Raw genomic sequence first — 72,089 nt, 5'->3', positions numbered from 1 at the left:
GACACCCACTCCAGAGCCTGTAGCCTATCACTCTTCAGGACCACAAACAGGGCATGTTGCCCCCTCCAGAACCAGTGGGGAAGACACTCACTCCAGAGACTGTGGCCTTGCACTCCCCAGGACCAAGCACAGGGCATGTTGCCCCCTCCAGAACCAGTGGGCAAGACACTCACTCCAGAGACTGTGGCCTATCCCTCCCAGGACCAAGCACAGGGCATGTTGCCCCCTCCAGAACTAGTAGGAGAGTCACCCACTCCAGAGACTGTGGCCTTGCACTGCCCCGGGACCAAGCATGGGCATGTTGCCCCCTTCAGAACCAGTGGTAAAGTCACCCACTTGAGAAACTGTGGCCTTGCACTCCCCAGGACCAAGCACAGGGCATTTTGCCCCCTCCAGAACCAGTGGGAGAGTCACCCACTCGAGAGACTGTGACCTGTCACTCCCCAGGACCAAGCACAGGGCATGTTGTCCCCTCCAGAACCAGTGGTTAAGACACCCACTTGAGAGACTGTGGCCTTGCAATCCCCAGGACCAAGCACAGGCATGTTGCCCCTTCCAGAACCAGTGGTCTTGTTTCAGCTCCCGGCTGAGGTGCTCCCCCATCCCCCTGAGGTGCCTGCCTGTTTGCCTACTGATGCCCCTGCAGTGTTCTCTCCATGTTGATGCAGGTGACAAGTGGGGCCTTGGACTTTGACCTGTGGCCATGTGGCCCACGCAAACTGAGGACTGGGCAGTGTCCTTTGTTCTGTACATTTGTAAATATCTGTTACATTGGCTAAATTAATTTTTTATAATGTGTTGATATTATTACACTCACTTTAGTAAATTGGTATTGTCCTTGCATTATTCAACCGATTTAGGGAGATTAACTCGCTTTCTTGTGCATCTGGTTATGGGTATGGGATGTGTGTATGGGGTGTGTGTTGGCCGTGTGTGTGTCACTCTCTTTTTCCTTCCCCCCCCTTGTGTGCTAGGCGGCTGTACTCACCGTCATCGTCTTCGCCAGCGTTGGTGTTCGTGGCTGAGCAGAACATAGAATATCATCGGAAATAAATGCAGTTCAGGTTCCATGGTGCCGTGGGTCTTCCCCGTGTCTCCAATGGTGTGTCCTTTCACTTCTGAGCTCAGTTTCTACCAGGCTTTTGATGTCGTTGGTACCGCCCCGTAAAAGGTGGCAGATTGTGTTGTTGTAATATGGTGGGCAGAACTTTGACTTCTGCCTGGCTGTAGGCTGCTACCGCCGCGGTGGCTGTTGTTTCCGCCCTGGCGGTCGGTGTACTACATTGGTTGTCTTGTGGAGATCTTTCTGCCATGGTCATAATTTGACAGTAATTATTGATGGTCTGTTGGCGGTATTACTGCCACTTTATCACCGACCACCAGGGTCGTAATGAGGGCCTTAGTCCCTGTATCTGGCCTACAATCCATCATGATCAGCCTGACCTTTTAACTTTGTGCCGCTCCAGCACAGCCAGTTGTGCACAGTTGGTGTTTTGCGCTCCTGGACACTATGGGCCAGATGTATCAAACATTTTTGCGATCGCAAACGGCGCAACGGGCAGTTTGCGATTGCAAAAATGCATTTTGGTATGTCACAACTCCGATTTGCGATTCGGTAACTTGTTACCGAATTGCAAATTCGATTTGCGACTACATACCGATTCAGTATTAGGAAAGGGCGTGTCAAGGGCTTCCCTTCCCAATTGTTTTGTGACTGTGAATGCAGTCACAAAACAATTGCAGTTACTACCAATTTCAAATTGGTGGTAACCCATTCGCAAAGGGGAAGGGGTCTCCAAGGGACCCCTTCACCTTTGTGAGTGCATTTGAAAAAAAAAATTAGGAGCAGGCAGTGATCCCACGGACCACTGCCTACTTTTAAAAAATGAAAAGAAAACTTTTCATTTTTCTTTTTTAAATGCATTCCGTTTTCCTTTAAGGAAAACGGGCTGCATTTAAAAAAAAAAAGATTGCTTTATTTCAAAGCAATCACAGACACAGTGGTCTGATGAGCTCAGCAGGCCACCATCCCTGTGATTGTAGCCATTCACAATGGCTCGCAAATTGCGACTTACCTCATGAATATGAATGAGGTAGGTCCAAACTCCTGAGTTTCATACGTTCAATCAATCAATGAAAAAAAAAATTGTAGAGCGCGCTACTCACCCATGAGGGTCTCAAGGCGCTGGGGGGGGGAATCAAGGGGGTGGCAGGGAGGGTCATTGATCGAACAACCAGGTCTTGAGATTCTTTCTGAAGACCAGGAGGTCTTTGGTTTGGCGAAGGTTGGTTGGGAGGGAGTTCCAGGTTTTGTGGGCGAGGTAGGAGAAGGGCCTGCCTCCTGTGGTGGTGCGTTGGATGCGGGGGACTGTGGCTAGGGCGAGGTCGGATGATTGGAGGTTGCGTGTGGGAGTGTGGAAGTTCACTCTTTCGTTGAGGTAGGTTGGGCTGGTGTTGTGGAGGGATTTGTGTGCGTGGATGAGGATCTTGAATGTGATTCTCCTGTCTATGGGGAGCCAGTGAAGGGATTTGAGGTGTGGTGAGATTCGTTCGTGGCGGGGAAGACCAAGGACGAGGCGTGCGGCTGTGTTCTGGATTCTCTGGAGTTTGCGTCTGAGTTTGAGTGTGGTGCCGGCGTAGAGGGCATTACCGTAGTCCAGTCTGCTGCTGATGAGTGCGTGGGTGACTGTCTTCCTGGTTTCTGGGGGAATCCATTTGAAGGATTTTTTTAGAGTGCAGTGTGTGGAAACAGGAGGAGGTTAGAGCATTGATTTGCTGTGTCACGGAGAGGGAGGGGTCTAGGATGATGCCGAGGTTGCGTGTGTTGTTTGTGGGGATGGGTGCGGGCCTAGGATGGTGGGCCACCAGGAGTTGTCCCATGTGGTTTTGTTGGGGCCGAAGATGATGATCTTGATTTTGTTTGAGTTGAGCTTGAGGTGGTTAGTGGTCATCCAGTTGGCGGTGTCGAAGAGAGCAGCGTGTAGGTTGGTTTTGGAGGTGGTGGGGTTGCGGGTGAGGGAGAGGTAGAGGATGAGTTGGGTGTCATCTGCATAGGAGAGGATAGTGATTCCGTGTGCTCGGAGGATGTTGGCTAGGGGGATCATGTAGATGTTGAAGAGTGTGGGGCTGAGGGAGGACCCTTGGGGGACTCCGCAGGTGATCTTGGTAATGTTGGAGTGGAAGGGTGAAAGGCGGACTCTCTGGGTCCGGTCGGTGAGGAAGGAGGTGAGCCAGTCTAAGGCTTTGTGGCGAATTCCTATGTTGTGGAGGCGTGTGCAGAGTGTGTGGTGGCAGACGGTGTCAAAGGCTGCGGAGAGGTCTAGGAGGATGAGTGCGACGGTCTCGCCTTTGTCGACTTTGGTCCTGATGTCATCAGTGCATGCGATGAGGGCGGTTTCTGAGCTGTGTTTCTTGCGGAACCCGGATTGTGAGGGGTCAAGAGTGTTGTTTGCTTCGAGGAAGTGGGATAGGCGGGCGTTGACTAATTTCTCTGCAACCTTGGCAGGGAAAGGGAGGAGGGAGATGGGGCGGTAGTTGGAGAGGATCTCCGGGTCGAATTTTTTTTTTTTTATAGGAGAGCAGTGATTTCCACGTGCTTCCAGGGGTCTGGGAAGGTGACGGAGTCGAAAGAGGAGTTGATTATGTTGTAGAGTATGGGGCGATGGTTGGGCTGGCTTTGTTGTAGATGCGATGTGGGCAGGGGTCAGAGGGGGAACCGGAGTGGATGGAGTTCATGTTTTTTTCGGTTTCTTTGTGTGTGGTGGGGGTCCAGGTGGAGAGTGTGGTGGGGGGGTCATGAGTGGGGGTTGGGTTGGGTGAGTGAGGGGTGTGTGTGGTGGGTGTGTGTGGTATGAAGCTGTTGTGGATGTCCAGGATTTTGTGGAGGAAGTGGTTGGAAAGGGCGTCACATAGGGGCTGTGTCTGCGCGGGGTCTATGTTGCTGACTTTGGGTTTGGCAAGTTCATTGATGATGGTGAAGAGTTCTTTGCTGTTTTGAGAGTTGTTGTCGAGGCGTGTCTTGTAGTGATCTCTTTTGGCGGTGCGTATGAGTTGGTGATGGGTGCAGATGGTGGTTTTGAGGGTGGAGAAGTTGGTTGTGGAAGGTTCTAGTCGCCATATTTTCTCAGCTTGACGTCATTTGCGCTTGGAGTTCAGGGGTGAACCATCGGGCGTTCTTGATGTTGCGGGTGGCGATATGTTTTCTGAGGGGGGCTAGTGTGTCCATTCCAATAGCGATTACTTAATTGCGATCCGCAAAAAAACGCAATTTGGTGATCGCTATTGTATGGAATTATATATCTGCCCCTATTTCACTTAAATATTGAACATTGCATGTCTCCAGTCCTACTGATGAGATTTGTATTGTTCAGGTCTCAAATAATTATTTAAATTGTGCTCCATTTTTCAAAATTGATATGTGATTTTCCTCTTGTTGTGTTTTCTTTTTATTACGGTGTGAAATGTTGTATAAATACTTTACACATTTGTGCCAAGCTACCAGAGGGATGAAAGCAGCTCAATTTAAGGTTTGCTTGTGTCTCACCCTGACAAGAAATGTGGTTGCTGCTTGAGTAGGGTTTCACCCACCTCTACCAGTATTCCAATTTTCTTCAGCGATAGAATGTGTAAATGGTTAATGTTGGAGAGTGATTTATTGGTAAGGGCGGGTAGGTACCTACACTAAGCAATAGGCCACAAACCCCCACTACGTCCAGTCAAGGTCTCAATAAATTAATCCTTGCTCAACCCTTGAGGCCACAGGCGATTAGGCTTAACTTAGGAGACAGGTGTGTAATGCATTTAATATCAACAAAACAATATCAAGTTAAACACAACACACAATAAAAATCTAACACCATTTAATAGAACTAGAAAAATCCAATGATGAGAACAGGAAATATGAATTTTTTGAAAAATGAACTGTAAAATAATGCTTGCTAGTGCCTAAAAACCAAAATAACCAACCAGAAACATCTGGTCACACTCGACAGGGGCAAAGTCAGAGTTTGAGGCCAACAGTGTTGGAGCCCTGCTGGGCTACACTGAGCGGGAGGCATCGGTCAAACTTTTATCTTTGGACTTAATAACTTTTTTGGAGCTTTGTCTCTCATTGTCAGGTGAGGCTCCTCTTCAGGCTGGGCAGCAATGCGATGATGGTGGCTTGCTTCAGTGCAGGTCCCGGATAGCTCTTGGAAGTCTCGTTGATGGGAAAAAGCTCGAGAGCTTCAGTGGGACAAACCTGAAATTCAGGCCAGGTTGTGGTTCTCATCAATGGGTCGGCCACCTTATGGAGCTTTTATTCAAAGTTTCTCCAAACATCTACAAACTTCTGGATCTTCTTCCAGCAGCACCTCCTGGGTCACCAAAGTATCCACAAACTTGCTCTAAGGTTCCAGAAGCTCTAAGTTGCTCCATAGAAGTTGGGACTTCAATTACCAGAATGCACCTGGTCAGAATCCTTAAGTGGACACTGGACATTGGTCAGCTGGGCTATTCTTGCAAGACTTAATGTATGGTCTCTGGCCAGCTCCTTTGTACCTGTAGCAAACACGGAGTCCACTCCTGGAGTTGCAGAATCAAGGCAAAGTCCTTTTCTTGATGAAGCCCAAAGTGTGCAGCTGCTGCAGTCCTTCTGAATGCAGGGTCTAAGTGCAGGCCAGGGGTTCAGCAGGGCAGTCTTTCTTCTTCCAGTAGGGATACGAATTGTGGGGCATCTCTGCCATATGTATCCTTGCTCCTGGGAGTGGAAAGCAGGGGGTGCTCCTGTCCAATGGGGTGCAGGCCAACACCCTCTGGGGTGACCACATTCTTTGAAGTGTGGCAAAAATCAGTCCCAGAAAGTAACATTCTTTAAAAATCCAGCATGGAGGAAACCTCTCCTTGAAGGTTACATCTGACTGAGCCCACCCACTGGTGTGATCAAGTTTCCCTACTACACCTCTACTAGCCCCTCTCTTAATCTAAGCAGTGGGACTCCTAGCTGTCTGGGGGGGGGGGGGGGGTGCATGAAATGGGGGCGGTCCAGTTTCTGGCCGAGTGATTTTCCTCCATTAAAGACTAGTTTGGCTAATCCTCCCCTATCTTGCTCTGCCATCTGCTGTAGCACTTCTCCACTCCCCAGATGTTTCCTTTGTGTCAGCCCAGGCCACTTCACACCACATTAATGGAGCTGTCTCAGGCTGCCAGAGGCTGATCAATCAGGAAAGGGCACTACAGGGCTGGATTTTTTAACTTTCAGAAAGAGTTCCAAAACTCTTTCCCTGTGCTAGTTATATCAAATTCAACATTGGCAAGTTTGGTTTATATTATAACATTTCATTTGGTACCAAACCTGCTATATTTAGCTCATCTCTATTGAAAATAAACTTTATTTACTATGGGGCCCATTGAATACAATAGGGAAAAATTAATGTGGCTGTTTTTTCCTCACCAGGGCTTATAAAACATATTTTATGAAGTTCCTGCTTATACTTACATTGCACCAAACCCTAGGGCCACTTAGGGCAAAACGCAGGGTTGACATATGTAAAAATAAGGTATTTTAGAACTTTGGAAGTACTTTTAATTTCAAAGTCGAATTTGTGGTTCACTTTCACATAAAAGCAGTCATCAACGCAGGCCTGCCTTAAAAATGACAACGGACACCACAGCAGTGCACCTATGGCTGCCCTATATGGGGGTCCCCAAACCTACATGCCCTACCAAATACCAGGACTTACGGGCAGGTGGTTAGAGCCAATTATAATTAGGTCTCATTTGCATGTACCATTTTACACATAGCACTGGCCCTGGAACTAGTTAGCAGTGCCCAGTCATACTCATAGTCAGTGACCACCAGTATCAGTCTAAACGTTAGGGGGTTGATTAGGGCAAAAAGGATGACTTTTCCACAGTTAATCAATTACAATGGGTGGTAATAAATGAAGCAGGGAACTACAGAGACAGTGGGCAGGACATCTGTCAATTTGTGGTGTATGTTCTATTTCCACTCACTCATATATGAGGCCCTTATTTTTCAATAAGGCAAGAGTATCTGGCTATCCGCCTTGGACAGCTTTCTGTTTCCATCAATACGTCCACAGCTTAAGAAAGGCTGAATACGGGCTTCAAGTTCTAATAAATCCTGCAAGAGCTTGCACTTGACAAATTTGCATGCATAGAGTTTCTCAGAGCAGAATGAAGCATTTCTCCTATCTGAACAGGTTCCATCTGTCTCAGATAGATGCCAGTAAGTATGCTTCATTGAATTTTCAGCTTCTAGGTATTTTGGCAGTAGCACCCACGATGGCAATACCTTTTCCTGAGAGCAAAACATGTGTTTTAGTCCATATCCCTGCATGCAAGTCTTCACAGGCTATTCCTTCATGTTAGAAAAGCAACAGAGAGGGGAACTACAACTAACCAACGCCCTAGCCCAGAAACCACCCATCAACCCCACCGACCCCAACATCGTGGCACACAACCTCAAGATATGGATCAACGACTGCGCTGACCGCCTTGCTCCACTCAGAAAACCCTCCAACAACCACATCAACAAAAAAGCCACCTGGTTCACTGATGACTTCCAAGCCTCCAAACGCCACTGCCGAAAACTCAAGCAAATATGGCTACTCGAACGCACTCTAGACAACCACACAGCACTGAAGGATGCCACACGCAAACACCACCAACTCATCAGGTTAGCTAAAAGATCCTCCTTCAAAACCCGCCTAGAAAACAACACCCACGAGTGCAAAGAACTTTTCAGCATCGTAAAAGAACTTTCCAACCCAAACGCCACCGTCAACGACATCACCCCCTCCCAAGAACTATGCAACACCCTAGCAACCGCCTTCCACCAAAAAATCACGGACATCCACGACAGCTTCAACTCCCCTCACACTCCAGACGCTCCTACCCCACCCACCACGAACTCCTCCCGCTCCAGCCGACTGACCTCCTGGACCAACATCAGCGACGACGAAACCCGCAAGACCATGAACTCCATCCACTCTGGATCACCATCAGACCCCTGCCCACACCACATCTTCAACAAAGCAGACACAGCCATCGCACCACACCTACGGAAAGCCATCAACATCTCCTTCGAAACTGCAAGATTCCCAGAAAGCTGGAAACACGCCACAATCAACGCCCTTCTCAAGAAACCAAAGGCGGACCCCAAGGACCTGAAAAACTTCCGGCCCATCTCCCTTCTCCCTTTCCCGGCGAAGGTAATCGTCAACACTCAGCTCACTCGGTACCTCGAAGACAACAACATCCTCGACCCCTCCCAGTCCGGCTTCAGACTCAACCATAGCACCGAAACCGCCCTCCTCGCTGCCACAGATGACATCAGAAGCCACCTCGACAATGGAGAAACATCAGCCCTCATCCTCCTAGACCTATCAGCCACCTTTGACACCGTCTGTCACCACACCCTAAAATCCCATCTCCACGCAGCAGGAATCCAGGACCAGGCCCTCGATTGGACCGCATCCTTCCTCGCCGGTAGAACCCAAAGAGTCCACCTCCCCCGTACCAATCCAAAGCCTTCAACATCATCTGCGGCGTACCCCAGGGCTCATCCCTCAGCCCGACGCTGTTCAACATCTACATGGCCCCCCTCGCACAAGTGGCCCGCCAGCACAACCTCAACATCATCTCCTACGCCGACGACGCCCAACTCATCCTCTCCCTCACCAAGGACCCGCACACCGCCAAAACCAACCTCCACGAGGGACTAAAAGCCATCGCCGACTGGATGAGAGACAGCCGGCTAAAACTGAACTCGGACAAAACAGAGGTCCTCATCCTTGGGCACACCCCCTCTGCCTGGGACATGTCAAAGCAGGTCAGCACCATCTCCTCCTCCTGCTACAACACCCTGTGCATGCTTTGCAGAGTTTACAAATGGATCCCAACAGAAACAAGAAAAACAGTAACCTAGGCCCTCGTCAGCAGCAGACTCTACTATGGCAACGCCCTCTACACCGGTATCTCATCCAAACTCCTACAACACCTCCAACGCATCCAAAACGCCTCCGCCCGACTCATCCTCAACATCCCTCGCCACTGCCACATCACCCCCCACCTAAGAGACATTCACTGGCTCCCCGTCAACAAGAGGATCACCTTCAAGCTCCTCACCCACGCACACAAGGCACTCCACAACACCGGACCATCATACCTGAACAACAGACTCAGCTTCTACACCCCCACCCGGCATCTCCGCTCCGCTAACCTCGCCCTCGCCTCCATCCCCCGCATCCGACGCAAATATTCCGGTGGCAGATCATTCTCGTACCTCGCCGCCAAGAACTGGAACACCCTCCCGCCGGATCTACAACAGACCCAGGACCTACTTTCCTTCAGAAAACTCCTCAAGACTTGGCTCTTCGAGCAGTAGCAGCACACCCCTCTACCCTCCCAGCGCCTTGAAACCCTCACAGGTATGTAGCGCGCTTTACAAATTGATTGATTGATTGATTGAATGCTCACTACATGTTTAGCGTCCTTAATTCAAGCAGGCTCCCCTGAACACAAAGGTAGATTTAACAGGGGACCTACATATCTTCTTATAATTTCCTACATGTTGTGCAGAAGCTGTCAATTGAACTAATCACCCTACCCAATGCGATTCCTGTAATGTTCAAGAAAGAAAATTGCTCTTCATTGAGTGCCACTTACTTTAATTAATGGATTTCAGACCCCAAGTGATTTTACTACTTGATTTCACCCACTTGCCTTTTTATTTTGTCTATTTGATGCAGAGGCTTCTGCATATGAAGTAGGCCAGGACAAATCCCCAGTTTTTAGTCGAGCTTCGTGGAATGGGACATGGCTCTGGTCACAGCTGCACATCAAGAAAATCTGGCAATCTCTGAGATTATCTACCTTTGGGTATGCTTGCACCTCTGGTCAAAAAAAAAAAATCCCCTTGATTCCTTTGCCAATACCGCATTCACAGTATAAAAGCAAGATTCCCCATTTATACCACACATGCATGTGGTGTAACCAAGGTAATGGCTGAGAAGTTTCTTTTGTTAGGGGATGTGCTACATCTCAGGGCTACTCATCTTTGAATTACAAGTGTTCATGAGATACCCATGCCCTAAGGAATTCTTAGGGAATCCTTGCTGAAACCACAAATGTATTCTGCTCTGGCAGGTGCCTTAACAGATATTCCCTAAAGCTTAGGTTCCTCTGTAAGATAGCAATGTAATTCTCACCACTTGGCCCTTGAATTTATCCTAGGTGAGGTAACACTGTTATGACCCTGACTGTGCGTGCTGAGGAATGTAGCCCTTTTGATTATCAGTTTCCTTTAGATTCACAACCCTGGAGAGTTCCCAAATGTTTTCTTGACAGCAGAACATGCCTGCACAGCTACATAAAGATAATCCATGGCACATATGCCTTTGTGAAATGTCATTCCTGTGAGGCATCCTTCATATTACTCCAGAGAAGGCAGCACTGTGTACGAATTTGGGGCATGAGGACCCCAGATAAAATGACCATTTTCTGCAAAAGAAATCCCTGGGGATGCCACAGGAAGCAGGGCCTTCCTTCGAGGTTCTGAGCTTCTATGCTCCTTTTGATCCAGCAGAACCACTAGATAAAATAAGGAAAGAGAGAGGTCATGTGCAGGCCATCCTTGCATTCTAAATGCCACCTAAATCACATTTCCACAGGTAGATCTCTGTCAAACAGTTTGAGATAATAATAACCTATTCGCACTAATATCGTCTGCCATTAAAACCCTTGTTGTAAATGCCCTGGGCTACCAGTGTGGAGACAGTGGTCCTGTGCAGGGAATGACTCCGCATGTGGGAGCCATGCAAAGGACAGAAATAAAACAGTTGTAAACTCTCTACTATCTGCAAGCCATAAATTAAGCCTTTCCAAAACATTCCAATCCTCCAATAACTTAGAGCCCATAATACCCTGCTGCCCCTCAACGGCTTGTCATTATGCCAGATGCCGTTATGTGATCAGGTGAGGATCATCACACCACTGCTATAGTTGTTCCCTCTAGGATGTGGTTTCTTGGATGCCCGAGAACAGCCTTCACTCTCCTGAGAGGTAAGCAGAAGTAATTGATTAGCGGTCTTTGACTCTGGTATGCCAATAGCAGTTGCCTAACGGTTGCCACCTTCAGAATGTCTTTGGCTTGCCACATCTACCATTCCACTTGGGAGACTGGATTTTCATAGAGGCACTGCCTGTGGAAAGAGTTTCACAAGGCACAATGACAGGTCAGCCCCTTCGTCATTGCCCTGCATTCACGTGTGCCCTGGGCAATTCCCAAGTTTTGTTTTTCTACAGGGGAAATGGGTGCTTGCAAATTAATTTGAATCTTGCAGTGTTCTTTTTAGTTTTCCTAAGTATTCCTTACAGCCCTTCTAATTTTTCAATCAAACCTTTTCAGTGGGCCTCTGCATGCCAAGAGCAGGGCACGGACAGGGTAGGGTGGCGCGCAAAGGGGAGCAGGGGGAGATAAAATAAAATTTAAATTCAAAAAATGCTCTTTCCTCCCTTGCCATGCCGCGGCGCACTCCTCCATCCACTTCTTCTCTGCTGACTGCAGGCACAGGCTCCCAGCCTGCCCTACAGCCAATCCTGATGCTGCTTAAAGCAGCAATAGGATTGGCAGGGAACAGTGTTGCTGGGCTGGAGAGAGCCTACTGTGCATGTGTGTTTGAATGGCCCGAGACAGCCGGCCAAACACACATGCACTCTGAGGGGAGTGCTCTGTGCTCTCCCCTCAAGTGCTCATCACCCCCGTGGCCTTGCCCCTTTTCAAGAAAACAATAATAAACAGAGTTTATTATTGTTTTCTTGAAAAGGTTTTGCAGCTGCTGCTGCTGGCGGGGGTGCGTCGCTTCTCCACCCTAATGGAGGAGCCGCCCCTGCTGCATGTCCTCTCCTTTAAAGACATACCAAAAAGGTGGATGGTGGGTGCTCTTATACAGTAGGAAGTGGAATGCTATGCCTGAGATACTTGGGCATCTTGAGAGTTTCATTTGATTTTGGAACACTTTACTGAAACACTTGGCTATCATTCTATGTTCAGACGTTAGGGCCTTAATTAGCCCTTGGTGAGCAGCCCACCTCCTTGCCAGGTCAGTTGAGCAATGCCCCACACTCCCTTTGGTGTGGAACTGCCTGACGAATATAGAGATCTTCAACTGCCTGTCTGAGATAAGTGAACTTATAAGGGGACATGTGTAGGTCGAAGGGCCTTTTGACTGAACTTCGAGTAGTTCCCACCATGTAACCCTGTACCAATACAAATCAATAGCAGTAACAATGAATGACATCAATAATCAATAGGAGTCAGTAATTTCCTCACACCATGACCTTACGGCCATGAATGATCACACCCTTATATATAAAAGTTAGAATATTTATTTCCCTAGATTAACAATGCTAATGTCACATAACCTAGTCTCAAAATCAAATGATAAGCATAGAGAAACAATACTGGCTGACCAAATCTCCTACAGAATCGCAATCTCATCAAAGCTTGAGCCACTACACATTCTAAGGTTACACTACAAACCAATAGCATGAATAACTGCGCAAACAAAATTATATACATTTAGATTCAGCAAAGAAAAAAACATCAACTTTTATTGCATGTAGCGCACATCATCAGTGAGTACCCTAACTTACATCAGGGCCCAGATGTACCAAAGGATTTTACCAATTCTGTGTCTATGGGAAAAAGCTTTCGTACATATGGCCCCAGATTAGGATAGCATGTTTGGACTTTATGCAAAACAATTTAGTCAACACAAATTTGGAAAAAACATCTAACTATAGCTTTGTCAAAATTACCGATTGGTACCTGGGGACAAAAGCAAATAGACATAACTATTAGTAACATTGTCTTATACCTTGTCTCAGTATGGTTCAGCAAGCTGTGATAGTCTTCATCAATTGGACATCAGTTTGGTCAGCAAAGCAACAGGATTCAGCATTAAAGTTCAGAAAAAGCAAAACCTCATCAAGCAGTTGGCTCTCTGGGCAGTTCGAAAGAATAAAGCTAATTGCGAAGTGGAAAATGGGAAAATGGTGTCCTCCTCTTAGTGCAGTCTGGCTAAGTTAGATTTCCTAAAACTACTTCCCACATCGTCATTGGTCAAAGAATCGCATGTTTGCATTTAGCCCAATAAAAATAAAACCCCAAATCTACAAATTTACTGGTATATGGTTCACATGTCGATGATTGGCTCCTTTTCTCCGGTTCCCATTGTTTGGCCTGTCAGGTATCAATATTGTTGCTGCTTATACTCCAGTCAGTTATTCTTGCCAGAGATCAATTGAAAAATTATTTTGCTCACTTTGACTCACACTCTGACTTGTCGACCACGCCAGATCGACCTACTAAACCAGACAAATGACAACAAAAACCAAGTGTCTCATACACTTTTCAATATACTCCGGAGTCTTAGACCAAGCAGGGTCCGTATACCAACAACCACGTGGACAATATTTTAGCACAAAGCGCCACACACATGTGAAGTTATCAGGATTCAGCATTAAAGTTCAGAAAAAGCAAAGTCTCTTCAAGCAGTTTGGAAAAGAATAATTGGAAAAGTGGGCACTCTGGGCAGTTCGAAAGAATAAAGCTAATGGCAAAGAGGAAAATGGAAAAATGGTGTCCTCCTCTCGCAGCAGTCTGGTCAGTTAGATTTCCTAAAACTACTTCCCTCATTGTCATTGGTCAGAGAATCGCATGTTTGCATTTAGTCCAATGAAAATAAAACCCCAAATCTACCTACTCACTAGTATACGGTTCACATGTCGATGATTGGTTCCACTTCTCCTGTTCCAATCGTTTGGCTTGTCAGGTATCAATATTGTTGAGGCTTATACTCCAGTCAGTGCATCCATTGTCTTCTCCTGGGAAGGTCATTCTTACACATATTACATTATACATTGTCTCCCTAGCTAGTCCAACATATTCCAGCAAGCAGTACTGATGAGAAAGAATTTCAGCTACGAGCACTTGGTCAGCACAATGGAAACTCACAATTTAATACTCTAAGCAGCCGTTTTATAAGTTGTTTAAGGACTGCAGCTGGAGATGAGGCCATGCAACGAGGCCCAAGACCTTGCTTAGTTAAGGTCTATGATTAATAAAGCTACTACATAATACATAACCCTTAATATGACATACTACTACATTAATCAAAACATAAGTTCAACATTTTATATTAATAAGCTATTAATAAGTACACTTTGTGAACATTGACGGCCACTCAAGTAGGCACAACTTCAAATGAATGCAGTATTTTCTTTACGTTAATTCATTTTCTATGCAAATTCAACACTCAGAATACATGAATATTCATTAGTAAAATTCAATGTTAACAAGAGTACCATGTTTAAAGTGCCTGCTTGTTAACATTTTTGTTCAGAGAAAAACACTTTCACAAAAAGTAAATGGATCCAATTTTGCAGGAAGCTTGATGAACAGGGCTGGGGAAAAAATAACTGTAGTCTCACCATCAAAAGGGCAGGAGGTTTTTTACTGTGTCCCATGGGACCTGGAGTATACCCAGTACTGGACTGGGCGGTAATGCAGTGGTTACCCCAACTCTAAATAGAGCGGGGGAGCGACACGTTTGACAGGGAAGGAGGACAGCCGGTTTACACTACTCCTACTGTCCTGTCAAGTCCAAATGAGGCCCTTCAACTCCCAACGTATTAATGCTATATAAATAACTATGATTGGTTAACTGATTGCATGTTGATGGTGTAGGCTTGAACATCAAATTGAATTTATTGGCTAAAAAATGATACATTGTTCATTTAGTGGCTTCTTGTATTTATTTATTTATATGTGTAATTGTTTTCAGAGATCTGGCATGTTCGACTTCCTCATGCTACGTTTGCAGGAGAATGGTGTAAAAAATATCTCTAGTTCAATTGATTTACCAGTACACTCTGTGTAGATAGTTCCATTGTTTCGCTGCTCCACATGTTGAAAAGAGATTATTCTAAATAATCTCCTTTCATAGAAGGACATCGGTTCCTGGAGGAGCCAGCTGATATCCTTTATTACTCAAAGATGTAAACAGCGGATATTGCAGGTGGTATAGTAATATCACCATGTGGGTAGACCCTTAGGGGGTGATTCTGACCGCGGCGGACGGCGGTCGCTGCCCGCCAAGCGGTTCCCGCCGAAAGACCGCTCCGCGGTCAAAAGACCGCGGCGGTCATTCTGGCTTTCCCACTGGGCTGGCGGGCGACTGCCGAAAGTCCGCCCGCCAGCCCAGCGGGAAACCCCCTTCCCACGAGGAAGCCGGCTCAGAATGGAGCCGGCGGAGTGGGATGGTGCGACGGGTGCAGTTGCACCCGTCGCGAATTTCAGTGTCTGCAAAGCAGACACTGAAATTCTTTGTGGGGCCCTCTTACAGGGGCCCCTGCAGTGCCCATGCCATTGGCATGGGCACTGCAGGGGCCCCCAGGGGCCCCACGGCACCCCATACCGCCATCCTGTTCATGGCGGGCGAACCACCAGGAACAGGATGGCGGTAAGCGGTGTCAGAATCCCCATGGCGGCGCAGCAAGCTGCGCCGCCATGGCGGATTCCCACGGGCAGCGGAAAGTCGGCGGTACCCCGCCGGCTTTCCGCTTCTGGCCGCGGCTGTACCGCCGCGGTCAGAATGCCCGGCGGTGCACCGCCAGCCTGTTGGCGGTGCTACCGCCGACCTCCGCCATGGCGGTAATTACCGCCGCGGTCAGAATCACCCCCTTAATCTTATTTCAACAGCAAGTAAATATTATTAAAAATTCAAAAGAAAAACACATAAGGATCAAACGTTCAATTCCATGCCCCCTTTATGGTGGCATGATAGTATGTACTCTCTGAAATAGCTGAGTTTGTTTGGGTGGGTGCCTGTATGTGTGTTCTGTGGAGCCTAGGCCAGAAATCTGCTTAGTAAAAGCATTTTGCATAGAGTGTACTTTTGGACCACCCCTTTTATTCATTAGTTTTTTTTAACTGGCATTCACATTTTGCCTCCACCCACCTCAGTAAACAGCATGGAGCAATGGGTAAGCCCAATTCAGCCACTGATTTCTTAAACTGAGTAACTAAATTTTGCCTTGTCAGATATGAACATCTTCCTAAAAAGAAGTGAATTTCAGTGTTGAGGCGAATGGGATAATGATTTGCTAGAGATTTTTTTTTCTTCACATTCTATAAATTTAAAATGTTAATTTTGAAGTATAAAATGTTGTTTGGCATACATTTGTTCTTAATCTTCAGAGTAATTCAGAAAAAATAGTACCATTTCTATGCACCAACCGGAATAGTATTTTTCACAGATGCATATGAACACTGAAATGGGTTTCTAAAGCTGGATTAAGTACACCTCCCTGTTAAGAGGCATTCTTACTGTTCTATTAAAATAGTAGGTGATGGTTATTTTTTTTTAAAGATTAATATTCTTATTGCAAGCATACAGGTGCTATGGATGTAGACTCACTAAAGTGCCAACGGGAGGCTGATGGCATCACAGGAAGTGACATCATATGGTCTTTTACATGGATGACACCACAGGAAGTGCTGTGAAATTACCGTAGGTCCAACTAAATTGAGATCATTGATGTTTACAGATCATACAGTAAGTGAAATAATAAACAAAAAGTGCCAGATGAACAAAAGAACCATAAGTTGTGAAAGCAGACAAAAGTACTGTTTCAGGTGACACCCGTATATTAAGAAAGGTGCTACCATGACAGCACCATATGCTGTGGGTGCCTTACATACTTATATGCCAAGGATCAGCGTCAAATGCCCATCTATATATATATATATATAGAGAGTCACTTGTAACAAGGAACTGCCCTGTTAGAAACGGGGTCTGTGGTTGGCAGTCAGTTCACACTCTGGCCAAGCAGGAGCCATCACTCTTTTCAAGGTAAGGGAGATACACACCTAGGATAACCCCTCCTCACCCCCTTGGTAGCTTGGCACAAGCAGTTGGGCTTATCTCAGAGTCAATGTGTAAAGTATGTGTACAATCACACACAGTAACACAGTGAAAACACCACGAAAGGACTCAACACCAAGTTCGAAACATAGCCAATATTTATCTGAGTGAAACAAGACCAAAATGACAAAAAACCAACATGCACAAGCAAAGTTATGAACTTTTAAAGATTAAACTTCAATATAGCGCTTGGAAACACAAATGCTTCAATCTGGTGATATCACGGTGTTGTGACAGAGTCGTTCTCAACAATCAAACGCTAATGGCGCTATCCACGGAGTCACACAGACCCCCAGGTACAGTACCTTGTGAAAATGAGGAAACAAGCCAGTGCACGGAGTTGGGGAACGAGGAGTCGCTAAATCCGGTGTGGCATCGTTCCAGTGCTGTGGTGCGAAGGAGTGGAGGAATCGGTGCAAGGTGTCGGGTCCTTGCTGTGGAGGTGAGGTGGCATCGGTGCACTTCCGGCGGGATCGATATCCGGCGGTCACGGCGTGGTGCAGCAAAGTTGGATGTTACGGACATCGGTGACACAGCACTTTGGAACTCACGGAGTCGTGGACTTCAGTGAGGCTGCAGCAGCATCGAACCTGCGGGGTCATCACATTCCAGCGAGGGCCACAGCTTCAGTTCCAGCAGGCATTGTGGGATCTGGTGGCGGCGTCAGTCCAGTGCACTTGGTTCTTCTTGGTTTTTCACCAGCTTCTCCTTTCATGGGTCCAGGGACTGGATTAGGCACCACTTGGCAGGGTAGGAGTCTCAGCAGAGAGTCCAGGTGTTGGTAAAGGAAGTCTTTGATGGCCCTGAGACTTCAGAACAGGGGGCAAGCTCAATCCAAGCACAAGCAGGAATATACCACAAAGTCCAGTCTTGGTTCTCTTTCAGGCAGAAGCAGCAACTGCAGGCCAACCCAGCAAAGGACAGTTGCATGCAAAGGGGCAGTCCACCTCCTCCATCTGCTCAGCTCTTCTCCTTGGCAGAGGTTCCCCTTGAGTCCAAAATTAATCTGAAAATCTAGGGTTTTGGGTCTACTCCTTATACCCCTTTCTGCCTTTGAAGTAAGTAAACTCTGTTGTTCACAAGATCCTGCCTTGCCCAGGCCTGGCTCCAGACTCACACTAGGGGGTTGGAGACTGCATTGTGTGATGGCAGGCCCATTCAGGTGTAAGTGTCAGCTTCTCCCACCACTCTAGCTCAGATGACGCATCAGGATATGCCGGCTACACCCCAGCTCCCTTTGTGGCACTGTCTAGTAGAGATTCACAAACAGCCCAACTATCAGTCTGAACCAGACAGGGAATACGCACGCAGGCACAGAATAGTTTAAGCAAGGAAATGCCCACTTTCTAAAAGTGACATTTTCAAACTGACAATCTAAAATTGATTTTTACCAAAAGATGTTTTTTTTGTATCTACTCCCAAAGGGAAACTGAACTTAAAAGATATTTGAAGGCAGTCCCCATGTTAACCTATGAGAGAGATAGGCCTTGCAACACTGAAAAACACATTTGGCAGTATTTCACTGTTAGGACATGTAAAACACATCAGTACATGCCCCACCTGTAACTTATACGGAACACTGTCCATGGGACTACCTAGGACCTACCTTAGGGGTGCCTTACATGTATAAAAATAAAAGGTTTGGGCCTGGCAAGTGGGTACACTTGCCAGGTCGAATTATCAGTTTAAAACTGCACACACAGACACTGCAGTGGCAGGTCTGAGCCATGTTTACAGGGCTACTCGTGTGGGTGGCACAACCAGTGCTGCAGGCCCACTAGTAGCATTTGATTTACAGGCCCTGGGCACCTCTAGTGCACTTTACTAGGGACTTAATAGTAAATCAAATATGCCAATCACGGAAAGTCAATTACACATACGATTTACACAGGGAGCACTTGCACTTTAGCACTGGTCAGCAGTGTTAAAGTGCACAGAATACCAAAACCAGCAAAAACAGAGTCCAGCACGCAGTCAAAACTTAGGAAGCAGATGCAAAAAAGACAGGGAAGCCTACTCCAAGGATGCCAGGCCTAGCATGCCCCAGTAGATATATAGAACACCCAGCAGAAGGGCCAACATAAACAGTCTTTTGATACTTGGAAAAAGTCCTTGTCTCTCCATAATTTGTTTTTCTAAAATCCATAAAAAATTTCTCTGGAAATGAAATATGGTCACAGAGAAAGTCTATTGTTTCAGCTAGTTCTTTAAGATGAAGGAAGGTTTGGGGATCTACCAGAAAAAAACAAGACTTTTTTTTACATAAAAAACATTTTTCAAATGTTGCCCCAATCTGGAGGGAATGTAACATTTGCAAGTTTACATTCACAGTTCTATTCGATGTTGCCTCACTAATATTCTGTTATTGACAGCCTTGGTACCGGCCTAATGCTGTGATACACTGGCACTATATAATCAATTGGGTCTGTTCACAATGGTAAACTTACATGTGAGTAAATGTACACATGCAAGTTTACTCTTCCACTTTTGAGTAATTGTACTAATTTTAAAAGTAGGCTTTTGTTTATGTTGCACAATATATTAATTTAGGCTTCTGACTTTGGAGTGAAACCTTATTATACACAAAAACTATTACATTTTGTCTACTGCCTCCGAGGCAAGGGGTTGAAAATGCTGTGCCAGGGGTAGCAAAGTGCTAAATGAAGTCCATGATGACAGCCATGATTAATCTGTGGCATATGCTTATGATACCAAGTTGGAAAAAATAACCTTTGCACCAGTTCACAGAGAACCTGCTTACTCTCATTTGTATTATTTGACTAACCCCAGTTAGCATTTTTCTCATTCACGACCAGCAATGCCAACTATCCCTCTCCCCTTTCCTACCTCAACCCAATATTTACCCTTCGATTATAAGTGATCTACATATCACCATGTGCCTTTTTCTGCCTTTACTATAAACAGAGTGCACATCCTAAAAAAAAAGAAGTGGGGGGACTAACCAAGTTATGCAGTTGGCAACTGACATCATGGCACATGACATCACAATGTGTGACATGATCGAGCGTGACCACGCATGGCATCAGGCGAAGTGGCATCACAGCCTATGACCTTACAGGAAGTGACATCACAAGAAGTGACATCAGATCGTAAGGCTTCACACTTATGTTTATCAGGCATATCATTAGTACATTTGAGCACATTACAACATCTTACAAATGAGATTTCGTGTTGGGGTGTGCCAAAAAAGTGAAGCAAAATCTGAGCCTCAACTTAAACATTTATTTTTTAAAACCCTGTCACACAGAAATTGGCAGCAAGAAGACACATGGCAGTAAAACGTCTGCCTAATTGGTTGCCAAGTCTGCATTTTAAAATATTGTGTGGGACAACTGCTCCAGAGATCTTTGTGTGCCCGTAAATCTCAGGGATTAATAATAATAGTGGTAAAATAACACTGGAGATTAACATATTTGCTATTGAGATCTGTTTTATGTCCAGTCCCAATTTTAAATCAAGTAGCATAGAGTGTTAATATATCTCCTGCAAAGCACATTATGTAAGAGACAGATGACAGTTTTTTATCTTATGTAAAAGTTTAAGTGGGTTACTGCTTTTAAAACAGAGATCCCTTTGGATTTGCAGTTTGTAAATTGTAATCCTTCTAATATAGCACAGCGAGCTATCAACGTTATTTGACTCCTACATCTTGTAACCCTCATTGTCTTATGTAACACATGCTGTACAATACTTTACACACATATGATTTATTGTCAATATATGATGTGTATGTGTGATGTAAAGTGCTCCAACACCCTTCATTAGGATGAGTACCGCCATAGCGCTATAAAAGAAACAAAACAATATAGTGGTATTTAAATTGTTCTTTGTACAACTACTGGGACAGACCAACACATCTGACATTCTTACAGTGCCTGCATATTTCTTATATGCAGGAACTGGACAAAGTCAAAAGCATGCTGCTCCTTACCTTTAAAATGATAAGCCATGTGTCTTTTCTTTGTTCTCCATTACATCTAGGTGTGAGGTTCGCCAAAGCACACAGCCAGGGTACTCCAACAAAGGGTGGCCTGATAACCCCTTAACTTCGGGAATTGGTAAAGGTCCTGCTTGAAACTGATAAGCCTTCTCCTCACCTGACGCTGCTGCTCCTAAAACAAGCAGACAACAGGAAGGCCTGCTGAATGTGCCCGGGGTGTAACAATTACACCAGGACAAATAAAACATATTTTGAGGAAGCTCAACCTCTTGCCAGGGTGGACGGTGTCCACCCTGTGAAACAAGTGGGTAGACGCCATCTACCCGGGTCTACCCTTGACTTGTGCCCTGATCATACCAATGCTGGCATCCAAAGCACACCTTCACCTTGAAGGGTATTTTCTCACATAACTCAGTGATACTCATTTTGTAACTATTCGAAAGATGAAAGGCTGCATGGCTCTGCCGCAATTCGGCCCCTTAGCTTAGACCATGTGGTCAAATACAGGTCTAAGGAATTTAAATAATAATGATGTACATAGACACAGTGGATTTGCCTGTCTACTACATTGCTGGGAGGAAATTTACTGACAATATCTAATCTCATTATAGTATCCTAATAATATGAATGTATGTCTGGAATGCCTAGATACTTTAAGCCTTAGCATACATTTTTATTTTGAATCTAAGCCAATACTTCTAGCTATTGAAAGATGCCTTTCTAGCTAATAAAAGATGCCTCTCTTTGGTGTGCGAGTACAGAAAAAAAGACTACTTGGGCTAATTCACATAGGTTAACTTTCACTTTCATTTAAATTGACGATTGTTTGCTATTTACAAAGGGATTTATGAGTAGTATCTTGAGTGGGAAGTTTCTGCACATCACAAGGTCAGGGGCGACACCTCCATTATGGGAGGAACCCCCCGCCAGCAGCAGAGCTGCAAACCTTTTCCCAAAAAAACTATCATAAACTGTGTTTATGATAGTTTTTTGGGAAAAGGGGCAGGCCACGTGTGTGACGAGCAAAGAGGGGGACTGCAGAGCACTCCCTCCTCAGACCGCATGTGTGCTTGGCCAACCGTCTAGGTTTCTTATTAATTGTTACTGATTTGTGGTTCCTGAATCGTATACAGAGGTCATTCACTGTTTGGCCTACATATTGCTTCTTACAACTTTGGCGTTGGCACTGAATCAAATAAATAATGCATGTTGAGCGACATGTAAGATGCTGTCCTATTCCATAGATCCTTCTCTTAACAGAGCTAGTTATTGATGATATTTGTAAAAGGTATTCACACATGATGCACCTTTTAGAGATACAGGAATGAACCCCTGCATTTGTTGAAGCTTGCTTTAGATCAGCTCTCACAATTGTCAATGTTAAATTGGCAGCTCTACAGTAAAAATGACTGGTGGTTTTGGAAAAACCTTTAGCAATTTTTCACAAGTGAATAATAAGGGAAATGTTTTTTGCATTATATTTCTGTAGTTGGGAGCTGATAGATGAAAGTCAACCACAAATGTCATTCTGTCACTTTTGTTTCTGCTGTTGGGATTCCAAATAAGTGCGACCACCTGGGTAACTGCAATGACTTGTCAATTTGTTGCTGTGTAATATGCAAAGGATAACCTCACTTTTTAAATAATGTAGCAGACTCCTCTATATGGTCTTTACAGGTGTCCTTTTGGCTGTAGGAGTGTCTTATTTTGACTGCTTCGATGTAGATGATGCTGAGTTTAGTGTGTCATGGGTGAAATGAAATCCAGCTTAGATATAAATGAGCATTTGTAGGCTTGTGGTACAGATCAGTTATATTTTTTGTTCATAAATGGTAAGTAGCACATCCAAAAAAAGGAGATTATGTTTCTGTTTAGTATTTCTGCTGGTGAATTTGATGGTAGGGTGGATAGTGCTAACATAAGCTGTAAATTGTTCCAATGTTCTACTTACTGCATTCCATATTATAAATATGTCATCAATGAATGGTAGCCATACCAGTGGTTTGATGCTAGAAGTAGCAATTATATAGTCATTAAGCTTACCCATGATGAAATTTCCATAGGATGGAGCCATCCGGGTGCCCATGGAAGTTCCTTTTTTCTTCAGAGAGTGTTTACCATTAAATGTAAAATTGGTGGAATTAAGGATAACTTTTGCAAAGTTGCTAAGCATGTTTGTGGATGGCTTATTCATGGTTCATTTATTAAGCAGTGGTGGCTGGTGGAATTTGAAAGTGCTGGGGCATAAGACCACCTAATGAACGTTGGCAGGTAAGCAGTTTTATGACAGAGCTTGATATTTCCCCTGGGGATTGGGAATTTCTGCCTAAAGAATATTTTAAAAAATGAGTGAGAAATTATTCATTTGCAAGCACAATTTCTGTAATAAATTGATCAAAAACACATGTAGGTATGCCCTGATGTAGTTCCCACTATTACTCTTCCTCGTTAACAGCACATTCTATTGCAGATGATTGAGGAGGCTCAGATTACACTAAGAAAATTGTTCTCTTTCAGTTAAATGATTGCCTATCTGACATCATCATGGAACATAAGTAAGCTGTCATGTACACCGTGGTTGAACGTCATAGAAAACACAAACTATGGGAAGAGTAATGCTGAGAGCTTGGGGTAGGAGGGTCAGTGAGTGTCAGTTAAAGATGTGCATAAAGGGCAAAATGTTCAATAATTATTTAGTTGTTTTTTTATCCACAGGTATCGGCCTATAAAATAATGCACCTACCTTAAGTGAAAAATAAATGTTACCTAAACTAAGCTGTGAGAAATTAGCAATTTTATGTTATGAAAACTTAATTGAATTATGCAATACTGCAGATGTTAGTGTGTGTATCCAAAAGGGTGCAGAAGTGAATCCTGAGAGATTAGTGACTTGTGCAATTATGGTGCTAATATGTCCTTTATATCTGTGTGTAACTGAAAGCACTGTGAACCTGTAGTTATTTTACAATTGAACTACACACAATTTGTCGCCAAATGTGAAAAGTTATGTAGTGGTTAAGATAAACAAGTGCTTTCAGGATATACATTTAGCAACAGCAATTAGTCTGCACCTAGTGAAAATATTTTATGTGACTATTAAATACACACTCCAGCACTCACTCGAGAACTACATTCTCTGTGAAAAAGAATACAAATTTGTCACCCACCATGAAGCTTAAAGTGCCTCTACCATATAGGGCCCACACTGTCTGCCAAACAGCAATTAAACGTGTGGTTAACCAACTGCACACAATAATATTTATTTTGGTTATCAGCAAGCACTTACCTTTAAGAAGAGGCGGGCCTGGACCGGTTAAGCTAGAACACTGAGGGTAGTATTTTGCTCTTCTCCAGCTCCTTTCAACCAATGTTATAGGGTGCAAATTCCAGAGCTGGAGGCTGTGTGGCACAGAGTCTCACTTTTTCTTAAACAAGTAGTCATGCCTTAAGAAAACTCTTCCTGTATGCCTTCTCCAAATCCCCTCCTCTGTCTCTTGCTCCACTGTACAAATCCTACAGATTTGAATCATAGGTTGTAGTTCTCCTCCTCCTAAATGAGAGGGGAAACATGCACCAATGGGTGCTCCAAAATTGCTTACCTAACAGGGTGGTTACCTTTTGCTGCTGATAGTGACCCTTTGATCTTCTGCGTTTTTCCTGGATAGTCTACCTGTCTACAGTACATACCAAGGTGTTTATTGCCCTTGCATGCTAGTGTCACTTTTCTGGTGCTGTGCGAGAGTGCAGCGAGAGAAAAATTGTATCTTCACCTAATCATTAAAGTGATATGTTTAGTATATTCTGAAACTGATATCTTAAACATGCAATAGCTTTTCTATCACATATCTATTCAGTCTTATACTGAATACATTATGGCCAAGCACACGTCTCCGCTTTATTCCTAATCTCTTTACCTCAGGCATTTTCCTCTGAAACCTTGTGACTGGGCAACCCTGACAATAGGCACTGACCTCCTTAAATGTGTTTCATTCATACAATTGTAACATTTAGCTTTAGAATTCTGGGCTTTTGTTACTGCGCTGCAGCTGATGAGTGCCCTCGCAAGTGATATGCTAAAGTAACTTTCACACGTGGCTTCTTTTTCAAAAGCTTAATTTCCTCCATTTTCTTTTTTTTTTGCAGTTATATAGAGCAAACTCAGCATAGGTGTATTAGAGCGCTTTACATGAGCGCCCACTACATTAAGCAAGGAAGGTTTTATATTACATTTTTCCTTTTATTTGGGTGCAGCAAGAATAATTGGTTGGCGCAGAATCACAGTAGGTTGAGCTGATGCCAAAAATTTAACCAGGGTCCCCAGTTTCGAAGCTGGCAGCTTTGAATTGACCTTCATCTTTATCAAGAGTTGCCAAGTGCCTACTTGGGCAGTGCAATGTCAGGAGGCATCCCTGTGTGGCACACAGGCTGTGATCTGTAATTAGACACACAGCAAGGAAAATAGCTGGCCGGGATCCCACTCAAGTGCACAGGGATGTCTGTGTGCCAGAACTCAGCATTTGCAGCCTCTGGTCACCAAACCAGCTGCAGGGGCTCCAATTCTGCAAAGGAGGAGTCAGCTGGTCCAGGGGGTCTGCATGAGGAAGGCGGTCCTAGCACCTAATGCTGGGATTTAGCGAGATAAGATGATCCTGATTTCCATCTTTTGCAGCCTGCTGCTTCTGTGTACTCACTCTTTCCCAACTTCTCTTAAGGTGGGGTGGGTGGGGGGTCTGTGATTCTTATGGACCACACCCCACCCTATGATGACATGGGAAAGGGAGACAGTGAAAATTAACATGCATCCCCAAGCAGTACAGAGCTGATAATCATGCCACCCAGGGCTTTTTCACAAACTGGTACTCCTCTGGAGTATCCAGATAAATAAAGGTAAGGGCTGCAGTGAATGAAGCCCTTTGATTACCACAGTGACTGGCACATGCTCACTAGTGCATGTGTCAGTGAAAGTGCCCACCAGCCTGACCTTCGCATAACACCAGTGTATAGTATGCAGCCAAGAGAAAGAACAGGCACCGACGATACGATGTTGGATCTGCAATGTTTTTCATGCTTTAGGTGCCATCCTTGCTGATAACTAAATAATCATAATACACAGTGTGTAATATGATTATTCAATTACCAATGTTTATGGCACTAAAGCACAAACTTTAGAGGGTGGAGCCCCAGTGCCAAAAGCAAACAGCCACCCCTGTTATTTAGATCTTCGGATAATTCCATAAGCCCATCCTCATGTGGTATATTGGTGTGTAATGATATAACATCAAATGTAGCCAGAAGAGTGTCATCATCAAATGTGAAGGTTTGGTTTAATTGTTTTAATAATCTGAAAGAAGTGACTAGTATCATTAACAAATGATGAAAATTCCAGCAGGTCAACAAATAAAGATAGTCTCTCAGTAGCAGTATAATTGCCAGAGATGATGGGGCGTCCAGGATTGTTCATTTTGTGAATTTTGGGAAGCATAGAAAATCTCCCAAGTCTTGGTTTGGGATGAACAAGTATATCTGCTTTTGTTGAATCAATGAGGTTTAAGGTCCTGTACTTTATAACCATGTTCTTAATTTCTTTGTTCAGGTCTTCTGTGGGAACAGTTTCTAGTGGTTTGTAATTGTTAGTATCTATTAGCTATCTAATTCCCTCCTCAATATAATCACTTTCTTTCATGGCAACCATTGCACCTCCTCTGTCTGACGGTTTCATAATGACATCCATTCTCTGTTGAAAGTGGTGGAGAACTTATCTTTCTTCTTTGGTAATGCTATCAAAAACCCTTTTAGGCGTTCATTTCTTGATATGTTTGTTGATGGATAAAATGTATGAACAGAATTTCTACCATATTGAGGAGTCCATGATTTGGAATGGCAGAACTTTTTATATGGATCTGGAAGGTAGCTTGAAAGCGTAACATTAGCATTACTGTTAAAGTATCCTGGAAGGCTGCATCTTCTCTTTTTTATGTCTCTCGTCATGTTGGCTGTACTATGGTCCTTAGATACAGGACAAAAATAGGGACCTTTGCTCAAGAGGTTTGCTTTACCTGGTAATAGGAGCCCTCAAGTTAAGTCAATAAATGTGGCTGACGTGTGGCAGAGATGTAGATGGCTGGTGCTGTACAGTGCTGTACAGTCTTTTTTTAATCTTATAAACCTTCTGTTTTTATGCTGTTTGCTTACAGGAAATCTTACCATGTCTCTTTTTAGTTTTACTTATTTCACTTTAAAAGCGTTGCTTGCTGTCATCTTTTTTACTTCTGGAATCCTCTGTACTATGTGTGCCACTTCAGGGTCACTTTGTGAGTGTGTGTGTGTATACATATATATTTATATATATATATATATATACACACATATATGTACCAAAAAGAGTTTTCCTCAAATGAAAGCGCACTCACAACTGGTCATTACAGAATGTAACAAAGCCAGCAACTTACAGAGAATTCTTTGGCATTTTCATTATTTCAGGTCTTATATTTTCAAGCATCTCTGGACATGTGTTTCTGGGTTCATCCCTTCATCAGCAGAACAAACATGTCCATCCTTTTTCAAAGGCCAACTGCCTGGCTGCTCAGCAGATTTAATTGCAGGCACTTGATCATTCAGTTGAATACCAGTTCTGTCCCAGTGGACCTCAAATGAGCTGCAAATGACATCCTGTACGTCCCTGTGAAAATTTTTTTTTTTTTTTTTTTAGTGTGTGTGTGTGTGCGTGTCTGTGTGTGTGTGTGTGTGTGTGTGTGCATGTAACTAACTTGGAAATAGCATGCAACATGAGTAACCAACTATCACTGTGTCATTGTCATGTAGATCAGCCACCATGTAAGCACTCTCTTTGTGACTCCACACCCAAAATTGAACAGATGGGCACTTCTTGAAGAGCCTTTAAAAATCTTCCTTTGTGGGCGAACTGCATAGTGGTTCACTTAACTTTAATTCTTGAAAGCTTCCAATGTTCCAGATTTAGAAGTTACGGATTTATTACCTATAGTCTGATCAGACCATAAAGCCAACACTTTTTTCCTAAATAATGCATTCCAATTTCTGTTAGCAACAAGAGTACACAAGGGAAAAAGTGTCAAGCCTGGAGTAAAATCAATAAAAAAGACTTAAGTCTGATTTGTTAGAGAGGACACAAACGTCAATGTTGCAAGATGCCATTCTAACCATAGGCAAATACACTGACTGGCTAAGGAAAGCAATTAATAAGTTAGCCCCACACAAAAAATATTATTAGTCATAAATGTAGGCTGTCAGTGCCTTGGTTCTCTTCTTAGCTCAGGGAGCTGAAACAGAAATGTAGAAGACAGGAAAAAATCTGGAGAAGAAATTATCATTAGTTAGATATGCAAGACTCATTAAATCACAAATGCAGTCAAATTATAATTTAAATGAATTAAAAATATATAAATGTAAACATGTACATCCATATGTTATGTAGATTGTATAGTAAGCTTGCCACCCATGAGGGCACTGTGATATCTCCGATAAACAGCAAATGTACCACACCAAACGCCAGGGTGGAAGACAAAGTTCCACCCACCATATTTTGACCCTGCAAACCGCCAACTTTTCCGGGGCGGTACCAATGCCAACAAAAGCCTGGTGGAAATAGAGCACAGAAGTGAAAGGACTCACCATTGGAGACACAAGGAAGAACCATGCCGCAATGAAACCCGAATTGCAAGTCTTCCCGATGATCTTCTACGTTATGCTCCAACTGGAACACCAGCATCGACGAAGACGGCGACCGTGAGTACAGCCGCCTAACACAGAAGGGAGGGATGGAGGAAAATGAGAGTGACACACACACGCACAACACACTCTGACACACACTATACACACAACCAGCTGCACTACAAAAACAATTTGACACCGAAAATCAGCAGAAAAATGCAAGGACAATTCCTGTTGCAAGGACAACAGGAATTGACAAAAGTGATTGTAATCAAATTAATAATCCGATCTGGCAATGAAACAGATATGTACACATATATAAAAAAGGGACACTGCCCAGTCCAAAGTTCAAAGGGCACACATGGCCACAGGGTACAATCAAAAGCACAACTCGAATCCTGACCGCATCTGGATAAAACACTGCAGGGGCATCAGTTTGCAAATAGGCAGGCACCTCAGGGGGAGAGGGTGATACCTCAGCCGGATGCGGGAACAAGCCCACTGGTTCTGGAAAGGGGCAACATGCCCATTGCTTTGTCCTGGGGAGTGCAAGGCCACAGTCTCTCAGGTGGTTGTCTTTCCCACTGGTTCTGAAGGGGACAACATGCCCAATGCTTTGTCCTGGGTAGTGCTAGGCCACAGTGTCTCAGGTGGGTGTCTTCCTGACTGGTTCTGGAGGGGGAAACATACCCATTGTTTTGTCCTGGGGAGCGCAAGGCCACAGTCTCTCAGGTGGGTGTCTTGCCCACTGGTTCTGGAGGGGGCAGCCTGCACAGTAGCCCCTGGAGGGTGGACTACATGGTGTATGGTGTCCGCTGACAGTGATGGCTGCATGCTGGTGGTGGTTGGTGGAGGCTCCTGGGCAGCCCCTGCACTCACTGATGGCTGCATGCTGGTGGTGGTTGGGGGAGGCTCCTGGGAAGCCCCTGCACTCACTGATGGCTGCATGCTGGTGGTGGTTGGTGGATGCTCCTGGGCAGCCCCTGTACTCATTGATGGCTGCATGCTGGTGGTGGTTGGGAGGAGGCTCCTGGGCAGCCACTGCACTCCCTAATGGCTGCATGCTGGTGGTGGTTAGGGAAGGCTCCTGGGCAGCCACTGCACTCACTGATGGCTGCATGCTGGTGGTGGTTGGTGGAGGCTCCTGGGCAGCAGCCCCTGTACTCATTGATGGCTGCATGCTGGTGGTGGTTGTGGGGAGGCTCCTGGGAAGCCACTGCACTCACTGATAGCTGCATGTTGGTGGTGGTTGGGGGAGGCTCCTGGGCAGCCCCTGCACTCACTGATGGCTGCACATCCACAGGTGGTGGAGGCCCCGTGGCAGCTGTTGGTGGTAGCGGTGTTTGCCTGACAGCTTTCGCTGGCGTAGAGTGCCTCTTGTCCTCCTGGTCATGGGTTGGGGATCCCTTACCTTCCTGGCAGGGGTGGATGGGCTCTTCCCCTCTCTGCCTGGTGGTGCAGGCTCCTTCCCCACAGCTCACAGCTGGTGCCGGCTCTTCCCTTTCATCCCAGGTGGTGCTGGCTCCTTCCCCTTCAGTGTTATTGGTCTGGTATCCCTACCACCACGAGTAGGTGGTGCTACCACTATCCCCGTGGACTGTTTGGTTGAGGTGCTGGGCTGTGTCCTAGCTACCTTGCCCACATGTGCAGGACAGGGGGGAGGGGTAGGGAAGAGGTCAATCTGGTAAAGTAAAACCTTTTTAGGAAATTGGGGCAGGAGGAGGGAGGAGTAATGGAAGTGGAGGATGAGGGAGTGGTTTTTGGAGGAGTTTGTCTGCTGGATTTGGCGGCAGGTGCATGGGCTGTATGCTGTTGTGAGTAGGATGGCTGTTGGGTGTCTAAGTGCTTGTGTTTGTGTCCTTTAGGAAGGGGGAACAAACACAGTGGGAGAGGACACATGGGACGCGTGCATGGATGTTGTGGAGGTGTCTGCCAGTGATGTGTGTGTTCTGCGTGGTGTGGTGATGCTGGTAGTGGCTATTGATGTAGTTCATGCATGTGTGAGTGTGGACATAACTGGGTGGGAGGTGGAGGAGGAGGGGGAGGCAGTGGAGGCAGTGGATGTTGTCATGTCTGCAACTGTATGGTGTTTGTGTGAGTGCCTGTGGGATGAAGTGTGGTGCTTGGGTTTGCTTGTGCCACTCATGTGTGTTGTCTTGTGTGCATGCTCGTCTGCCTGTGTGCTTGGGATGGGTGGGGTTGAGGAGAATTGGACTGAGAAGGGGAAGTTTGAGGGGTGACGGTTGAAAGAGGGACAATGGCTGCCATCAGAGAGGAGGCCAGAGCCTGAATCGATCTCTGTTGGGCCACCAATCCACTGTGAATGCCCTCCAGGAATGCATTGCATTGCTGCATCTGGGATCAATGGTTGTTTGCCCTACAGAGATCGATCTCAGGAGGTCAATAGCCTCCTCACTGAGGGTAGCAGGGCTCACTGGGGCTCAGCCTGAGGTGTCTGTGGCGAAGGAGATGCCCACTCTCCTGGGTGAGCGGGTAGAGGCAACACGCTGAGGGGCTACTGGGAAGGCAGTGCTGGTACGGGGTGGCAGCTGTAACTGCAGCTGGGGTGGTCACAGAGGTGCCCGTCACCACCAGGGAGCTCCCATCGGAGGAGGTATCAGAGTCTGTGTTGTCCCCTCCAGACTCTGCCGTGGAGCTACCCTTGACCTCAGTCCCACTGTTTCCCTCAGCATCGGTGGACTCTGCCTCCAGGTTCCTGTGGGATGCAGCTCTCTCTGTCGCCGGTGCCTCTGCTCTTTCACCAGATAATGCTAATGCACATAAGGACAGGATGACAAAACAAGAAAGGGGGGAGAGAGACAAAGGATACACTGTGACGATGACTGCACCAACACCACCGGTGACGTACACAACACCCTCAAACACAGGGAACAGACCTACGCACTATGCATTGCACTACCAGTGAAATGGCTAGTCACCAAGGCATGAGGAGGGACACACACCGCCAACTGCAGCACACCTGGGACCCGTGGAGCGCTGCCTAAAGTGAATACTAAAAAGCTAGGTAACCAGGACCTACGCTGCTATGTCTGGCCTGGCCTTAGGGTCACCCACTAACACACAACCACCACCCGGATACCACCCCACCAGCCAAAAGTTGTAATGATAGCCACTGTACTCACCCCCTTGTGGCTGCTGTGATGCCCTCATGCGCCCCTCCAGCTAGGATAGGCCACCGCTAGTATGCGGGCCATCAGTGGTGTCAGGGTCCTACAGGCACCCCTTCCATGTTGGGAGGCCATCCCCAGCTGGGCATCCACAGTCTTCCATGCCCAGTGCCTCAGGTCCTCCTACCATTTCCGACAGTGGGTGCTCTGCCTGCCAAAGACCCCCAGGGTCCACATGTCCATATTCCCTTGTTTGATGGGCACTGACCTGCAGAGGCAATACAGACAGGAGAACACCATTAGACAAACAGTCCAGCCTGTCACACAAATGGCCCACCATACCTGTTTCCATCACCGTTAGCACACACATAGCCCAGCGCACAACATGTACACTGCCAAGAGGAAATCCAATCCCCCTTACACGATGCCTTCACACACAACTACATGCATTCATACCACATGCATCGTACCCTCAGTATACTCACCTGTTGGTCTGGAGGCCCATACAGCTGTCCTACTGGGATAGGACCCCATCCACCAGTCGCTCCAACACCTCCAAAGTGAAGGCTGTGGCTCCTTCCCCAGTCACACGGGCCATGATAGGTTCCAGACACAGGTCACAGCAGCACAATCAGTGTAGATCCTCTCCTATGGAAGGTCAGGGAACACGTGAAGAATGTGAAATAAAATGGCGGTCACGTCCGCGGTGGTGCATTCCGTCACTGCTGGCGTAGATCCCCATTGGCCACTGTATCCCATAGGGCCCAATATAAACCAATGAGGAACTGCAAAGCAGTTCACGACCCCCTACCGCCACAGCAAACAACCTCGGCGGAATTACCTCACTTCCACCTGTCCCTCCACACAGGACAGGCGGTCGCCATTTCAGGGGGGGTGAACAGGCCTATCGATAATTTCTGCATCACAGGATATATAGGCACATACTGTTAAATTACACTGTCACTAAACTTGATTGCACGATGTGGACTACTGTTGTGGTGTAATTGTTCAAATTGTGACAGCCTGCTCACTCTTGTGTCCCTTAGATACCTACTGCTGCGGATGAATAGGATTTGGAGACATACCCCTGTGTACAGTCCCCTGGTGGACATGGCTACACTGGAGGACAGGCACATAATACTCCCCTATAGACTGGACAAGGCCACAATCACAGAGCTGTGTGCCCAGTTGGAACCTGACCCGATCTCAGCTATCTGTCATCCGACTGGGATCCCCCCTCATGTGCAAGTTCTATCAGTGCTCCATTTCCTGGCAACTGGTTCTTTCCAAGTGACAGTGGGATTGGAAGCAGGAATGCCACAGCCAATGTTCTCAGTAGTGCTGGCAAGAGTGTTGTCTGCCCTGATGAAACACATGTGCAGCTACATTGCTTTCCCCGAGGTGGAGGATTTGGCCACTGTGAAGGCCTGGTTGTAAGCAATTGGACATATCCTCAATATAATTGGGGTGACTGATGGAACAAATATTGTGTTTGTCCCCCCCCCGGCAAGAGGAAAAGGTGTACAGGAATAGTAAGAGTTTCTACTCCATGAATGTGCAGATGGTGTGTCTGGTGGACCAGTACAACTCCCACGGCAATGCTAAGTATCCTGGGTCAGTGCATGATGCCTTTATCCTAAGAAAGAGCAGCATACCAATTGTGATGTTCCAACTACAGAGGCACAGGGTGTTGCTAATAGGTGAGCCTTGGTCCCCACCCAGTGTGTATACCTATGCTGTTGGCCATCTAGCATAGTGTGTGGCTAAATCTTGTCCCTCAATATTTGCAGGTGACTCTGGTTACCCAAACCTATTGTGGCTGCTGACCCCTGTGAGGAATGCCAAGACAAAGGCAGAAGAATGTTATAATGAAGCACATGGGTGAACCAGAAGGATCATTGAGAGGATCTTCGACCTCCTGAAGGCCAGGTTCAGGTGCCTCCATCTGACAGGTGGGAGTGGCATGTGCTACTCACCCAAGAAGATCTGCCAGATAGGAGTGGCATGCTGCATGTTGCACAACCTGGCCCTCAGACGCCATGTACCTTTTCTGCAGGAGGACGAGACTGGAGATGCCCCTGTGGCAGCAGTGGACCCTGAGGACAGTGAGGATGAGGAGGCAGAGGATGAGGATGTGGACAACAGAACATTAGTGATCCGTCAGTACTTCCAATGACCCACTGGTGAGACAGTGCAACTTCACATTTCTATGACTATTGTTGCATTCTTTGTGTCATTGGCATGCTGGCTTTACCCACTTCTTCCCCCTACTTACTGTTACCTATGGATATTCATTTTACAGATGTTGGTGATATGACAACAATGTCCTGATGTGATCACAACAGCCAGCAACAGGTCCTTAATTCTATGCTCACACTATGCGCAGTTCATTTGCAGTGGTTGTAGCCATTTCAATCAATTAAATTTGAAATACATGAAATACTAGTAGTCGAGTTTTAGCCAAGGGTGCTAAGAAATTGAGCGGAAAGTGCAATGGAATGGGGTGATGTTGGAGGAAAGTCTAGGGTATTTTTCCAGTCTGTTTGTAGCACAGGTACAGTGTTCATGGGGACATGGGACGGGAAGCAATGGCAGTTCAATGTGGACAAGGTGACTGAGTGGGACACAAGGAAAACAATTGGGGAAAGGGATGAGCTTGAGGATGATGGAAAAGTCACAGGTGACCACACCAGGTGGCAGACCAGGCTGCTTACCTTGGGATGACACACGGCAGTATAAGACAGTCAGTGAAGGGGATACAGAAAACATAGCGTTTGGAGACCAGGTCTGCTAGAGGGCAGGATAAAACCAACAGTCAAAGGTAGTGAGTTAACCCTACAAGGGGTTAAAAGAGTACCCTCCCCGCACAGGGAAGGATAAGACAAGCTTAAAGATTCTATTTCCTTCCAAGCCGTCAGAATGATTTATAGCTAGCAGGTTATGACATGAGATGATACAAATGATCTATGCCTTGATTTATGGTTCATAAAAGTTACTATGTGCGAGAAAACTGGGCTGATTGCAGAGGTCACCTAATGTTTTGGCCCCATTTTTCACTTTTTGCTGGTGTTGTCCTCACTCTGGTGGTTCCCTGAGTACTACTAACCAGTTCCAGGGCCTGTGCTGTTAGTATGCAAGTTAGGCTAATTATAATTGGCTATGTCAACCTACCTCTAAGTCCCTAGTATATGGTAGGACATGAAGTCTTAGGGACCCCAGCATAGGTAGTGCACCCATTGGTGCACTGCTGAGGTGCCCAGGGACATTTTAAAGGCAGGCCTATCTTGCTGGCTGCTTTTGAACTAAAGTTATATGCAAATTTGAGTATTTCCAAAGTCTTGAACTACCTTCATATAAGTCACCCATAAGGTATACCCTAAGTGCCCCTAGGGATGGCTGCCATGTAAATATAAGTAGGGACCTTATAAAACTTGTTTCATAAGCCCTGATGAGATAAAACAGCCAAATGTGTTTCTCCCTCACTGTAATGAATGGCCTCCGTGGGCTAAAATGGGGAGACTTTATTTTAATTAACAAAGTCCCCATAAGAGACAGATACCTTGAGTTTGGTATCAAATTAATTGTTATACTACATCCCACAACTTGCCATTGGTGGATTTAATATATCTAGTTCCGGTAAAGAGTTTTAAAACTATACCTGAAAGTTGACAACTTCAGTTCTGTAGTGCCCTTCTCTGATTACCCAGCCTCTGGCAGCCTGGCTAGGCTTCCTTGATGAAGTGTGAAGTGGCCTGGGCTGAACACAAAGAATTTGCCTGGGGGAGGAGATCTGCCCCAGCAGATGGTGAAGGAGGATGGGGGAGAACTGTCAAACTGGTCTTCAAAGGAAGGGAAGGACATTTGGAGCAGCTCAGGACCTCCTCCATTTCCTGCAACCCCAAACAATTAGGTGCCCTCTTGATTAGATCAGGACAGGGGTGTGTTTAGGATTTGTAACCACACTAGTTGGTAGACTCAGCCAAATCTAACATCCAAAAATCATTTTCAGCCGTGTTGGATTTTTGAAGAATATTGCACCCTAGGATTGATTTTTGCCACATTTCCCATGAAGTGGTCATCAAAAGGGGAAGGAGCCTGCCTGTGATTGGACAGTTGGGCCTCCAGCTTTCCTCACCAGGAGCAAGGATAAATATGGCAAAGCTGCACCCACACCTCAGATCCCTACAAGGAAGAGCATCAGAGGAAGAAGGACTGTCCTGCTGGACCCCTGACCTGCACCTCAACACTGTACTCTGAAGGACCCCAGCCAGCTCCCAGGCCGCCCCTTCTATCTCCAAGGTCTTCCCTGCACCCCTGCAAGTAGCCATGCTTCTTCCACCCCAAAGAAGCCCACCCCTCCCAAGAAGAAGCCCACCCCTTCCAAACCCCCCTCCCAAATCTTATCCCCCCTCACCCCTGGATAATGCCTGAAGTGCCACCCTGCCCCCTTGATGCCCCTTCCTGTGGAGATTACATGGCAGTTTGGAGTCAAGTTTAGGCACAACACTGTGCCTTTATTGGACTTCAATACGGACCAACCAATGGCCTTTAGACATTAATACATGTTATATGTAAGGACAGTCCCTGGGCAATGGTTATTGTGAGTGTGTGAGTTGTATTTGTATATGTGCTGTAGGTGTGCTGTTGTTGATGTGTGTGACAATGTTGTAGCCTTCAGTCTCCCTGTGCCTGAGCTGCGTGGCTGTGTATATTTGTGTAGCGTTGCAGTGCAGTGTGAGTGTGCTCGTCAAAGTTTGCGTATTGTGACTGTGTACGCGTCTATGTTGATGTATGTTTGTGAGTGTGTGTTGTTTGAGACCTTGAGACCTGTACCTCCTGTCAGTGGCGTGCCCCTCTATGATATGTTCACCAGCGCTACATGCTGTTTTTAAGGTTGGTGGCGCAGGGAGGTGTGTATACTTATGGTTGTTGGTAGCCACAGTGATGTTGATTTGGTTGTCTATCAATGAGCATCAGCAGCGGCATGACGTTTGTCAACGGCTCCACGGCAGCACCGGGCGTGTAAGGCTGCCTGCAGGTGAGTGCCTCTTTTTATACTGTCCGTTTCCGCCTTCTGATACGTGGTAGTTGGACCACCATGGTCACATTGGCAGTGTGCAACCTTGTAATGAGTCTGGCGGAAACACTGTCTCCAATGGCCTGCTTGTGCTTGCTCATGACCATGGCTGTCTGTGCTGCCTGGCAGTACCGACTGACCACTGGTGGTCTTTTGTTGGTACAACCAACAAACTTGTAATACAGCGGTCACATCCACCAGGCCGATGATGGTCGGACGACCACCTTGGTGGTCCTGGGACCGCCAAACTTGTAGTGAGGCCCTATGGTGGTCATTCTGACCTCGGCGGTAAAAGGCGCTTACCGCCGGTCAGAAATCCTCCATAATTCCGCCGCGGTCGCGGGAATCCGCCACGGTCATTCTGACCCGCAGCAGCCAAACCTCCGAAAATCCGACAGCCACAACAGACTGCCAGACCAGCGGTCGGCGGAAAAGTGGAGGTGACCAAACCTCCACCGTCACGCCAACAGAAATACGCCCATGCCATTCTGACCCACGAATCCATGCGGCGGTCTTTCAAACGCGGTTTTCCATTGGCGGTACACACCGCCGCGGTCAGAATACACACAAACGAACAAAACTCAGTCACATTGGACGATTTGAATTCCACACACCTGATACACATACACACACCACTCCCACACACAATACAATATAAAACACACACCCACATCACCCACAAACCCCTTCGACCAAAATCCAAAAAGAAGCACTGAGAGACACAGCAGCGATCATAGAACACCATCACACAGAGGCACACTACACCATCACCCACACAATATCCACACACAAAACAACACACACCACCACACTCAACACACTTAACTACACATACTCCACCCCACACATCATACACACCACTCCATGGCACCCCAAAGACACCCCCGCTTCTCAGACGAAGAACTCAGGGTCATAGTTGAGGAAATCGTTCGGGTAGAGCCCCAGCTCTTCGGCACACAGGTCCAATACACCAGCATTGCCCGGAGGACGGAGCTATGGCAGAGGATTGTCGACAGGGTCAACGCTGTGGGACAGCACCCCAGAAATCGGGAAGACATCAGGAAGCGATGGATCGACCTATGGGGGAAGGTGCGTTCCATGGTATCCAGGCACAACATCGCCGTGCAGAAGACTGGCGGAGGACCCCCACCTCAACCCCCACAATTTACAACATGGGAGGAGGAAGTCTTGAACATCCTGCATCCTGACGGCCTCACAGGAGTCGGCGGAGGAATGGATTCTGGTAAGTTGAAGCTTCAATACTGCTTCCCCCCCACCTGCATGCCAAATCATACCCCAACCCTCACCCCCATCCTCGAACCCCACCCTCACCCCCACCCCCATCCTCACCCCCACCCTCACCCCCACCACCATCCTCACCCCCACCACCATCCTCACCCCCACCCCCAGCACACCTATTCCCTGCCAATGTCTCACCATCACAACCCACACATCCCAAAACCTAGGCCTGCATGCGTCCACTAAGCATGGACACCCATCACCAAAGCATGCCCAATGCATATACACATCCCCCCCACAAGCCACCCTCACCAAAGCCCCCACACACGAATGCCAGCACTTGGGGACACGGGAACCCACAGATACACCCATATGGCACACATTGAAACTATAACCATACCTCTATACCCCTGCAGGACCCGACCGCCAACACACCGCCACAGAGGGCCCAGAATTCTTCACACCCCCCACCCAAGAGGCCGTCAGCGATGACAGCAGCTCTGTCGACCTGGACGCTGATGACCAGCCCGGACCATCGGGGACCTCTGGACCGTCGGTTCCCCTCAGACAGCCACAGGCCACTACAGACCCAAACCCCTCTGGGAACACCAGCACAGCTCCCACCCAGCGGGCCCATGCCTCTGTCTCCAGGGCGCGTCAATCAGCGGTGTGTCTACCACTACAGGGCACCCAGGATAACCCACCACCCCAACAACAACAGGGACCTGGGGGCAGTGGTAGTGGGCACACCGGCCAGGGGGCAGAGGCCCAGGGAAACAGGGGAACTGGGAGGGCAGCTGTGCGACAGGGGGGGGACGGGCCCAGGGAACCCACTCTCCACGAGGCCCTCCCCACCATCATGGGAGCATACAACCGCTCCCAGGAGACGATGGCGACGGTACTGGCCAGGTTCCAGGAGATCCAGGTACTGCAGGAGGAACACTATCGGGGGTACAGGGAGGACATCAGAGCCCTCACCTCCACCCTGGTTACCATGGTAGGGCTGCTGCAGGAACTCATCAACACCAGGACGGACACTCAACAACAACAAAGGGCCCCTGCCACTAGCCTGGACCAAGAACAGCTAACCACCTCCGCCGGCACTAGTGGACAGGAGGCCCCCGCACAACAGCAGCCCACCAGACCCCCACCTCCTGCAGGATGAAGAACCACCCCGCAAGAGGGCCCTGAGATCTCGCAAGAAGACAGAGTAGGATGTCAAGACCCCCGCCAGCAAAGGATAGCACCTGATGTCATCCCACTGTCCCACATTGTCACCCTGTCCATCCTTGAACTGCCCATGCTCCATCTCTCCACAGGCCTATGGACAATGCACCTGTGTGACTGTTACTCTGGACTCTGCCATGGACATTCCTTCACCATAGCCCCCACCCACTTGAAACCACCCATCCCATTTTGAGCACTGAAATAAACACCTATTTTGCACAAAACTATCTGGAGTCTGGCTGTGATTTCAAAATATTGTAATTGACATGACAGTGCAAATATGTCCTTGTACATAGTGAAGTCAACAAACCGCTGCCACAAAGCTGTAGTCCATGGGGAAACGAAGCACAGGACTCGTAGTGGGGACCCCACATCTGAAATAGGGAGGGAAAAGCCACAACTCAGTCATCATACACTGGGGAAAATAGACAGGCAGCAGAGATGCAGGAGAGTAGTTTACATTTACTAAATTATGTTTGAATTGTTACCTGTGTCCTATTGGAAGTACTGTGCAATGATTCTGTCCCTGTTGTCTGTTTCAGCCCCGTCGTCTTCCTCCTCGTCACTCTCCACAGGTTCCACAGCTGCCACAACACCACCGTCTCGACCATCCTCCTGCAGGAAAGGCACCTGGCGGCGCAAAGCCAGGTTGTGAAGCATGCAGCAGGCCACGATGATGTGACACACCTTCTTAGGTGAGTACATTAGGGATCCACCTGTCATATGCAGGCACCGAAACCTGGCCTTTAGGAGGCCGAAGGTGCGTTCGATCACCCTCCTAGTACGCCCATGGGCCTCATTGTACCGTTCCTCTGCCCTGGTCCGGGGATTCCTTACTGGGGTCAGTAGCCACGACAGGTTGGGGTACCCAGAGTCCCCCAATAGCCATACACGGTGTCTCTCTAGCTGTTCCATCACGTAAGGGATGCTGCTATTCCTTAGGATGTAGGCGTCATGCACTGACCCAGGGAATTTGGCATTGACATGGGAGATGTACTGGTCAGCCAAACACACCACCTGGATGTTCATAGAATGGTAACTTTTCCTGTTCCTGTACACCTGCTCACTTCCTTGGGGGGGAACCAAAGCCACATGGGTCCCATCAATGGCACCAATGACGTTGGGAATATGTCCAAGGGCATAGAAATCACCCTTCACTGTAGCCAATTCGCCCACCTCAGGGAAAAGGATGTAGCTCCTCATGTATTTCATCAGGGCAGACAACACTCTGGATAACACCTTCGAAAACATGGGCTGAGACATCCCAGAAGCAATTCCCACTGTTGTCTGAAATGACCCACTTGCCAAGAAATGGAGTACTGACAGGACCTGCACCAGAGGGGGAATCCCTGTGGGTTGGCGGATGGGGGACATCAGGTCGGGCTCCAGCTGGGCACACAGTTCATGTATAGTGGCACGGTCAAGCCGGTAGGTCAGGATAATGTGGCGTTCTTCCATTGTCGACAGGTCCACCAGCGGTCTGTACACGGGAGGATTCCTCCTTCTCCTCGCCAAACCCAGCGGACGGTGCCTAGGAAGGACAACATGGAGCACACAGTCAAGCAACCCACAGGTACGTACTCACAGCTTGCACAGTAAACGATTCTCTATGCAGTGAATGGCGTGTATGAGTGGCTATGCAAGGCCTAGGCCTGTGTGACGCAGTTGAAATTGAGCCATGTGGACCCTCGAAATGGCGGCTGCCTGACCTGTGAAGTGTGACAATGGGATGTGAGGTCAATGCGCTGGCGTGGCACACCGTGGCGGTAGGCGGTCGAGGACCGCGGCGCGAAGCCGCATTGGATAACATTGAAGCCTATGGGTATCAGGAGCCAATGGCGAAGTGCACCGGCGGTGGCGGTACGCCCCGCCGCGGTACGCACCGCCTCGGGCGTGACCGCCATTTTCTATCCACTTATTCACTCGCGACTTGAACTTTCACAGGAGAGGACCTATACTGCAAGTGTTGCTGTGACCTCGGTCTGGAAGGGACAATGGCTGCTGCGACTGGGGAAAGGGCCCCTGCCTTCACTGGAGAAGAGTTGGAGAAACTTGTGGATGGGGTCCTCCCCCAGTATGCGCTACTCTACGGTCCTCCAGACCAACAAGTGAGTTTAATTCAATATGGATTTGGGGCCACTGGCTGGCCTGGGGGCCTGGCGGGGGGCATGTTGGGCCTGGCGGGGGGCCTGGCGGGGATGGGGGGCATGTTGGGCCTGGCGGGGGCATGGCGGGGATGGGGGGCATGTTGGGCCTGGCGGGGGGCCTGGTGGGGATGGGGGGCATGTTGGGCCTGGCGGGGGGCCTGGCGGGGGGCCTGGCGGGGATGGGGGGCATGTTGGGCCTGGCGGGGGGCCTGGCGGGGATGGGGGGCATGTTGGGCCTGGCGGGGGGCCTGGCGGGGATGGGGGGCATGTTGGGCCTGGCGGGGGGCCTGGCGGGGGGCCTGGCGGGGATGGGGGGCATGTTGGGCCTGGCGGGGGCATGGCGGGGATGGGGGGCATGTTGGGCCTGGCGGGGGGCCTGGCGGGGATGGGGGGCGTTGGGCCACTGGCAACGAAAATGCAGACAAACTTGAACGTGGTATTTCTCCCTCCCTGTACGTGTCACATAGGTCCGCGCCCATGAGAAGATCGGGATTTGGCGTGCCATCGCCAAGGAAGTCCGGACCCTGGGGGTCCACCATCGACGGGGCACCCACTGCCGCAAGAGGTGGGAGGACATCCGCCGCGGGACCAAGAAGACCGCCGAGTCTCTGCTGGGGATGGCCTCCCAACGTAGGCGGGGTGCCTGCCGTCAACTGACCCCCCTGATGTTCCGGATCCTGGCGGTGGCCTACCCTGATTTGGATGGGCGCGTGAGGGCAGCACAGCAGACACAAGGGGGTGAGTACAAGCATAATCTACTCTGTTGTCGCGCAGTGGAGGTGTCTGGGTGGGGGAGGAGGGCTGTGGGTCCCCCTAGGCCAGGGCGATATCTGTAGGCTGGGCACCCCCGTAAGCCCCTGTGTCCCCAGCCACCACCCTCAGTAGTGTGCCAGTACAGCCATCCATGGGCCGTGTCATCCATGGGTGCAGTTGTCAACTCTAGGCGTGTAGGGCATGTTCCACGGAATGCGTAGCGGACCCCAAGTGCGCAACTTAGTGCAGGGGGCATCTGTGTCTGTCATGTCCGCTAACTGTACCGGTGATCCATGTACTCAAAATCTCTTTATTTCTCTCTCCCCCCCCCTTTTTGTTTGTCTTTCTGTGCTTGTGTGCATCAGCATCATCAGGCGGAGGAGAAGTGGCATCGGGGCAGGAGGGAGCTGCATCTCACATGGCCCAGGAGGGCCATGCCACAGAGTCTGACTGGACCAGTGAGACGGAGGGCGAGGGGAGCTCCACAACGGGGACGACTGGAGCCTGCAGTGACACGGACACGTCCTCGGAAGGGAGCTCCCTTGCGGGGGTGGCAACATCCGTGCCCCCCGCCATTACAGGTACAGCCGCCACCCAGCGCACCATCTCCGCCCTCCCAGCAGCCCCTCAGCGTTCGCCCCGTGCCCGCTCTGCCAGGAAGCCGGGCATCTCCTTCGCCCCAGGCACCTCAGGCCCTGCCCCTGTTACCCCCGCTGCCCTCAGTGAGGAGGTCATTGACCTCCTCCGAACACTCATTGTTGGGCAGACTACCCTTTTGAATGCCATCCAGGGGGTGGAGAGGGAGGTTCATCGCAGCAATGCGTACCTGGAGGGCATTCATTCGGGTCAGGCTGCCCATCAACGATCGTTCCAGGCTCTGGCCTCAGCACTGACGGCAGCCATTGTCCCTGTCTCCTGCCTCCCTCTACTAACTCCCTCCTCCCAGTCTCCTGTTCCTCTGCCTGTCCCACCCACACCATCAGACCAGCCTGCACACACCTCAACACCCAAGAGCAGCTCATCCAAACATAAGCACCACAGATCACGCAGACATTCACACAAGCAACATTCCGATGCAGACATGCCAACAGTCACTACCACCTCTGTGACCCCCACCTCCTCGTCTCCCTCCTCCCTCCCTGTGACGTCTACACTCACACCTTCATTCACCTCACCATCAGCCAGTGTTTCCATCACCAGCACACCCTCCAGTACAGTCCGCACACGTGCAGTCACCACCCCCACTGCCATTTACACGTCCCCTGTGTCCTCTCCCACTGTGTCTGTCACCCCCTCTTCCACACCACACAAACGCAGACACCCACCCACCCAACAGCCATCCACCTCACGACAGCCTATCCCTCCTGCACCTGCACCCAAAGACAGCAAACGTCACTCACCTACAACCACATCCTCTCCCTCCACTCCCATTCCCACTGTACCTATCACTCTCCATTGTCCCAAGAAAATCTATCTCTCTACTGCTACCTTCTTTCCTGACCCTGAGTCCCCCCCCTCCTTCTCGTCGGGGTAAAAAGAGCACCTCAGCCACCACCAGCCCTGCAGCCCCCTTGACAAGGGTGCACGGGTATTGGAGCCCACCAGCCCTCATGTCTGGATCTTCGCCCAGCAGCAAGGGGACAGGCAGCCCACCCCCTGGGAAGAGGAGCAGAAGGCGGAAGGGCCGCCGCAGGAGCCCGGGTTCTATATCCCCCAGGACACTAGCCAGCCACCGTCAACAGCCACAGCTCCAAAGGGAGGAAAGGGCCACAGACTCCCGACTAAGGAGGGCAAGGGCAGCAAGGCGGAGAAGTCAGGCAGCAGGCCTGCTGCCCATGGAGGACCCGTCACAGCTGCCCAGGAGGAGCCCACAACCCCCATAGCCGCTGCCCAGGGAGGAACCGTCACAGCTGCCCAGGGAGAGCCCACCACCCCCATAGCCGCTGCCCAGGGAGGAACCGTCACAGCTGCCCAGGAGGAGCCCACAACCCCCATAGCCGCTGCCCAGGGAGGAACCGTCACAGCTGCCCAGGAGGAGCCCACAACCCCCATAGCCGCTGCCCAGGGAGGAACCGTCACAGCTGCCCAGGGAGAGCCCACCACCCCCATAGCCGCTGCCCAGGGAGGACCCAGCCCAGCTGGCCAGGAGGACCCCACCACCCACAGCCCAGGTGGGCATTGAAGGAGCACCATCCCCGCTGCCCAGGAGGGCACCACCAGGCAATGAGCAGTTGGCCATAGAATGGCCGCCGTCTCTAGCACCGCTCCGCTGGGGACCGCCGTCTCAAGAACCGCTGAACTGGGCCCTTCAAGGCAAGAACCGCTGAACTGGGCCCTTCAAGGCAAGATCCGCTGAACTAGGCCCTTCAAGGCAAGAACCGCTGAACTGGGCCCTTCAAGGCAAGAACCGCTGAACTGGGCCCGCCGTCTCCAGCACCGCTCTGCTGGGGACCGCCGTCTCAAGAACCACGGAACTGAGCCCTTCAAGGCAAGAACCGCTGAACTGGGCCCTTCAAGGCAAGAACCGCTGAACTGGGCCCTTCAAGGCAAGAACCGCTGAACTGGGCCCTTCAAGGCAAGAACCGCTGAACTGGGCCCTTCAAGGCAAGAACCGCTGAACTGGGCCCCGCCGTCTCCAGCACCGCTCCGCTGGGGACCGCCGTCTCAAGAACCGCGGAACTGGGCCCTTCAAGGCAAGAACCGCTGAACTGGGCCCTTCAAGGCAAGAACCGCTGAACTGGGCCCTTCAAGGCAAGAACCGCTGAACTGGGCCCTTCCAGGCAAGAACCGCTGGCCCTTTGGCAGACGTGGCAGGGCAGGATCTGTCTCGGGCAGGGCTGCAGGATGTCCTCTGGCCAACATGCCTCCTCCAGTGGCAGTGGAGTCTGTTATGGACTGTTTGGACTGTGGCTTTGCACTCCCCAGGATGGCCCAGTGGGCAGGCCACCCACTGTATGGACTGTATGGACTGTGGCTTGGCACTCCCCAGGATGGCCCAGTGGGCAGGCCACCCACTGTATGGACTGTATGGACTGTGGCTTGGCACTCCCCAGGATGGCCCAGTGGGCAGGCCACCCACTGTATGGACTGTATGGATTGTGGCTTGGCACTCCCCAGGATGGCCCAGTGGGCAGGCCACCCACTGTATGGACTGTATGGACTGTGGCTTGGCACTCCCCAGGATGGCCCAGTGGGCAGGCCACCCACTGTATGGACTGTATGGACTGTGGCTTGGCACTCCGCAGGATGGCCCAGTGGGCAGGCCACCCACTGTATGGACTGTATGGACTGTGGCTTGGCACTCCCCAGGATGGCCCAGTGGGCAGGCCACCCACTGTATGGACTGTATGGACTGTGGCTTTGCTCTCCCCAGGATGGGCCAGTGGTCATGGAGTCCCCTCGTGGATCTGGAGTCGTGTACTCAAGTGGCTGAGGTGCCCCCCCTTCCCTTCCCCCTGAGGTGCCTGTCCTTTTTTCTTTCTGATGCCCCTGCAGTGTTCTCTCCGTGGAATTCTTGTCGTGGGACTGGGCCTTGCCCCTTTGCTCAGGACCCCTGTGGTCCACGGACAGTGGTTGGACTACATATAGTAGATGTATATATTTTGTACATAGTTTATTTATTTATTTGGATTACTGCTGTCCATTTTTCAATATATCTGCCCGTTTAAGATCTCTTCTTTTGGTCTTTGCATTATTTCGGAGGGGGGGGGTTTGTGGGTTGTGACAGTGATCTGTGGGAATGCATTGATGTGTGTGTTGTAGTGGGTGTGGGTGGGTGGGTGTGTGCCGGTAATCTTTTCCCTCCCCTGTGTCATAGGTGCAGTACTCACCGATGTCTTCCGCGCCGCCGGGCGTGCTCCTGGTACAGGAGCAGGTATAGGAGTGCGGGGATGACCTGTAACTCGGGTTCCATACTGCCGGAATCTCGCGTGGAGTATGTGGAGGTGAGCGTTTTCCCGTTCGTAGTCTGTTTCCGCCGTGTTTTTATCGGCGGGGCTCCCGCCCCGGAAAAGGTGGCGGATTGGTGGGTCGTTATCGGGTAGGCGGTACATTGTCTCCCGCCGGGCTGTTGGCGGCGACCGCCAGGCTGTTTGTTTGTACCGCCGTGGCGGTCAGAGTGTTGAAGCGGCGGTCTCTGTTGGCGGGAACCGCCAGGGTCAGAATTCCATTTTTTGGACCGCCAGCCTGTCGGCGGTATGGTCGCGGCTTTAACACCGACCGCCAGGGTTGGAATGAGGGCCTATGTGTCTTCAGAAGTGATTGATGGTATACCTGTCAAGATTGATTTGTGGACCCCAATAAACACTATGACTGGGATCATTCTTGACCCAAATGTTTAGTAAACTATGGCAAATACTTCCAACTGACACAAGGTAAGGTATGTGTCCCATTTGATTGGGAATGGTCCGTGTGTGGGTTTAAAACAGGTTTTGAAAAACTAGTCTTCAGCACATTCTCTGGAAAAAGAGCCCATTGCCACTGTGCTTAAATTCACTTCATGGGTTCCAGTCTTACTGCCTCTATTCTATACTTAGCTCTAAAATGACTGTGCATCCAGCACAATGTTTGAATGAGAACCCCATGACATTTACAAACCACAAGCATGCCATCCCTCCACCTCCTTTCCCAAAATATAATCCTTAGTTGGATTTATGACAATTATTGATCTATACTACAAGTTGCAGTCACTGCTGTGTGCCTCAATTTGCCCAGAGAAGGACCCCTGGCCTAGCTTGTTGTTAGAATTAGACTGATTTGCCAATACATTTCTATGGTGCTTGAAGCTCCCTGAACACTTTGGCAGGTTAGCGAGTCTGCTGGTTTCAGTGTTCGGCAGGCGGATGTGTTACATGTTTGACAAGGTGGTACCTTGAAATGTGATCAGACCTGCCAAATTAATAAAACATTTCACAGTGTGAAGTGGGACATGCCAATGAAATGTCCAGGTCCTTCTATCGAGAGCTGCTTTTGTCAGAGGCACTTCTGCCCCCTTCACTCTCGATTGTCCACTACTCCAAAAAAAATGAATGAAAACTTGCTGCTGAAGCTGATGTCGCTGATGTCCTGGGGTGTTTTCACACTCCTTAATTGACATTGGCTACTCAGAGCCTCTAAAAATAGCTGAATAGCCACTATTCTGTAGTGGTTTTCAACTGTTTTCCCTACCACAGTGTGATATTGATTCCTCACCGGATGGCCGTGTGAAGGGAGCCAATTGTCATGTGACACACGGTGGCATTGTGTGAGTTCGTAAGTCTGTGTGATGCTGCACCAACATCTTATGATGGCTGTCACACATTGTCTGGATTTGTCGTTAATCGCTATTTTATGCCATTCAAGTGACCACAATGGGATATTCTACAATTGTATCATTTCATGCTTGTTATTTTAACACTGAGGGTTTGATTTAAGGAAAGTGGTGCTCCACCCAGTACAGCACCACTTTTATTGCACCCCTTAGCGCCCCTATGTGTGCTGTATCGAAGCTACGGTGCACCATGGCGGTAGTTAGGGAAACTGCATTCAATATTTTTTATGCTAGTACGGAGCTTTGCAGGATAAGCGTAAAAACTTTTGACGCTAATCCTGCAAAGCTTATTGAGGTCCATTGTTAACAATTGTGTACCTCCTTTTAATGCCTGTTCTCAGCAGGCATTACAAGTGCCGAAAACAATTACGCAAAGAAATCTCTTAGATTTTTGTGCCATTTTTTCGGCCCCCCTAACGAGTAAACACCCCCTTTGCATACATTACGCTTTGCGCAGACATAATGTAGCACAAAGTGTTGCTAAATGGAGCAATGCATGCATTACAACACTTTGTAAATTTGGTGCAGTGAAGTGATTTTGGCCTCGTTGGGCCACAGTAGCATCAAAAACTGACGCTAATGTGGCACAAGTAGGTGCAAGGGCCTATTAGATCTGCCCCTAATTCTCATTATTGGCCCACGGTGCATTTGCAATAAAATTGTTCTGAACTTTTTATAGGGTCAGTTTGTTGTGCACTGTGAGGTCTACATGTGCTATGTAAGACATGGTTCTATTACTTCTTAGTCAGTATGTGTTGAAAAATGTACTGTAAAATGTACTATTTTGCTCAGTGTTTTCAAATGTTTTGGGAGGTCTTCCAAGCAATCTTTGCAGGGGTTGGGTTCATGTGCTACGCCCTCGCTCTCTGTAAGTGCAGCTGGGGGCTTCTCTAACAACATTGTCAGGAGTCCTTTTCGTTCCCAGCTGAGCCATGTTCTGTTTTCCCGCCTGCCAGGTTCTACAAAAGATGCCATAACGAAATTCATGTGCTTTTTCCTAAGATTACTGCTTTAGCATTATTTTAAAATAAAAACAAGTCCATAACATTTTGTAAGTTGTATTCCTTTGTTAACACATTGATTTCTTGTTATTGGAAAAAGATTGATTTCAGTAGTTCTTAACACATAAAATAAAAAAATGTCAGCTCCTCGTTTTCCCAGCTTCGAAATAAGTAGTACATAGTCCATATGTTGGATTCAATTGGATTCAATTGTTGCTGCCATTCTGTCATTTATCAGTTGCCATAATGTAGGGTTGACCTCATACACATTAATCAGATTGTCCCTGACAATTCAAGTATGAGAGTAAATTTTATATTTTTTCAAATATTGGACAGAAAAGTAATGTGATTTAGAACAATAATGCCCTCTTTGTAAAATGGATTTAAAATGTAAGAAATAAAATGAAACAAAAAGTAATTATTCTTGTTTCTGTTTCTAAAGTTTTCCGACAGGTATTGAGTGCTGCCACTTCTAATATGCAAGATTAATATAGCTCAATATGACAAAAGCCACTTAACACTGATCAGTGTAGTAGGTACTATATGAAATCAGGTTTGGCATAGCATGTTTTTGTGTTTCTTTGGTTTTGTCCGATAAAGCCAACTTATGTCTCAAGGTAAAGTTCACAGAAAGCAACCTCTTGTAGGCAGGACATCTGTAAAATTCAAACTATTACATAGCTTCCTTCTAACTGTACTAAATTTGTCATCAATTATCATTTGTATATGACTGCGGGAATTTCTTTGTATATAGAGTTTTACAGGGGCAGGTGCTGATGTCTCAACTGATGTCATATGTAAAACCTTCTTCATGAATCCAGCAATCCCTCTGTACTTGAAAAGTAGGTAAGGATTTGTGGCTGTCTCAGCTGGAAAAAGAGAAGCTTTGATAAGGCAAGCAATGTGATATCAGTTTTCTTTGTCAGAGTCTCATTACTGTTCTTTTAGTGCAAACAAGTTGTACAGGAAGGATGAAACAGATTTTAACAGAAAGGAAACTACACTTGTATCACGTAATTCCGCCTCAGGTCAAGAGAGATTTGGCAGGGGTAACCATTTTGTGAGCCCAGCATTTTCCCTGTGCCCTAATACAGCCCAGTGGTCAAGGAACCCTAAGAGACCTAGGTAAGGAGCCCCAGTCTTTTCTGGGAAATCGTATTATTTGCTTAAAAGTGTTTTTTACTGCTATCCGTGCCTGTTTAATGTAGACTCTCTATGGTTCAGGCAGCTTGGCCTTTTAAAGTGCTGTTTTTTTTTTTAACCATGACTGTTTGGAATTTCCTTCCTAGTTTGTGGCACAAGACTGCATATAGCCCCCCACCACCACCTTTTCTAAGTAAAAAGGCTACACTCCAGAAACGTCTGCAGCGAATACAAAACGCCTCCGCCCGCCTCGTCCTCGACATACCCCGCAACAGCCACATCTCCGCCCACCTGAGACACCTGCACTGGCTTCCCGTCAACAAAAGGATCACCTTCCGGCTCCTCACCCACGCACACAAAGCCCTCCACAACAAGGGATCCGAATACCTCAACCGTCGCCTCAGTTTCTACACGCCCACCCGTCAACTTCGCTCCGCCAACCTCGCACTCGCCTCCGTCCCTCGCATCCGCCGCACCACGGCAGGTGGGAAATCCTTCTCCTACCTGGCGGCCAAGACATGGAATTCCCTCCCCACCAACCTCAGGACCACCTAGGACCACCTCGCATTCCGGAGGCAGCTCAAGACCTGGCTTTTCGAGCAGCGGTAACCCCCTCCCCCTAGCGCCTTGAGACCCTCACGGGTGAGTAGCGCGCTTTATAAATGTGATTTGATTTGATACATCTTCCAGAGTGTTTTTAGGAGACTGCTTAATCTGTTTCTGTGATTTAAATTGTGTTTAGAAACTGTCTGCATCCCCTGTGAAACAAATTTCAGAGTGCGCGACAAGCAGTAATCTATTGTTTTTTTACAATCTCTCCCTTACCTGGAAAGTAGACTCTGCTAACTTGGAAGTGTGGATTCAGCCTGTCTGTACCCAAGGAGATTCTGAATAGAGCAGCAGCTCCCTCCTCCCTTCCCACAGGGACTGGGCTTCAGTTAACTTGGCCCTTATATAAGTGTCTATTGGTTGTTGTATATGGTGTTGTGATAGGTTGTTGGGGGGTGGTCTTTCTATTGGCTTAGGGATTAGAGTTGGGCTTGTGATTGGTAGTAGGGCTGAGAATCTGATTGGTTCCTGGTTTTTAGGGTTGGGCTTGTGATTGGTAGTAGGGCTGAGAATCTGATTGGTTCCTGGTTCTAGGGTTGGGCTTGTGATTGGTTGTGAGGATTAGGGGTATGAATGGTGATTAGGGCTGGGTCTCTCATTGGTTGTTTGAATTAGGGTTACAAACTGATTAGTTAGGGCTAGGACTAGGTTTCTATTGGCCAGTAGTGCTATTTAGGCCTAGGGCTCATGGTGTCTCAGCCCGGGCGTTGAGGCTAAGGGCTGAGAGGACAAGGGCAGCTGCCTGTTTGGGACTGGTAGGGCCTAGGGCCAGAAATGCTGCCCAATTTCCCATTTATCAGAAAGGAACTTACTACCTACACATCCATCAACATGCAAAAACATTCTCTGCAAAGACATCAAAACCCTGCTTCATAAACTGACCATATACAGATTGCAATGTCCCATCATCCAGAACAATACCCCATATACAACACCTTTACACATATCCACCACAACTATAACAGTAAGACACCTTCGTTCTCACAGCAAACACTACTCTGTCCACTCCCACTAACACAACCTGCCATCACCCACACAACACAAAACCACATTATACATTACTTTCAGCCTTCCAGATACACACTCCCTGTTCATACTAACCAACAACACTATCCTCCATTTGGTCCACACAGACCACCTTTCATCACGACAATTCCCAAACCCAGCCTCTCAACACACCATCTACAAACACCCTTCCGCTCTCTTCACCAATTACACACAACCATACAATCCTCAAAATCCACTCCACCACACATATTACCTCTTCTACTCATCACAACTAACACAAACTCCCCTGACACACATCCATCCCCTCTTACACACCTCATACATTCATCTCCAAAACACAACACCCCTTGTAATACTCTAACTCCACTCACCAGCACTAACTCACATACAAATCCCTCACCGAAAACCACTACATCAATATCCCCTCTCACTATTCCACAAAAACAATACAGACCACACAAATGAACACATCAAATCAACACAAACTTGCATTATACTTATCGTCATACCCACTCTCACACTCATGACTACACAAAGAATACAGATCCTGTCCAATCTTTACCCCTACATTCTCACTCTTCACAAACATCTACCACAAGCACCACAACACAGCAACATTCATTCACCGCCTTTCATCCATTGCACAATTTAGAGCCTTACATCATGATCCACATGCTCCTCCACCACCCCTAACCCATACTCTTTCCACACTAAACAGACGCAAACAAAATAAACAACATGCCACTCTTAACTTTGCATCCCCTTGTCTATTACATAATAAGGCTACCCTACAAAAAACAGTCAACTCTTCATATCTCTCTGAGCCACCAAGTCCACCACCCCCACACACAGACCCAACTAATTGCCTCCTAAACCTGCTAGAAGAGGAACAATATATTGAAAAATCAGACTATTGTGACTCACACAGTTATCACAACTAACAACACACCTGCTACAAGCTCAAAATATACTGCTCACCCGTCTCCTAAACAAACCAACACCGCCACTAACAGACTTTTTCTAAACTGCCAGCTCGTAAATGGTCGGTCACTGTCAAAAAACAAGCACCACATCTTCGACCTGCTCACAGACACACAACCTGACTTACTATTCATAACAGAATCATGGTTGGGAGATGACATGGCCCCAGTGTTGCATGAAGCCCTTCCTCCAGACTATCAAACCATCACACAAAACCATATAGGCAAGAGAGGAGGTGGACTAGCTATTATATTCAAACAGACAATACATCTCAGTAAAACAGACAACATTTCCATACCAGGTTGTGAAGCCCTCATCACCAGATGCCACCCTACTCCAACATCCTCCTGTAACTTTCTCCTCCTTCACAGACCTCCACCTAAAAACTCAACATTCCCAGATGCTTTTCTAGATACAGTCCCAAACCTTATTACATTATTCTCAATGCTATGCAGTGTTGGGGACCTAAACATTTGGTTTGACAAACCCAATATGCCCAATCCAAAAGCTATCACCACTGGTCTAGTCGCATTGAAACTACATCAGATTGTACAGAATCCCACACACATTGCTGGACACATCCTGGATGTCATTTTTGTTAAGCCTGAACTAGTTACCGTTCATAGCATCATGCCAATCACATGGTCAGACCACCATTTGATAACTTTCTGACATAAAACACCACAAATCAACACACCACACAAATACTTACATACATGCAACTATCGACCTTAGAGCAAACTCAATTTTGATGACTTAGAAACGCAACTAACAGCCAATACAGATCTAGATACAATTAATTCTGTTCCAAAACTTTATGAGTGGCTACAGGACACTTTTGATATCCTAATACCACTCAGAAAAACTAAACAGGGCACGAGAAAACCAACCCCTTGGAGAAACACAGAACTTAAAAAGATAAAGCAACAAATCAGAAAGTTGCAGCGGACCTGGCTCAAAACAAACTACAGTCAAGACAAACTGCAGCTACACAAACTTAACAGAATATACAAATCATCAATCAAAAAAGCTAAAAAAGGTACTACTCAGACAGAATTCATAATGCTAAATCTGCAACCAAAGAATTTTATAACATTCTCAATTCATTTTGAAAACCTACATGCATGGAAGGAAGTCATCCCACTACTCAAGATTTAACAAACAAACTGGCAACTCATTACACAACCAAGGCAGACACATTGGACTCCTACGTAAAACAGAAGAAAACCATCAGCTCCAGACCCTTTCCTAAAATACCCTCTAAGAATAAACCAACCCAGCCTCTACAGTACTTCAAACAAATATCACAAGGTGAATTTATGGATTTGGTCAAAGCAAGCAGACCTTCTGGTTGCCCTTCTGACCCTTGCCCACCACACATCTTCAAGAACATTCTTTTATCTACTTCTGCTGCCAGACCTGTAAGAAGAATCATCAACAACTCTTTATCTACAGGAACTTTTCCTGTAGACCTGAAAAAGGCATACGTACAACCGTTATTAAAGAAAACAAACCTAGACCCGCAAGACCCCAACAACTACAGACCAATCAGAAAGGGACATTTCCTGGGAAAACTGATAGAAAGAGCAGCATTCACCCAGATGTCACAATTCATTGAAGACAATTGTACACTTTCAGACTACCAAACTGGATTCCACACAGCAAGAGGCACTGAATCAGCACTCATAGCAATCTGGGATGATCTTAAAAACACAGTCGACCGCAATGGAGTTGCTGCACTACTTCTCTTGGACCTCTCGGCTGCCTTTGATACAGTTGACCATGACACCCTAATTCAAAGACTCCACGAAGCTGGCATAGAAGGGACTAGATTACATCCTACCTTTAAAAAAGAACTAATATCATCTATTCTCCCCATTCCCGTCCAACCCCTACCTCACAAAAGCAGGGGTACCCCAAAGATCAATCATCTCAGCTTTGCTTTTTAATATCTACATGAAATCATTACCAGAACTGATCAATGATTTTCATCTCACATGCTACAACTATGCAGATGACACACAAATACTACTTAAATTAGAATGCCCCAAAAACATTAAAAACTCACTAATCTTCAGTTGCCTCAGAGCCGTTGATCAGTGGATGACTTTGAGCCATCTCAAACTAAATGCCTCCAAAACAGAAATACTCATATGTGGTGACTGGAAAAATAATGACCCACTGTGCGCCTGGCCTGATGATCTCGGACCACCTCCTTAATTATCCAAGGAAGTTAAAATCCTTGGAATCACCATGGACACCAAGTTAACAATGAATGCCCAAGTGGACAAATTAGCACAAACAAGCTTCATCACCTTGAAGACTCGTTGACGCATCTTCCCCACCTCGGATTTCCACACAAGGTACAGGCTACTATCTCACTTGTACTATCCAAACTGGATTATGCCAAGGGCCTCTACCATGGATCATCTCTATCTATTATGAAAACACTACAATGTATTCAGAATGTATGAGAGCACTAAACTGGTTACCCATTGCCAGAAGATGCACCTTCAAGCTGCTTTGTATCACCCACAAAGCTATACATGGAACAGGACCACTTTTTATCAGAAACAAAATAACCAAATACATTCAACAAAGAAACCTCTGCACAAGATTGGCACCCCGCCTTAGAACACCACCATAGAAGAAAAAGACTATAGGTGGTACATCCTTCTCCGTTCAAGCAGCCAAACTATGGAATTCATTACCCCCAACTACAAGATTCACAGATTACTATCTTGTCTTCAGAAGACTACTCAAGAGTTGGCTCTTTCCTTCATAACCACCATATTCAAACAGCTATGGACTGCATATGCCTGTGTTGATAAATATTTTTGATCTGATTATGTGTATATTCTAGTTATATATAGTTCTTTAGAAAATATGTATTGCTACTATGTCATTACAATAAACTACACAAATACTCTTTAAGCTTGTTTAACTAATGTACATTTGCTCACGGTTAAAATATGTATACGTATGTACATATATGTGTGTGTATTCATGTGTGTATGTATGTGTGTGTGCATATATATATATATATATATATATATATATATATATATATATATATATATATATATATATATATATATGTTATTCTATGCTTAACATAGGTCATTGCATAACTCCTAGATAAGTTGATATATATAAGAAACTTAAGAGTCCCTGCTCTCATTTTATATCACACTGATCAACGTTTATTGTCATAGGTATTTGGCTGTTCAAAAAGTACACTTATTAATTAACTTCAAATATTACAAATCTTGAAAGTCTATGTTTATACAATACTACTGTTTTTCTCATATTATACCGTTATTATATTCCTTGGACATATAGGCCCTCATTATGACATTGGCGGTAAATGCCTCCTACTGCCACGGCAACGGCCGCCAACATACCATCGCCGTCGCTACCAGCTGCCAACCGCATTATGACCATAGATGGTATCCCGCCAGAAGGCTGGTGGAATTACGTCGATAGTCATGGCGGCGGAAGGCCGTAAGGTGGTGCTGCTGCGAAAGCAGCAGCACCTTACGGCCGTCATGTTCATGTTCAATGATACGGCCTGGAAGGGTTTTGCTGGCGGGTGCAGCTGCAGGCAGCAGCGCCGCATACCATCTCCTGCCGGAGGACCCCCTGCAAACAGGTAAGTCGGGTTCCCCGACAGGAGAAGGGGGTGGGGGTGTTGTGTGCATGTGTGGGGGTGTTGTGTGGGGGTGTGTGTCTGTTTTTGTAAGCGTGCATGCGGGTGTGAGTAGCGTGGAATGCGTGCGTGAATGACTGAATGTGAGTGTACATGTATGTTGTGTGTTGTGAATGCATGTGTGCGACAATGTATGTTAGTGTGTGTTGCCTTGTGTGGTTATGTATGTGTGCATGCGTGGGTGGATGTGGGTATCCATGTGTATATGAGTGTGTATGTGTGCGCGTATGGGTGTGGATGTGTAAAAGTGCGGGGGGTCTGGAGAGTGAGGGGGAGGGTGGGTGAGAGTGGGTGACGACTCTGGGGAGGGGGGCAGGTGAGACCCCTATTAGTGCCAAGAAAGGAATTCCCTGGCACTGATAGTGCCTACCACCATGGTTTTCGTGGCAGTAAGATTGCCACGAAAACCATGGCGGTAGGCGGAGTCATAATCCCGAGGTTGGGATTGTGACACACGCCTGGCTGGAGACCAAAGTCTCCAGCCCAGCAGCCGTTACCACCCTGGCGGACGGAGTGGTACATTGGCGGTTTGGCTTGAGCCAAACCACCAATGTCATAATTTGGGAAACGGTACCGCCAGCCTGATGGCAGTACCTTTCCCCAAATTACCGCCATCCGCCAGGGTCGTAATGACCCCCATATTCCCTTACTATGTACTTACATTTCTATTTATTTATTACTCTAGTCCTACTGTACTAGAGAAAAAATTAAATACGAATAAAATAAAATCTATAAATAAAATTCAAATTATAAATAAAGCTAATATATATATATATATTAATAAAGAATAAATAAATTAAATAAAAATAATGATAAACAATGTATATATATATATATATTTTTTTTTTTTCATGTTGTATGAAGTGCAAAGCATGTAGAAGTAGTAGCAGCTGTAAAAAGTTGAGGATACCAGGGAAGGATCAGGATTTTGTCATCAAAGGAAGTTATAATTGTGGGACAAATTACTATGTTTATTGCCTAATATGTTCACGTGAAAAATTGTATGTAGGGAGCACAATTCATAGTGCAAAGAAACAGGTGTTAGAACACAGACGAGCAATTAAAAACTATGACAAGAGCTACCCAGTAGCGAGACATTTTGCTAATCAACACAATGGCAATAAACATCTCCTAAGATTTGTAGTGATTGACCAGGTCAAAAATAACAAACGGGGGGGGGGGTAACAGATAAAAGGCACTGAGGATCATGGAGTAATGTTATATCATAGACTTTGAGACAATGGATCCCATAGGGTTGAATTACAGTTGAATTACAGTGAGGAGTTAAGCACACATTTGGGATAAAAATGTATAAAAAATTTACAAATGAAGAAAAATATTGAGGGTGCAAGTGTATATGGAATAATAAGGTATATGTATAAAATTAATATATAATAAGTGTACATCTGTAATTTCTTCACAAGTGTAGGTGTAGGTTGAGTCATGTTTCTTATGAATTTTTTTCTTTATTTTTTCGTGTAGATTGGTTGAGGACTGGATCAGGTTTCACAGTGGAAGAAAGGTTATAATTATGTTGTGAGAATTACAAAGGCAGAACAGTATGGTTAAGTAATTGTGCCCACTTGGGCAACATTTTCAGGATTGAGTATTAGACATTATATTCAATTATTGTATGCTATATTTTACATTTATTTTTATATCTATTCATTTGACATGTTATCCTCATTGTGGGAGTAAAATGGATAAGATTGTATATGATAATGTGAGCAACTATGACAGAAATGGTTGCTACATATATTGTTACATTGCTGCATTTTCACATTCAATGGACCTTTAAAGATGGCTGCCACTGAAATGATCGACTTGAAACCAGTCCTCTTTTTATGTTAATGTATTAGTGTATTTAAATGGTGAATGGAAATAGTACTCTATCCGTGAACAAGGCGTAATGCTGAAACGAGTTGGAGTTGTCATGTTTAGCTGTTAAATAAATCAGTGATTTAGTGTACGGAGGTGTCCTGGTGCTCTTGGAATCCAGAGGGTGTTTGTTTTGAGAATATGGGGGGTCTCGGAGCCTGACCAGGACCGCTGTGACGTTAGCGGCCGCACTCCGAGACTATTTTTGTGGAGTATTAATATATATATATATATATATATATATATATATATATATATATATATATATATATATATATATAAAAATGAATAAATAAAAAATATGATATTTGTTTACCCATCACCATATATCATGTCTCTATCAATCTTTCCTCCATTCCTACTCTGACTCATCCCAAATCCATTCTACTACTTTCATCTCCTAAATAACCCTGCCTAAGGTCTTCCCTCCTTTTCCACATCTAACTCACCCAAACCTCAGTTTACTACCATGATCTCCCAAACAATCGTTCTAAATTCGACCTCATTTATCTCACCTTTAACTCATCCAAACCCCCTTCTGCTACTATGATCTCCCTAACCCTCTCCACAGACTCTTCCCTCCTCCATCCCCCCTTTACTCATCCCAATCCTAAATCCTATTACTATAAACTCCCAATTAACACTTCTGAATTCTTCCCTCCTCCACCCCTCCATTACACCAGTCAATCCAATTAACAAACTCAAATATCCGCAGCTCAAATTAACTCATAATAATACTAAAACTGTACTCATATTTCCCTATACTAATCCACCACTAATTCCGTTTGGGTTCAAGAGTAGAGTGCTACTTGCCGAAAAGCGCTTCAACGCATCGCCAGTGGTGGTAAGCATTATATAAAAGCTATTATAATACAATACAATTCAATACAGTTTTTTATCATGAACTAAGGTATGACAATAAACGTACTTGCATAGAACTTCAATATTTCTGGAAATGTGGGCAGAAAGGATGCAGTTATCTAATGACCCCCAAATCGTATGCAAGAGGAAAAAGCATCAACATATTACTAATAAAATAATAAAATGAGACATAGTGGAACCGCTCAAGAAAGATGCTCTGGTTGCATTTAAATATATGTTATCGATGTGTTGTTGCATGCTCTTAAAACAAACACTGGCAAAGCCAATCTGGCTTTGGAATATGAGGTCTTGGATATGTATGGGATAAAATAGTCTGTGCCACACATTATAAGGATATTGCCAGTCTTCATGGCATTCCATGACCATACAGAGGAATGAGGCTACAGACTTTGGGGGTCATTACAACATTGGCGGTAAAAGGCGCTTACCGCCGTGCAGAAGACCGCCAATACACCGCGGCGGCGGCATTCCGCCACAGCTATTATGACACACATCTTGGAATCCGCAGAAATTCAGACACCCACACAACACCGCCACACCAAAGGTCAGTGATAAACTGGCGGAAACAAATCCTCCACCTCCACGCCAACAGAAACACGCCCATGCTATTACGACCCACGAATCCACGCGGCGGGCTTTCAAACGCGGTATTCCATTGGCGGTACACACCGCCGCGCTCAAAATACACACACATCTCCAAAACACCGCCACATTGGACAATTACAAATACACACACCTGATACACATACAAACAACACACCCAATACAATATAAAACACACACCCACATCACCCACAAACCCCTACGATCAAAAATTAGACACGAAGGCGACAGAGAGAGAGCACAGAATAGACAACCCCACTACACAGAGGCACACAACACCATCACCCACACAACATCCACGCACAAAACACCACACACCACTACACTCACCACAACCACCACCACATACACCACCCCACTCATCACCCACACCACCCCATGTCACGCCAAAGACACCCCCGCTTCTCTGAGGAGGAGCTCAGGGTCATGGTGGAGGAAATCGTCTGGGTAGAGCCACAGCTATTTGGCTCACCGGTACAGCACACATCAATAGCCAGGAAGATGGAGTTATGGCGCAGAATAGTAGACAGGGTCAACGCCGTGGGACAGCACCCAAGAAATAGGGAGGATATCAGGAAGAGGTGGAACGACCTATGGGGGAAGGTGCGTTAAACGGTCTCCAGGCAAAACATCGCAGTACAGCGGACTGGCGGCGGACCCCCACCTCCTCCCCCACAACTAATAACATGGGAGGAGCAAGTCTTGACCATCTTGCATCCTGAGGGCCTCGCAGGAGTCGGTGGAGGATGGGACACTGGTAAGTCAATTCTTAACTATCATATCCCCCACCCTACCTGCATGCTATCACACACCCCCTCCCTCATCCCCTCCCCTATCACTACAACTCCTCACTAATGTACCCATGACACAAACCACCCATCCCAACACCAAGCTCTGCATGACACAACTAAGCATGGACACCCCTCACTAAAGCATGCCCACTGCACATACCCAGTACACCCCCCCAACCATCACCACACAAACCCACACACAGGAATGCTTGCACTGGGGTACACAAACACCCACCCATTGCACACCATTACACACACACATGCAATAATCATGCTCTTATGCCCCTGCAGGAACCCGAAGGACCGTCACCACACCAGAGGGTCCAGACAACACCACTCCACCCCCAGAAGAGGCCCACAGTGATGAGAGCAGCTCTGCCCTACTGGATCCTGATGACCAGCCCGGACCATCGTGGGCCTCGGGACAGTCGGTTCCCCTTGCACAGGCACAGCCCAACACCGACCTTCCACCCTCTGGTAACACCAGCACAGCACCCACCCAGCGGGCCCAAACCTCCTTACCCAGGACAGGTCAATCAGCGGTGTGTCCACCACTACAGGGCACCCAAGGTAACCCACCACCCCAACAACAACAGGGACCTGGGGGCAGTGGTAGTGGGCATACGCTCCAGGGGACGGAGGCACAGGAACACAGGGGAACTGGAAGGGCTGCTGTGCGACAGGGGGCGGACAGGCCAAGGGAACCCACTCTCCACGAGGCCCTATCCTCCATCATGGGAGCATACCACCACTCCCAGGAGACGATGGCGATGGTCCTGGACAAGTTGCAGGAGACTCTGCGCCTGCAGGAAGAACTGTATTTGGGGTTCAGGGAGGAGCTCAGGACCATCAGCTCCGCCCTGGGCACCATCGTAGGGGTGCTGAAGGACATACAGCAGACCTTGAGGGACACCGTGGCACTCCAAAGGGGCCCCTGACACTAGCCAGGACGATGAAATGCCCACCACCTCCGCCGGCGCTAGTGGACAGGACGCCCCGCCACAGGACCAACACACCAGCACCCCACCCCCTGCATACGGACAACCACCACGCAAGCGGTCCCTGAGATCCAAGAACAGGACAGAGCAAGATGGCAAGACCCCTGCCAGGAAATGAGACCACCCTGATTGTCCCCCCACCGTCCCACTTTGTTACCCTGTCCATACTTTAACTGCCCCAGCTCCACTTCCTATGCCCAGATGGGCAGTGCACCTGTGAGACTAATAGACTGGACTCTGCCAGGGACATTCCTCCACCATCACCCATCACCATTTTACAACCCCCTCCTATTTCTGAGCATTTCAATAAACACCCTTGAAACACAAAACAATCTGGAGTCAGTCTGTGATTACGTAAAAATGTATTATCAATGACAGTGTCATAATGGGTGTACCATTCTAAAGCTAACATACCTATGTCACACATCACAAGCCCTTGAAGGATGCAAGCAGTTGACACGTAGGTAACCACACCTGTGAAACCGTAATGGAAGGGTACAACTCAGTTACCAAATGTTGACTTAAATCGAAAAACAGGATAGAGGTAGACGTGTGAAAGTTAATGTAATGCTAAAAATGAAAATGTTCTCACCTGTGTCTCACTGGAAATATTGCTGTATGACTGACTCCCTGTTGTCGTTGTCTTCTTCATCAGCTTCATCCTCATCACTGTCCACAGGCTCCACAGGCTCCACAGCTGCTACAACACCGGCATCTGGATCATCCTCCTGCAGAAAAGGCACCTGGCGTCGCAAAGCCAAATTATGGAGCATGGAGCAGGCGATGATGATGTCGCACACCTTCTTCGGTGAGTAGAATAGGGATCCACCTGTCATATGGAGGCCGAAGGTGCGTTCGATCACCCTCCTAGTCCGCCCATGGGCCTCATTGTACCATTCCTCTGCCCTGGTCCTGGGATTCCTCACTGGGGTCAATAGCCACGAAAGGTTGGGGTAACCAGAGTCCCCCAGTAGCCACATACGGTGCCTCTAGAGTTGACTCATCATATCAGGGATGCTGCTATTCCGCAGGATGTAGGCGTCATGCACTGAGCCAGGGAACATAGCATTTACCTCCGAGATGTACTGGTCTGCCAAACTGACCATCTGTACATTCATGGAATGATAACTCTTCCTGGTCCTGTACACCTGTTCACTCCTGTGGGGGGGGACTAGAGCTACATGGGTACCATCAATAGCACCTATGACGTTGGGGATATGTGCAAGGGCATAGAAGTCACCTTTCACTGTAGGCAAATCCTCCACCTCAGGGAAAATTATGTATCTGCTTACGTGTTTCAGCAGGGCAGACAACACTCTGGACAACACGTTGGAAAACATAGGCTGGGACATCCCTGATGCCATGGCCACAGTTGCAAGGAAATGGAGCACTGACAGCACCTGCATGTCAGGGGGGATTCCAGTCGGATGGCGGATTGGTGACATCAGGTCTGGCTCCAACTGGGTACATAGTTCCTGGATTGTGGCACAGTCAAACCAGTAGGTTACGATGACATGTCGCTCCTGTCAACAGGTCCACCAGCGGTCGGTACACCGGAGGATTCCGCCATCTTCTCATATGTCCCAGCAGACGGTGCCTACGAAGGACAACAGCGAAGAACCAGTCATTATTCCTCCAGGTATGTACCCACAGTCACACACAAGACTACACCACTCACAAAACCCTTCCTGTATGTGTGTTGAGTGTAGGCCTAGCTATGTGTGATGCAGTAGTAAATGAAGCCATGTGGGCCCCTGAAATGGCGGCTGCCTGACCTCTAAAGTGGGACAATGGGATTGTGGGGTAACAGCGCTGGCGTCACACAACGTCGCGGTAGGCGATCGTAGACCGCGGCGCAATGCTGCATTGGTTAACATTGGACCCTATGGGTCCCAGGAGCCAATGAACAGGTGCGCTGGCGGTGATGATGCGCACCGCTGCGGACGTCACCGCCATTTTCTATCTGTTCAATCACTAGATACCTGACCTTCGACAGGAGAGGACCTACACTGCAAGCGCTGCTGTGACCTCGGTCTGGAAGCGACGATGGCTGCTGCGTCTGGGGAAAGGGCCCCTGCCTTCACTGCACAGGAGTTGGAGAAACTGGTAGACGGGGTCCTCCCCCAGTACACACTACTCTACGGTCCTCCAGACCAACAGGTCAGTACACAGGGAGCACGTTGGATGGGCTAGGCCTGGGTGGAGAGGGCTGGTTGGAAGAGGGAAGGGGGCAGAGTCCATTGAACATTAATGCATGGGAATGAATGGGCCACATGGCCAGAGTAGGGAGGGGGCCACTCACCACGACGGTGCAATTGGTAATGACTGTTCCTCTTTCCTTGTGCATGTCATGTAGGTCAGCGCCCACCAGAAGAGGGACATTTGGGGTGCCATCGCCAAGGAGGTCCAGACCCTGGGGGCCCACCAGAGACAGGGCACCCACTGCCGTAAGAGATGGGAGGAAATTCGCCGCTGCAGCAAGAAGACGGCGGAGGCTCAGCTGGGGATGGCCTCCCAACGTGGGAGGGGTGCCCGTCGCACCATGACCCCCCTGATGTTCCGGATCCTGGCGGTGGCCTACCTGGAGTTGGATGGGCGCTTGAGGGCATGACAGCAGACACAAGGTGTGAGTACAACCTCATTCTGCGGACTTTGCGTGCAGTGGAGGTGTCTGGGTGGTGGAGGTGGGCTGTGGGTGTCCCTAGGCCAGGGCGAGTTCGGTAGGCAAGGCCCCTCCGTAATGTAGGCCATGTGGCACTCTACCCCACCTCAGCAGAGTGCCAAGTCAAGGTATAGTTGCCCCTGTGGCATCCATGTGCGCCGATGTCCACCATTGCCATATAGGCCATGTCCCAGAAATTGCATGTGCAGAGAGCAGGAGCACGGCGTAATGCAGGGAGCATCTGCGTTTGTCTTGTCCGCCAATGGTAGCGGTATGCCATGCACTAAAACCCTCTTTCTTCAGTCTCCCCCCCTTTGTCTGCTCTCCCTGTCCTTTTGTACATCAGCATCAACAGGCGGAGGTAGAATGGCACCGGAGCACGAGGGAGCTGCATCCCACATGGCCATGGAGGGCCACACCACGGACTCTGAAAGCACCAGTGGGACGGAGGGCGAGGGGAGCTTCACGTCGGCCACCGGATCACCAAGCAGTGACACGGACTCATTCGACGATGTGGGCTCCCTTGTGCTGGTGGCACCATCTGTGCCCCCACCTCTACAGGTACAGCCGCCACCTCCCCTACCAGCACCGCTCTCCCAGCAGCCCCTCAGCGTTCGCCCCGTGCCCGCTCACCCAGGAGGGTGGGCATCACCTTCGCCCCAAGCACCTCAGGCCTTGCCCCAGTCACCCCTGCTGCCCTCAGTGAGGAGGCCATTGACCTCCTCAGGTCACTCACTGTTGGGCAGTCTACCATTGTGAATGCCATCCAGGGTGTAGAACGAGAGTTGCAACACGGTAATGCATTCCTGGAGGGCATTCATTCTGGTCAGGCTGTCCTTCAGCGAACCCTGCAATCTTTGGCCTCAGCACTGATGGCAGCAATTGTCCATGTGTCTAGCCTCCCCCCTCCAACTTCCTCCACCCAGACCCAATCTCCTGTACCCCAGCCCATCCCAAGCACACCTACAGACCAGCATGCACAGAAGTCAACACACACAAGTAGCTCAAGCAAACATAGGCACCACACACACCACAAGCACTCATGCAAGCCTCACCCACATACAGACACAACAACATCCACTACCTCCACTGTGTCCCCCTCCTCCTCTTCTCCCTCCTCCCTCCCAGTGTCGTCTACACACACACCTCCATGCATCACATCTACAGGCATCATGAATCGCACCAGGACACCCAGCACCACAAGCCGCTCACCTGCACTCACCACCTCCACTGCCATTTACACATCCCCTGTGTCCTCTCCCAGTGTGTCTGTGACGCCCCCTCCCAAAGTACACAAACGCCGCCAATCACTCACCCAACATCCATCCACCTCACGACAGCCTCCAGTACCTGCACCTGCACCTGCACCCAAAACACCTAAAGTGACACCTCCTACAACCACCTCCTCTTCCTCCACTCCTAGACCCCCTCCAGCTACCCATCCCAGTGTTCGTCAGAAACTGTCCCTCTGTAAAGTTGACCTTTTTGCCCCCACCCCACCCCCTCCAATTCATCAGTCCCGTCGTAGCACCTCAGCCAAAAAGCCTCCAATACCAGTAGTGCCTGTTCAAGGTTTTTGGATTGCACCGGCCACCAGGGCAGGCAGTAGGACCCGGAGCCTAGGCACTGGCAGCCCACCCTCTGTAAAATTGGAGACTGGACGACGGGACCGTGTTAAGACTCCTGGTGGGAAAACAACTGACATGGGTTCCAAGGGTATTGGAGAGTCAGCTGTGACTCTACCAAAGGTGGGGAAGGGCCAGAGGAAGTCTGCCCAGCCTGTTGTGAGTGTCACGGCGGAGAAGTGCGCCATCATTTCCGGTGGTCGAGACACAACCGCCAGCACCGTCGTTACTGGTTCAGAGACCACCGCCATAGTCACAGCCCAGGAGGATACAAGTATCGTCACTGGTCAGGAGACTACCTCCAGAGTCAGAGCCCAGGAGGGCCCAAGTATCGTCACTGGTCCGGAGACCACCGCCGGAGTCAGTGCCCAGGAGGGCCCCACTATCGTCACTGGTCAGGAGACCACCGCCAGAGTCACAGCCCAGGAGGGCCCAAGTATCGTCACTGGTCAGGAGACCACCGCCAGTGGTCAGGAGACCACCGCCAGAGTCACAGCCCAGGAGGGCCCATGTATTGTCACTGGTCAGGAGACCAGCGCCAGAGTCACAGCCCAGGAGGGCCCCACTATCGTCACTGGTCAGGGGACCACCGCCAGAGTCACAGCCCAGGAGGGCCCAAGTATCGTCACTGGTCCGGAGACCACCGCCGGAGTCAGTGCCCTGGAGGGCCCCGGCTGCCACAGCCCCGCTGGGCAATGATGAAACGTCATGCCACACACCAATGTCCAGTGTAGAAGACGTCATGCCACACACCAATGTCCAGTGTATAGAACGTCATGCCACACACCAATGTCCTTATCAGAACCGCCATGTCAAAGCACCGCTGAACAGTCCTGAACCGCCATGGCAAAGCACCGCTGAACAGAGCAAAGACCGCCATGTCAAAGCACCGCTGAACAGGGCAAAGACCGCCATGGCAAAGCACCGCTGAACAGGGCACAGACCGCCATGGCAAAGCACCGCTGAACAGTCCTGAACCGCCATGGCAAAGCACTGCTGAACAGTCCTGAACCGCCATGGCAAAGCACCGGTGAACAGTCCTGAACCGCCATGGCAAAGCACCGCTGAACAGTCCTGAACCGCCATGGCAAAGCACCGCTGAACAGGGCAAATACCGCCACGGCAAAGCACCGCTGAACAGGGCAAAGACCGCCATGTCAAAGCACCGCTGAACAGGGCAAAGACCGCCATGGCAAAGCACCGCTGAACAGGGCAAAGACCGCCATGGCAAAGCACCGCTGAACAGGGCAAAGACCGCCATGGCAAAGCACCGCTGAACAGGGCAATGCACCGGGTAGGAATGAATGGCCCGCCACATCAAGCATCCTTATCCCATTTGCAGCTGGGACAGTGACAGGACAGGAACTTTCACGGGGAGACTCATCCAGTCTGGGCACCAGTCCCCCCCAGTACCAGTAGAGACCTGCATCAACTTGAGAGACTGTGGCTTTGCACTCCCCAGGATGGCACAGTGGGCAAACCACCCACTGTAGAGACTTGAGAAACTGTGGCTTTGCACTCCCCAGGATGGCACAGTGGGCAAACCACACACTGTATAGACTTGAGAGACTCTGGCTTTGCACTCCCCAGGATGGCACAGTGGGCTAACCACCCACTGTAGAGACTTGAGAGACTGTGGCTTTGCACTCCCCAGGAGGGCATAAATGGGCATGGAGCCCTGTCGTGGATCTGGCTTTGCAGTCATCCGGCTGAGGTGCCCCCCTTTCCCTTCCCCCTGAGGTGCCTGTAGTATTTCTATCTGATGCCCCGGCAGTGTTCTCTCCGATTATGGTCAGGTATAGTTTGTGGGCCTGGCCCATGTATTTTTGGACTGATGGTGCACGGACATTGTTATGTACATAAATGCACTACTTTTCGTATTGTATATAATTATGACTGATTTTCAAATATACATCTGTATATTTTTGTATGACATGTATATTGGCACATTACATTGTTTGACCGACTTTCGCTTTGTGTATTCATTCTTCTGGGGAGATTGTGGGTTGTTACTGTGATTTTTGTGAATGCATTGGTGTGTATGTTGTAATATGCGAGGGTGGGGGTGTTTCGTGTGTGTCCCCCTAACTTTTGCCTCCCCCATGTCGTAGGTGCAGTACTCACCGTTGTCTGCAGCGCCTACGTAGCTGTTGGTCGTAGAAGAGCAGAAACACAAGGGCAGGAAGTATTTGGAGTTCCGGCTCCATGGATTCCTCGTTCCTCGTGGGATATGTTAAGGTGAGCGTTTTCCCATAGCAAAAGCTGTTTCCACCGTGTTTTTATCCACGGTGAATCCGTCCCGGAAAAGGTGGTGGATTGGTGGGTTGTAATACTGTGGGCGGTACATTGTCTTCCGCCTGTCTGTTGGCGGTGACCGCCGCGCTGCTTGTCTGTACCGCCGTGATGGGCGAAGTGTTAAAGTGGCTGTCTTTGTTGGCGGTTTCCGCCAGGGTCATAATTCCCTTTTTTTGTCCGCCGGCCTGTTTGCGGTATTTCCGCTGCTTTAACACCGTCCGCCAGGGTTGTAATGACCACCATAGTTCTTTTACAAGCTAATTGAATTGCGAAGTGACTTACAATATCCTTAAAATGTACAGCATGGGGTCATTATTTAGTTACCTGGTCATACCAACACCCTTTCCACAAACTGCTTAAACCTTGCTATCCTGCTTGGTCTCTTGCTCTTTCATGTTCATTGTAGACAAGAAGATGTCGCGCCGCACCATGCGGCGCGATACGAGCATTCGGCTCGCGCCGCGGAGCGCATTCTCAGGACGCGGTGCCCCCCGAGCCTTCTGTGCACCTCACGAGGCCCCAGATTTTGCTTGGGGCCTCGCTCTGCTTTTCCTTGCGTTCCTGGTGCCCCCTGACCCCTCCTTACCTGTTCTTTTTCCTTTCTTTCTTCTTTTTTTTCTTGGGGCATTTTTGTAGTACTTTCTTTATGTTTTTTCCCCCTTCCCATGTTACCTTTCTCTTCCCAGCATTCCTTGTTCCTTATTCTCTATGGTTCCTACTCTATTCTGTTCTATGTACTTTTCCCTATCTAAGATGGTGTCCTTTTACTTCCTGTTGGTCATTTTCTGTTTCTTGGTATTTAAGGGTCCTGTTTTCTTCCTTTCCTAGCGCTGCAACACTTTCTGCTCTGATTGTGTCTTCGCTCCTGATTATTTGCCTTCGGTTCTGAATCTCGTCAAGATTAGCGTTTACCTGCATTTTGTCTCTTTTTGATTCCTGGTTTTTTGTTCTTGTTTCAGGGAATCAACTTTTTGAAGGTTTTTTCCCCTTTCAGGGTTTTTTTCCCTCTGGCGCTATTTCTGAAAGGCACGGTCTGTTCTTGGCGTTACCATTGCCTACAGCACCGTGGCTACTAGAAAGAGTCGCCCCTTTCTGGGCCAAAGCCGAACACTCAAGACCCACGCCACTCGATCTGCGGATTCCAGGCGTAAGCAGCACGTGAGTTGTGACAGATTGCAGCGCCAAACCATCCCGACGTCCTCTGACACCATGGATGATACAGTGGCGGCTGCTGCAGATCCAGATCAATCTCTTCTGACAACAATTCAGCAACAAGCTCAGGAATTGCAACAACTACGCAATGAGAATGCTGTATTACGACAGGCTTTGGCCTTCCGCAGTGGCGATGTTCCGACTATCTCCGCTTCTACTCCTCGTTTTTCTGGTGAACCAACTAAACTGCGTGAATTCCTTGATGCATTAACGGTGTATTTCACCTTCCGACCTACCCAATTCTCCCATGACAGGACAAAGGTGGGATATCTTATCAGTGCGTTATCCGGTCCTGCCTTGGCCTGGGCAACCCCGATGGTGTCATCCAACGATCCGGTATTGTCGGACTATTCCGCTTTCGTGAATCGCTTCAAACAAATGTTTAGTCGTCCAGGATTGGAGGCCTCAGCTGAAGAAGCCTTATGTGACATCCAACAAGGCTCACAAGATGTCCTTCAATATATTACACGTTTTCGTCAGTTAGCGGCAGATACCACCTGGGTGGAGCGTACCCTGGTGACTTTGTTTCGCAGAGGACTTAAAGAAGAAATAAAAGATGAATTAGTACATTCCACCAGAGTTGAAGATCTTCGTGGCCTGATGGATCAAGCACTTTCCATCGAGTATCGTCTTCAAGAACGACGAATGGAGAAGAGAAGGAGTAGAGGGTCTTCCCAGCCAAGCACTTCACGGGTGTATCTGACTCGTTCTGAGGAATCTCGTCCTCCTGCTAGAGACATAGAGGGGGAACCCATGCAAGTGGATACTACTCGAGGGCCGCTCTCTGCTAGTGAGTGGGAAGACAGACGTAAGAAGGGATTGTGCCTGTACTGTGGTTCTGCTGGTCACATGCTTTGTACCTGCCCTGTACGTCCACCAAGACCATCGGGAAACGCCACTTCCCGTCCTCTGTAAGAAGGGAGGGGGCGGGATCATCAGCTATACCTTCCATCAGTTCATTTAATGACAATACAACATACTTGTTCGTGTTACCTGTCATGTTACAACTACCAGACGGCCGTCAAGAAAGGACAATGGCATTACTAGATTGTGGTGCTAGTGGTATTTACATGGATAAGACTTGGGCCACTAATCAACAGATTCCAACACAACCCAAAGAAATGCCTGAACAAGTGCACACAGTGGATGGATCCTTGATATCCTCTGGTCCAGTCGATACTACTACCCTGATGTTAAATTTACAGTTTGGTAATCATCAAGAACACATCTCCTTTGATCTCATATCATCCCCCAACCATACCATCATTCTCGGAATTCCGTGGTTTACAAGACATAGGCGGTCATTCTGACCCTGGCGGTAAAAACCGCCAGGGCCGTGGTCCACGGGAGCACCGCCAACAGGCTGGCGGTGCTCCTTTGGGCATTCTGACCGCGGCGGTACAGCCGCGGCCAGAAACGGAAAGTCGGCGGTCTCCCGCCGGCTTTCCGCTGCCCAGTGGGATCCTCCATGGCGGCGCAGCTTGCTGCGCCGCCATGGGGATTCCGACCCCCATACCGCCATCCTGTTCCTGGCGGTTTCGGCCGCCAGGAACAGGATGGCGGTATGGGGTGTCGTGGGGCCCCCGTAAGAGGGCCCCACTTAGAATTTCAGTGTCTGCTTAGCAGACACTGAAATTCGCGACGGGTGCTACTGCACCCGTCGCACCCCTTCCACTCCGCCGGCTCCATTCGGAGCCGGCTTCCTTGTGGAAGGGTGTTTCCCGCTGGGCTGGCGGCCGGCCTTTTGGCGGTCGTCCGACAGCCCAGTGGGAAACCCAGAATGACCGCTGCGGTCTTTTGACTGCGGTACGGTCTTCTGGCGGTTCCCGCTTGGCGGGCGGCTCCTGCCACCCGCCAAGCTCAGAATCACCCCCATAATCCGTATGTGAATTGGGTAACCCGGACTATTTCTTTGTCCTCACAGTTTTGTCACAAGAACTGTTTTGCTTCCGACAAATATTGGTCACCGAACAGATTAACACCTATTACGATTACTACGGAATATTCCATCAATACAGTCCAAGGAGTTCCTGAACACTATTTAGAGTTTCAAGATGTGTTCCAAAAACCATCCAGACCTGTATTACCTCCACATCGAGAATACGATTGTGCTATTCCCTTGGAACCTGGAACTGTCGTCCCCTTTGGAAGGATGTATTCCCTCACGGAACCTGAAAAGGAAGTTCTAAAGGAGTATCTGGAAGAAAATGTACAGAGTGGTCTTATTGTTCCATCGTCTTCTCCGGCAGGGGCTCCTCTCTTTTTTGTACCCAAAAAGACAAAAGATCTTCGTCCTTGCCTGGATTTTCGAGGCCTGAATAAGATAACTATAAAGGATCGTTATCCTTTGCCTCTCATCAAGGATATTCTAGAGGCAGTCAGAGGGGCTCAACGTTTTACCAAATTGGATCTTCGGGGAGCCTACCACCTCTTACGTATTAAGGAAGGAGACGAGTGGAAAACAGCATTCAGGACACCATTTGGTCATTTTGAGTACAGGGTCATGCCTTTTGGTCTTACTAATGCCCCCGCAATATTTCAAAGATTTATGGACTCAGTGTTTTCTGATCTTTTGAACCAGACAGTTGTAATCTACTTAGACGATATCCTTATTTATTCCAGACACCCCGAACTCCATTCTTCCCATGTGAAATAAGTCCTTCAAAGACTCCGGGCACATCAACTATTCTGTAAACCCGAAAAATGTGAGTTCGATAAGACGGAAGTCAAATATATGGGTTATCATTTAAGTCCCACTGGCATAGCTATGGACCAAGAAAAAGTACAAGCCATTCTGGATTGGCCTTCCCCCTCTTCTATTAAAGAAACACAATGTTTCCTAGGATTAGCAAACTTTTATCGGCAGTTCATTTTAGACTTTGCTAAACAGACCAGCCATATAACTCACACTTTAAAGAAGGACAATTTAACGAAGGGGTTTGTCTGGACTAAGGCGGCTGAAACAGCTTTTCAAGATTTAAAGAAGGCTTTCACTCAAGCTCCCATCTTAAGACACCCAGATACCAACAAACAATTTATTGTAGTTACCGATGCTTCCGAAAGAGCCATTGGAGCTGTCTTACTCCAACGACAAGAAGATGATGGTCTTGAACATCCTGTTTTCTATTTGTCCCATATACTCTCTACAGCAGAACAACATTACTCAGTACTT

This window comes from Pleurodeles waltl, chromosome 3_1 (assembly GCF_031143425.1).
Source record: "Pleurodeles waltl isolate 20211129_DDA chromosome 3_1, aPleWal1.hap1.20221129, whole genome shotgun sequence".
Classification (NCBI taxonomy): domain Eukaryota; kingdom Metazoa; phylum Chordata; class Amphibia; order Caudata; family Salamandridae; genus Pleurodeles; species Pleurodeles waltl.
Note: the sequence above shows the minus strand (reverse complement) of the source record.